General features: G+C 37.4%; 1 protein-coding gene across 5 annotated transcripts; it reads right to left on the reverse strand.

Annotated features, from left to right (window-relative positions):
• Positions 1 to 27,945: 27,945 nt before the first annotated feature.
• Positions 27,946 to 60,617, reverse strand: LOC139685753 (protein prune homolog 2). 5 transcript variants are annotated; one of them, XR_011700227.1, is made up of 12 exons: positions 60,547 to 60,617; positions 60,328 to 60,442; positions 59,909 to 60,050; positions 54,670 to 54,822; positions 54,174 to 54,266; positions 46,385 to 46,618; positions 41,629 to 41,810; positions 39,299 to 39,420; positions 36,574 to 36,798; positions 36,383 to 36,481; positions 32,536 to 32,711; positions 27,946 to 28,389 (listed from the first exon to the last, which is right to left on the reverse strand). XR_011700227.1 is itself a non-coding variant. In XM_071582836.1 (12 exons), the coding sequence occupies exons 1-11, from the start codon at positions 60,549 to 60,551 to the stop codon at positions 29,522 to 29,524; spliced, it is 1,407 nt and encodes a 468-aa protein (XP_071438937.1). In that variant the 5' UTR covers positions 60,552 to 60,617; the 3' UTR covers positions 27,946 to 28,703; positions 29,494 to 29,521. The 5 variants fall into 5 exon arrangements, 3 of the variants coding, with proteins under 3 accessions (XP_071438937.1, XP_071438927.1, XP_071438947.1); XM_071582836.1 differs by lacking the exon at positions 32,536 to 32,711 and adding an exon at positions 29,494 to 29,558 and having other exon boundaries at positions 27,946 to 28,703; XR_011700224.1 differs by lacking the exon at positions 27,946 to 28,389 and adding an exon at positions 28,678 to 28,703.
• Between the last annotated feature and the right edge of the window lie 1,762 nt (positions 60,618 to 62,379).

Below are 62,379 nucleotides of genomic sequence, written 5' to 3' on the forward strand. Positions count from 1 at the left end.
AAATAATTATGCATTACTTATACGAAATTCGCTATATTCATCCAGAGGTAGCATGCAACTAATGTCAAATGATGTACTTTTTTTAATTAATTAATATTATAACACATAAAATTGATGAATAATAAGTCTTCGGTAGTATTGTGGGTTTGCCAATGATCGCTGCTGTGGGTTTCACGTTGCGAAACAGTGATTAATGGCACGATCTAGAAAACCGCTACACAACAGAATATCGGAAAATGACCAAAGCAGCGAAGTTTGAAATAAAAAATTTCAAAACAACGTATGAGCTCCATCGGAAAATTACACCTATTTTAATGGAATGAAGGGTGATAAGGAAAGATAAATGTGTTTTCCATGATGAATTCGTATGACGCAAATATAAATTTATTGAAATTAAATATATTGAAAAATCAATTCGATTTAAATACTATTCATCTCATAAATAATACTTTGTCAATAAAAAAGATATCCAATGATATTTAGTATATATTACTTTGAGAGTGGGATTAGGTTTTCTTCTGTAAATTTAATTTTTGAAGAATGAGGTAGTGGTGCAGAATAAAGGGGTATTTGTATAATTTTAAAAGTTAATTCCTCAAAGTTTTTGTTTTTATATTTTAAATACGAACCGTGTTATCTTAAACATAGGTATGACATGACTCGGATGAGTTTAGCGAATGTGTACAATGCTCACATGGTGCGCGGAGGTGTTTCATAGATCCAGATCTACGAGTATATACGATATATTTAAGAGTTTTTCAGGCATCCCTTTCCGAAAGTACTTAATTTATCTATGAAAAAGCCTAGTTAGTACATTGGAATGGATAAGAAATGATTGTGAGATTATGGGTGTTCATGTTAAAGGTAGGAATGGAGGGAAAACTTTAAAAATACCTCGCGACTGGAAGCTAGCCCATGTAACTCCCAACTATAAATGCGGCGATAGAGATAAACCAACCAATTACCAACCGAACGAGTGTAACTATGACACTGGAGGAATTATAATGACCCCACACTACTTAGGTAGATCAGACCACAAAGATAAAATAAGGGAGATAGATTCCAGTACAGATAGATACAAATACTCATTCTTTCCTCAAACAATCAGGTCATAATAATAAGAAACTGAGGTCACTTTAGAAATATTAAAAACATTTAATTTACAAGTCGGAATAACATTAAACATTGCAAATACATCAGGTATATTTGTAGGTGCATGTGTATGTTAGTTGGTAGTTTGAGTGTTTACACATATGTGGGTTGTGAGGATTCTTGCATGAATGCATACCATATTTTGTTTGTAGATTGTATAAATTTGTGGCTTTTGCATGCGATTTTTTTAATTACGGTTGGTGCTCGAACACCCCCGCCGCATACCCTTGCGGCGGCTTGCGGAGTATAAGTAGATGTTAAAATAGTTGCCATGAACATGAAATGAACATGAAAAAAATTCTTGAAGAAAATACTGACCCAGAGTTCTACAACCGCAAAAATCAGATCCTTGAAGAAAAAAGTACGGGTGATCCATAATAAACAGAATGAGAGCTAGAAATGGCTCATATATTACAAAATATTAGTTAGTAAATTAAATTGAGAATAGAAAATAGCCAAATAAATTTTCTTGCAGAACATAATCTCGAAAGATAATGGAAATAAATTTTATAGGTACCTGCGGAGGATGGAAGACAACAGGGAAAAAACAAGAGCCAATAAAAAAGAGTATGGAACACTAATCGTATACGATAACGAAAAGGCTAATGCGTATAGCAATTGGCATGCAATTGTATTAAAGGGGATAATAAACAAAATGGATTCTGTAGATACATCTCTAAGTCGGCACGGAGGCGAAGCACACATTAAATACTAAAAGTATGAAAACGACAAGCGCAGAAGTTTACGAAAAAATTAGGAAAATGAGGGTGAATAAATTAAAAGGGCCAGATGGTATTTCGATTGACTTGCCTAAATTGGGTGGTAGTTTAGTTTCAAATAATATAAATCATTTACTAAATGTTACCTTAATCAATAATGACCTGCCAAATGCTTGGAAGGAGGTATATTTAACACCAATTTTCAAAGAAGGAGATAAGGCACTAGTTGATAATTATAGACCGGTAAAGCTTGACGTCAAGCTATTAGAAAAGATAATTTCTGAATATCTCTGGGATTTGTAGGAGAGTGAGAATTGGTTGTATAGTCACCAATATGGTTTTAGAAAAGGGCACTCTTGCGAAACTCAGCTATTTGGGTTCTGCCAAGAAATTTCCAACACTATGGATGAGGGAATAGAAGTGGCTGCTATAATAGTCGACCTGTCAAAAGCCTTTGACAAAGTTGATCACGATCGCTTAGTGCTTAAGATGGGCCAATTACCACTGCACATAGATGGAAGAGTAATTATCGTGGGTCAAAAATTTCATGGAAGGTCGAACGCAAAGTGTCAAATTAGGAGAAGTTTCTTCTGAAAAAACGAGGGTAACGTCGGGAGGCCCACAATGTAGCGTACTTGGCCCGCTCTTGTTTTTAATCTATAGCAATGATCTCCCAGTAAATATTAATTCTCAGATAAGACTTTTTACAGATGACTGTATTATCTACAGGAAAGTCGAGAATGATATCGACCGCTAAAAACTGCAAAGGGATGTTAGTAAAATGGCGGATTGGGTGACAAATAATGGGATGGATATTAATTTTAGCAAATGCAAATCCATTACTTTTAATAACCAGGTAAATGGAACCAATAGGGATTACAAATTCTCGGAAAATGTAATTCCTAGAAGTGATAGCTGTAAATAATTATGTGTATATTTAACTAAGGATTTAGGGTGGGGACTAAAAGTGGAATACAGAGTTGAGAAAGCTTTCAAAACTCTGCTTTGGGTGATGAGAAACCTGAGAGAGAGCATAAGAGCATCTAAGCAAAAGGCGTATAATACCCTGGTAAGACCAGTTTTAGAGTACTCATCACTTGTATGGGACCCCCAAGAAGAAGGACATATTACAAAACTGGAGAAGGTCCAAAGAAAGGCTGCCAGATATGTACTGGGGGAGCATAGGAGGATGGAGAGTGTGACTGAAATATTAAAAACGCTGGGCTGGGAACCTTTACAAAGAAGAAAAAAAATAGCAGACTTTGTGGAATGTTCCGCAGTCTGAAGGGAGAGAAAGCTTGGTCAGAACTAAGGAAAGAGGCGGGAAATCCAAATTTTAAAAGGGAGGAATGATCACAAATTCAAAGTTAAATGCCAGGCACAAAGAACGAATAAAAAAATATTTCTTTTCTTAAAAAAACAATTTTTGACTGGAACACCTTACCTGCAAAACTATTCGAGCCCTCTCCTAACAAGGTAAATACTTTTAAGAAAATATGTAAATCATTTACGTAATAATTTGATTTATTTGTTGTAACAGCTTAGTTGTTATCTTGTTGATTGGGAAACTGAGGTTAATAAGTTGGGAATTTTCTTTTTTTTTGTGTAAGAGATTGGTGTTTGGAAGTTTCCTTTAAGTGTATTGTTTTTTTCTCACTGATTTTTTTTAACCTTTTGTGATATTGATTGGATTTGGGTTGTCATGCTACTACTTTTCCAAGGCAAGTTTGATTGTAATACTTGGGGCTTGTGTTACACCTGTCTCTCTGCACATGCGCGTTTTAATAATGATAATATGCATCACAGATTTATTTTTGCGCTTCGTTAGCCATTTCATTCCAAATTGATGTTTGTTGCGTCACTGAAAATCTTCTTCTTGGGCACTAAATCCTCAGATTGATTAACAGCAGTCTTCCAGTCGACTTTATTTTGCTCTTCTTTTCAATTTTGAATAATTGGCACAGAAGTTCCATTATCTGTAATATGTCCGTCCCTAATGTGGCATCTTCCTCAACAATTCTTTCCTTCTTGTCATTCCCTACAAAATTATTTTAATTGCATTCGTAACGAATATGTCCTACTAGTCTTGTCCTCTCCTTCCTTCCACTAAGAAGGTGGTCGTGCCACCGAAAAATTTAATGAATCCTCGCGTGAAATTCCTTTTTATGTGTTTTTTTCACCTGTGTTCTAAGTGTTACATATCGTTTCTAGAGCATTTCTAGGAACATAAATGGATGTACGAGTATGTGTGTGTGTCTATATATGTACGTATGTGCTCACACGGACAGTTTTTTTCAATATTGATGAGTTATTTACGAAATTCGTATCATCAAATAGCACTATTTCACCCTCTGTGAAGTAAAAAATATTAAAAACAATATTTTGTTACATATTCTTCAACAAAAATTAGCTTTTTGAAAACATAAAGATATTCTTTCCAATATGCTGTTTTCTGTGATTTTTTAGGTTTTCAAAGTGCAAATATTCACTGACTACTTGTATACTTTGCATGGTAGTACACAGAATTGATATAATATCATCAAAGGCTTCCATAATAATTTATTTTAAATAAAATAAAATTATACAAGTAATTCGTATTAATGACGTGAAAGTCAAAATTCAATATTTTGGCGATGTGAAAGGTGCTTAATATTCGATTCAATTACCGAAGTGTTGGAGTCGGACAGACAAGCAATCTAACAGAAAGTCTTATTTTCTTACCCATATTGGACGTAATTGAGCTAAAATCGAGGTACAAATTGCAATGAATGGATGATTGACTCTTGCCAAATGCAATTTTCGACAATTCATCGCATTAGATGGAATGATCGTGTACAACCCTCGGGTTTACCCTAAACGTGGAGCAGAGAGATCCACAAAAATCCGTTTATTTTTCTATCCTCAACTCCGGGGCAACACGGTCTCATCACCGTTCCGTCGGATCGCTGCGAAACGAGCGGACAAAATGGATATTTACAGCTTTGATTTCCCCCCACCCTTATCGCCCCTCCCTCGTCCAGTACCCATCTTTTAAGCCAGTACTCCGCCCTACTGAATATACATATGCTCTCCAAAGTGGACATTAAGCCGAATGGACGGATCAATCAGATGCGAGAGCATGGGAAGTTGGAGGATTTGATCCGCTTCGGATCTGGAGGTGGACAGGTGGTGTCTGGCATGGGGAGGTTCCGGATAATAGGATGAAGGGGTTTGCAGTGGTTTTTGGGGAGAACGGGGTGGAGGAGGTGCCGCGGGGCGGATGGGAGAGGGTCCTGCTTTGAAGAGAGGCTTTGGAGGATAATACGGTGCACCTAATTACAGGAGGAGGAGGGGAGAGGAGGAAACAAGTACAATGAGATTGCGGGTTTATGGTGAAGACCGTGAATCCGAGGTGGAAATGATAAGTGAGATCAATGAAATCCGACAACTGGGAAGGTAGAGCATTAAAAGAGACTCGTATATCTCTGTAGACCGCGTTGAAGGAGCGAGGTTGATACTTCTAATAGTGATTAGTTAATTCCTGATGAAGTGAAAGAAATTATTACCTTCGTTAGCAAGATATGTTTCCTCATAATCTGGTCAAACCACTGATTTATTTTGGAATGAAAATTGAGAGAAAAATATCATATGAAGTCCACATCTCCTAATGCTTGTGGAATAACTGCTAATTCTGGAAGGCGTACAATAGCTGAGACGATTGGATCTATCGATGACGGTGCTGGTGCGAAACTAACTGGATAGAATAGTAGCCTCGTACTCTGGTATTATTGCACTACTAGAGTACAAGTACTAATTAGTCTAGTACTTCTCGTAATTCAAGTAAAATACTAGCCAGATAAAAGAGGAATTTTGCATTACCGTACCCTCACTGATATATTAAAAAGACCTGAAGGCGCCGGAATATTGTAACCATTATTATAACGAATCTCCAATGGAGGAGTTCTTCATGGAGTAAGGGTAGAAAGATTAAAATTGAAGAGCACGGCTAAGAGGAGGAGGCTGCTGATGAAGATATGTTTTCCTTATAAAGTGGGAATCGGAGTATAATTGCAATGTCATGCATTCACACCTAGTTCCTCTGTGTTAAAGAATATTACGGTACTTGTTCCGCTACTTCCATCGCTGATGACCTCTAATTTATCCAATAAACATAGAAGTTTGTTCTTAGCATTTTGTTAGGGGAACATCAAAGAATTTAGCGATCATGAAAGCAATCCAATCAATCAGTAATGTACATTTTTGTAACAATCAATTCTAATTATTCCAGTCACTATTTGTAATTAGAGGAAAATGGGAAAGCAATGAGAGGTGAACGCGAGAGTTTAAGTAATTAGGTTTAAGTGACAGGAAAAGCGATGCAGAAAGCAGCGAGGATGATTGGATCTGAAGTGCCTTTTAAGTCTTGCAATTAGTACCTGCGATCGATGGACGGTGGAGTCATTTTCGAAGGCACTTGGAAACTCTACGCTTATCCTATTCGGACTCATCACATTATAAATCCTAAAAACAGGCCTGATTTGAATTTTTCTTTAAAATATTCATTGATAGATTTTTTCGTGCTGTACTCGAGGATGGGGTCTGATGATCAAAATCCATCCGCATAAAAGCATTCAAGCCGAAGAGACTTGTCCGGCGACTACCTACGACCTTTTGCAAAGGTCATCCCTCAAAGGTCGTGGATCTTGCCCCTGATTATATTTGTTAAGAGAGGCCGATTAACGATTTCGACAACCTGGGGTAGTAAAAAATTAGTTTTCTTAAAGATACTTATACAATTGAGATCGCATCATATAAACTATAGACGTATCCTCATTTATTATTAAAACATCGGCCACACACGTGAGATTTGATCTGTGACCTTCAGGATAGGTGACGAGCAAGTTTTCTACAAGACTGACCAAATCGGCATCACCTCTTAGCCCACACAAATTTGAACTAGGTGTCAAATATTTTATGCCAGTAACGGTGACGAGGCTGTAAATCCTCTAGGAAAGACAAATATTTGAAAGGTCAACGAAAGGGACAATTGTCAAGGATACAACCTCAGCAAACCCGATGTGCCAAATCATTCCGGTTCAATTTTTTCAAAATATGTTTGTTTTCCTCGGAGGGAATCACTCCACTTAATCGCTGGAGGTCGGATCTCACTGTAAACAGGGTCAAATTTCCTGATTTGTGGACTATTCTCTACTCTGTACACATGTGAATTCCGTCATTAATAATTCTGACCCTTCCGTGTGAAATAAATTTTAGTAGAATCAAGAAAAAAATGATGAAAACAAATATATCACGTTTACCACGCCCAATGCCTGCGCAAACTTACTTAGGAAATACTTAGCTAGACAACTTATTTCCAATCGATTTACTTCGATTAGGAGAATGATTAAAGTGTCCCCTTGTGTCGACATACTAACCTAAAAGAGAGACTATTTTAGCCTGGAATTTTTTCGACAAAAGTCTCATTTTCGTCAATTTTAGACGGATTCCGAGACGGTACTCCTGTAAGCCCAACGATCCACTGTCGGCTAGCTTTGAGCTGGTGACTTAGCGTGAGAAAAAGAACGGAAAACCTTAGGGTGGATTCAGGCATGGCGTGAGTGGTCACGGAGGAGACGTGAGTACATATGAGGCCGGGGGAAGGGTATATTTTAGACCCCATGGTGCGGTAAAGGGGCGCCTGGAGAGATGAGGGGGAGGGCGCCTGTCCTCCGGCAATTTATCGGGAAGGTACGAGGTCTGGAACGAGTATCGCGAGGGAGGTTCTGGGGGATTTGGAAATGTGTGGCGGTGTTTGGTGAAGGAAGCCGTTGTAAGGGTGAAAACAACGTACGTGCATGTTGTAACAGCTGTGTGCCATCGGGTGAGTTTGTGGACGGTGCGCCGATACCGGCCATTAGCTCATTAAAGGCATCGTTGTCGCCCCAGAATTCGACGTGCTCCTATCTCCCGTCCATAAATATTTTTAAAATCTCGCAGAAATCTTGTAATACATCTCGTTATATATTTAATTACTGCTCAGTCTGCATTGCAGATTATAGCCCCATTGAAATTGATGCGACGGAATGATTACCTGTCCGTATAAATTTGCCTAATTAATTAATGTTCTCCATTTAAAGGGCACTTTTCTGATTAAAAATCATTCATTTGACATACATTTAGCATATTCCTGTTTGAATTTTTGTTATAAATACGATTTTGAATTTTTGTATTGTAGAAACTGTGTGCAAAACGTAATATTGTAATCGTGCGTGCAAAAAATACGTTAAACCAATATTTACAACATTGTAAATTGTGCCTCTTTTCTGAAATTGATTAACTCAGCCTCGTGTCGATATTGTAACTTCATAAATATCATTATTTGAACTAATTATTTTGAACTAATTATTTTTACTCAATTTAATCGTCAAAGGGAATCCAGTACTGCTCAAACTCTCCTCCTGCTACATACTACAACTATTCGACAATAATACGCAAATCTCCTTTGAAATTAGCTGATATCAAATGTTTATTAACTTTATTAAATAACCGATAACCGAGTCTTATAGTATTTCCAATTTCAATAAATTACAGCTGACGTTTTTAAATTAGATATCTGGTGAACATAATAGTTTCAGGTTTAACTATGTGGAATTCCTTCATTATGAGGATAAAAAAGAAATTGTACACTTCCACTTTATTGTGGAAGTGTGAAATCATAGACATCTCGTGATTGAGGCAGCTTCTTCCGATAGAGGGACATTCTTTTTGAGCTGCATCGGCCTAACTTCTGTAACCGTGGGTCTTCTTGCTGCCTAAGTATAGCAAAGCTCTTTCACTTGCTCAATGTAGCTTTTGTCTGGGTTTACTTGATAATTGTCGTATTGCCTCAGCTATAAGGTGTTATCTTCGTTTTTATTTATTAATATAATTAATTCTTTTACACGCTTCTTGTATCTTGTTTTTGTGGACCTTGTCAGACCAACGTTTCTCTCTAAAACTATGGCTATATGTCCTACAAATTGCAGCATGATTACCCTCATTCATATGTATCGACTATATATGTTCCATTATCTTGTTCAATGTCTTCTTTATGTAGATGAACATGGAAGATCAAGGGTTTTAATGAGCGTCCCTGCATTACTTTTTTCTTTAGTTTTTAGGGGTTAGGTGGCATCAGAGAGTCCATAGTCTCACTCTCGTCCCAAAATAAAGACGAATATCTATCTTCATTTTAACTTCTTTCTTCTGCAGGGTTGCATCTCTTAAAATTTTCCCTTCTTCACATAACCTGTGTTCCCATGGCCTTTGTAAACAATCCTCCGGTACGAGTTTTATTCTCGATTGTAGCCCTCCGGCCGTTCTTTCTTCCATTAGTTATTCATATTTTCCTTCGTTTTTTCGTTTTAAGTTGGCTTACTTAGTAGTAATTAAATTCACTGTCTGCTTCTTACAGGCCTTTATTTGAATCATGAATCTCAAACAATGCCTGGCAGCATTATTTTTTTCACATATCTCTTCTTCAAAAGGATATATGTAGTAAATTTAAAACTTCTCATTTCTTCAGGCATCTTGCTCGTTTCGATTCTCCTAGTGAAGATTTTAAAGGGCGTACTTGTCAAAACATGGCATTCGTACAACTCAAACTATCATGATACCATCCATAAATAACGTCACGAACTTTAGATTTTGGACTATGACGCTTCATGGCGATGGGGGAGCTCCCCTGGGGCGGCTTGATATCACGGTAGTCACCAGTAAACGGGTCAAGAGAATGACTCATGGTCAATCAGTCACAGGCAGGCAGCACCGTTCTCCAGCCCTCTAAACTGGCCATCACATTCATCTACATATACGCAATACGCCGCAAGAACGTGTGGCGAGGGGTGTTAGTGCAACAGCCAGACATGAAATAATTGTTGCGCTTAACCAATTCATCAAATTCTAACATTCAAATTCCAAGGAACTGAGGGATAAGCCGACAAATTAGCTTTTAACGGAGTCATCCGCTTAATGTGGATTACAATGCAACAAATTCAGAGTAAAAATCATTCGGTCAAGGCGATCAATTCGATCAAATTCGCGGTCAAGACGAATAATTTTTACACTCTGAAATTGTTGCGTTCTATCATTCAAGTTAATTTCATATTTTCGGGCCTTAAGGTTCGACTTTTCTATGACTTCGTGTCGCGCGTGGGAAGAACGAGTATTTATCTGTGACTATGTCCATCTCTCTTATGTTGTGCCGTTGGTCGAATTTACCGTTATAATTTGTGCCGTAATGATTCCATCTGTGTCGCAAGAAATCTCAGGTGCCTTATACCATTCTAATAGTCTGTCGCATTTGTTTTCTTCAAGATTCAAGGTGCTCCCACCTAAATCTTTCAGCATATCCGTGACGCTTGCTCGTTTATCGTAGCAATTTTTGACAAACCTTTTCTCTAAATATTATCTATGTATTTGATTTACTTTTTCTCAAATGGATTTCAATATTTGCTAAGTATTCTAAATGTGGCCTAACTCAATCGAATCCTCTCTCTTACTTTTTCATTACATTTAGCTTAACCTACCTTCTTTAAGGCTAACCCGTAAACGTATCCTCCGAATGTGTGTACTCCATGGAAGGTTAAATGTCTGTGTAACACTCTAGTATTTGACCTGTCCTGAAATATTTAACACGAACCCATCTATTTTATAATTGATATCTTGGGTATCTGTTCTTTTATTCCAAAACTTCAGTGCTTTGCACTTTACTTTTTCTGCATATTCAATTCAAACCCATATTCTTTACACCTCTTCGATATCTGGTGTAAATCATTAGAGAGCAGCATGTTATCTGCTGGTGTGTGGAATTTGCTATGTAATTGTTAATACCGGATCTTTATATGAGCACTAAACGCAAAAGATGATGCAAAAGAAAACACTAAAAACAGATGTGAAATATGAGGTAGATGGTATTGAATTAAGCAACTCAGGACAGGTCAAATAATTTGGTGTTAAACTCCAATGAAACTTTTCACGGGACGCACACATCGGAAGAATATCGATTATACGGAAACACTATGACGAGCAGTATAATATTGGGACGGCACAATAGAACACAAATAAAATAGTAACACTTAAACACTTAAAAGGACACTCATACGGTAAATTGTTTAAAGCTTTCGGCCTTCTCTGAGGCCTTCTTCAAGTAAGACTCTTATATATGTATATATATATATATATACTTGTATATATATATATATATATATATATATATATATATATATATATATATATATATAAGAGTCTTACTAAAAATGGTCTTAGTATGTTTCAAAGAGAGTGAATACTAACCCAACATCAATAAATCATTTAAATAAATATCATATGGAACAAACCTATTTTTTCGCAAAAAATGCGTTTTGTAAAATAAAAGATGAAAAATTAAATACCTAGTTGTCTGTGGACCTTCTGAACTCCAGGATTAATTCTCAATTCAACATATTTTTTTCGATACTGGTAGCGTAAATAGGAGTAAAGTAAGTAAGGTTGGGAAGCGAGATAGAGGTAGGAAAACAATCGGCATTTTGGTAAGTGTGGAGAGCTGAAGAATGAATCATTTTAAGATGGAATTTAAGAATATGTTGTTTCATGTTAGTTAGAACATAGGGTAATAGTGGTGCGCATTGCCACGATCCATTAAAAACCTCCCCCAAGCCGGTAGACTACTCCTAGTTGCACAAATTTCACTGAACTCCGAAACACAATTTTGGACATTTTCCGAACCATTACCACCTTTTCCAAAAAATATTTAATAAAAACCGCAAAAGATGTACCGATAGATGAAGTATTTTCCATCTGCTAAACAAGGAAGAGGAACTAGAAGAAAAATCAAGCTTCGGCTGCACACAAAAAAAACAGCAATAATCAATGATCTTGAATCATTGTACTTTTAGGGAAAACTGGATTAAGCATGCGTTAATTCGTCTTTATCCCTCAGTTACTTTTAAATCAATTGAGTCAAATAATGTGGCTTCAATTTCAACTACATTATTAAGGAATATTCTAACACAAATTTATTATCTTACTAATAATATACCAATTGATGGGTCGAGCAATGCAACCACCGTTATAGCTAGAAGTGTGTTGAAAATTCACTCTCACTAGGATATCACGCTAGATTCGTGCTAATATAACGCAATGGGCACCGTGAGTCAATGTGAATGGGTCAACTGTGAATTCAACTGTAAATCCAAAATTTGTAAAATCACGTATCTTCTCGGTAACGGTTTATATTAATGTAACTCGGACAGGGATGCATAGTTGCGACCAATAAGCTTTTAGATCTTGTTTTCTAACTAAAAAACTTACTTAGGTATTTAACTTAAAACTATAATAACGCCGTTGATTTCATTTTCAGACAATTTCCTAAGAAACATCATTTACGATTAGTTTTACGGAGATTTGGAAATCGTTGGCTCAACGAAACCATCATTTAATAAAAAGTTTTATAAAAGATTAAATTTTGGATATCAGTTAATTTAAATTGCACATTTTATAAAAGGAATCCTAACTAATTCGTAAGAAAGTTAAGAGGATGTTTTATTCATTTAAATGAGGATGAATATAAAATTATTCAAACGAAATCCAAAGGCCTCTCTCTTTTCTACAAATCTTCATAACTGAGCTTTGCAAATTATAATAATCCGTACCATGAAGGCTTCAATTCGCGAGTAACTGGGTCTAAAAATATAATATTAAATGGTGACCCCGGGTCCCTCCCTCAAAAGACACTAATCTTGGGCTGTTTTTCCTGCCGTTCAAGTTAAAAGGCCGCTGAGCGATATTGCAACGAATAAATAAATGGATTAGCGGTGAATAGGCCATGCATGTTGACTGAGCTTGTATTCGTTTAGATAGGGTTTATCCCTAGGATGTAATGCGATTGAGTCCGCAAGGCCGATTGCCGACGATGAACGTCAGTGGGCCGCGCCCAGGGCTGTTGGTCGTGCATATGGCGAAAGCACACAACCGCAGCGTTCACAACAGGAGTGCCTGCATTGTTGTCAAATGATTGCCTGAGGCCATTAAATGGAAGGAGATTGGCTGTAGGAAAGAGGACATAAAAGCGCTAGGGTGACAATTTCATTCTACAGGTTTTCCCTCCCTCCCAATTAACCATGGCATACTGCTGCTCTACTATCATTTATCTCACTCTGACATACTCGTATATGTAATGCTCACTGGAAAATCGTGCCACATTTTTTCGTAAATTTTTTATCGAGCCTTAAAGAAACTGTATTTTATCGATCCCAGTATGCGATATCGCTAAGATTCATAGACCTTCTTCCTGTTCATTTTTCACTAAATAGTGCGACGTTTAAGAAAAATCCTCCGTTTAGCATCCGCTGTTCTAGTCAGGAAAACCTAGCGTTCGCTGACAAACTTTATGGGATCCAAAAGAATTCCCATTGCCTGCGTCGATGCTGTCGTCGCAACAAAATGTCTGCTCAATTATTTTCAATGCCCAAGCCAGGGCCTATTTTTTAAATGTTCCATCGTTTTTAAATACCCATGTTTCTCAAAAGCTTTGAATATTTTTGATTCCTTGGGTTACACAATTACTGTATGTACCTCTATGAACCCTGTAAGATTTTTACAGCATTAAAACGAGTGACTGTACCTCAAAAAACTAAGTTAAATCATATGTGCATAATCATAGGTTCGTTAAGCCCAAATAAGAACGTTCCAGCTCTCCCTGAATCATACTGAACCTTGCGCCATATTGCGATATCTTTCTAGAGATTAGAATACGCGACAAGCGTAAACAAACAAAGCGGAGGTTCCTGCGGAAAACTAAGTTAACAAGATTTCCCCACGGCACCGACACTTGTGCAACAGTGTCAGAACAGAGGCGAAACGGCCAAAGCAACCATGAAGTTAGACTACTGGGGCAATCTACAATTGTCGGTGCGGCAAGAGTACGTCACTTCGCGAAAAAGCTAACCACCCCCTTCACGTTGAGCTTCCGGCGGCAGGCTGGCTAGTGTCCGTCTGGGAGAAGCCAAGGAAAGAGACGGCGGGGGGGAGACGACGTTCGCCCAAGATGGATAAAAAATTGATGAAAGGAGGTGGCGAAGGACTGCGAAAGGTCGCGCTCCGGTCTCTGTCTGGTATAAGCCATAGCATAGTTATAATTGGGAAGGGAGGGCAATTAACATGTAAATGTGAAAGCCAGTAGCGCCCCTCGCCCTAAATTCCTTCTCCCTCCGGCCCCAGTCGAAAGCTAACTTCGTGCGTCACACCCTCATCGAATGGAAACGGCCCTATTGCCCAAAAAGTAGGGAAGTCGGGTCGGAAGAGTAATGACGCTACGCCCTTCCGGCTTTCCCAGAGGTCCATGCTCCCCAAAAAAGCAAAATTTATAACTAAAGCTGTATATATGTATAGAATGGCTCCCACCAAACAACGAGGGAATCGGTGAGAGAGGCTTCCATCTATAACGCCATAGAATTAGCGACCCACCGCCACCGCATCTTAACCTGGAGCCGTCCGCCATTTCCCGCCGTATTTTTTTTCATCTCCCCCCTCCGGCATTGGCCGATACTACCCCCAGCCACCCGTTACATTTCCCCCATCCCCCATTCCGTCCCTTATCCCTCCTCTCCCCTTTCCCATCGCCAGCCTCTTCCCATTCCCTTCGCCTCTCGGAACCCTTAAACCATTTCTCCACTCTTCCCCTTATCCCCTCAATCTCTCCGCTTCCCACCCTCACACACCCCTCCCCCCACGCCCGACAACCCCCACCGTAGTCATCGTCGCCCACCCCGGCCCAATGCTGGCCGACCGGCCGGCCAGCCAAATTGCATCGTCAGATATTGCGGGGCAATGCTTGAGGGTTAATCCCTTTATGGATGGGAGAGTCGGCTCCCACACGGAGGGTGCGACAGGGAGTAGGGTGAGGGAGGGATGGAGAGGGGATCGCTGCTACGGTGGGGGAGAGGGTCGCGGGAGGAATAAGGAGGGAGGGAAGTCGGGGGAATGTGAAATTGGAAGAGATGGGTCCACTGTCCCTCGCCGCGCGGGAAAGGCGATACTGAGTCGGAATCCAATGAAGTTTTCCCAATTGTAGTTTTTTTCCACCGATCCCCCCAACGGTACGTACGAAACGCGCCGTATAGCTCTCCACTCGTAAGCACCTCCTGCATATTTTACAAGCACATGATCAGTTTACCCCACTACATTTGGATTTTTTCCTGAACCGTTGTTTTCTCACCAATAAAGATTATCGACCACGAGAGCAGTTTGCAAGAGAATAAAAAAGACGCATATTTCCACGTCATCCACACACCTGAGGAGGTGGTCGGTGGTATCCTGGGACGTCAACAGCATTATTGGCTTTAGGTGCATATACACTTATGAGTTTTAGCATTACTATTGTCGAAGGTATCGAATGAAACTTTCGATCAATTGGAATCAATTGTCATAGTCTTAATGCAGCGAACAGTCAGATTTCCATCCAACTCGGGCTTTCAGAATGTAGTAATTCAATATGTTGGGCAGAATATTTGTTTCCTAATAAAATTTAAGGAGAGGCATCCAATGGTGTTCCTTCAAACAAAATCCGTTTGCAATATTTAATGCCCTGTCTTTGCAAATTCGTAAGTAATTTAAATGGTTTATTAAATAAATGATCGTAGCACTTTTCCATTTGATAAAATTTTATTTTAGACCGGGTTTTGATGTATTACATCATCCTCCGATATAATACATCGAAACCACATCACACCTGATGCTACTCAATTTGTTAATAATATAGTTTGAAATGACTTTTTCCGAAAATATTACACTTTTCCTTAAGGGTTAAATAACATAACTAATATGCTCATTGTACACTATACTTCATCAAAATTGATACTAACCCTAATTGTATGCAACGAATAAGTCGTGTAATAGTGTTGCACTGCACTTAAATATTTTAGTAAAATAATGTTTTGATGACTGGCATAATTATTCACTTCGAGATGAAATTATGCAAACGTATACTTGGAAAAAGTAAGGCCTGTTCCATATCCAGGATTCAAAGTCGAAGCTCCCTCTTAACTTCCAGTTATATCTAGACAGTGAATCGTAGTATAAAGATGGACTTGATGAGTTCTTATACAGCTCCATCAAAGCTTTGTGATTTTTCGGGTGCCAGATCTTTCTTGGAAACCATAACCGGCAAAGGGAAAGGAACTGCCCCCCCTATCCTGATGTGTGAATTTCACACGCCGTCGGGCTTAGTACTGAATGAACTCTACCATCACCTACCAAACCGACCTTCGGGTTGATTACTGTGTTTATGGTTATATATATATATATATATATATATATATATATATATATATATATATATATATATATATATATATGCGAGAACTCCAAAATCACTATATTTATTATTCAAAAACATTCACGGTAATTTATCTTCTTTGTAGGAAATAAATTAAATCATTCAAGCGTTAATTTCAATGCTAAGGTAGTAAATGACGGAGAAGTGGTTGTATGGAAGAGCAAAGAATGTGAAATAGCAGTAGATAATTTGTAATGAAAAGTTCTAAGAAGAACTAAGAAATTAAAGTGTGAGCTTAAATAGAGGTAACGCGAACTAAGAAGTTAAAGTATGATCTTAACAATTTTGAATTCTTCCGAAATCTATTATGAAGTCAGAAACCATTTGGGGACGAACCAAAGGGAAAGATCAATAGAAAATGTTAGTCGAGATAAAACTCAGATGGAAAACTGCAGAAAACCTTCTTCTGCGCTGCTTACTGGTTAAAAATTACTTATTACGAGTAGCCGACAAAGTTCATAATTTATGGCAGACCTCCATTGAACAATAAAAAACGGAAGGCAAACGAAATCCGGTAATAGAATGAACTTGAATAATGTATGCTTGGTGGCGCCTGTGTACAAAAAATTTAAAGTATCTTTCCCATCATCCGAAATCTTTTATAAGGACGTATAGGCAAACATGAATCTCTTTGTCAGATCTCTCTCGGTTTCCGCACGCATTCTCACTTCAATACCGTCCTCCTATCGCTTGGGAACGACCCCGCCGCGTTGGCGAATCTCAATTCCCCAGATGGCCACGGGATAAGTGTGGTGTGGATATGGACTCTGAATGAAGCACTCGTGTGTGTGTGTATATATTTTTTTTGTCCAACCGATAGAGAGAAAGGGGGTTGCGTTGATGTGAGAGGAGTAGGATTTTGAGGGAAGAGAGCCCCTGCGTCACCCTAAGAATGACGGACCGAGTAAATAGGATTATGTACTTCCCACCGAGGAGACCGCCCTCTCTCTCTCTTTCCCTCAATCCCGACGTGCTCTTTCGCCTACCCCCTCTCTCTCTCCATCCGCTATCTCCCGCCCAGAGGTCGTTCTGTCCCTTCCACTTCTTTTTTCTTTGTCGCCTACGCGAACTTATCCCTTTTTTATACATGTAGATGTACTTTTTTCCAAGCCGCCTCCTCATCTGCAATCGTCCACGTCTCCTAACCGAAAATGCCCTCCTTGTTTGTAAATAAAATTCCGGCGCGGGAGTTATTTTCGCGATCGCAAAATTTAAAAAACTTGTTTTTGTCGTGTTTTTCCCTCCCCCTACTTGTACGTACTGAAGCGTGACGCATAACTCTCCGTTGAATTCAATGCAGTCAACAGGATTTGCATCCAGAGAAAAATGTGATGATTTATTCATCGCGATCCGAATCGCGATTTTTTTAATCGCAACGTGTAAATACGATTTAGCATAACTCTATGGATATATTTCCTGAAGACTGTGATAACTTCAGGGCAGAAGCACTAATACGGCACTTTGTAGACCGTCGATTATTTAGTTTTTTATTGTACCATAGTTATGCAGAAATGTATCTAGATATATTATTCGCTGGTTTCAATTATACGAGGCCTTACACAGAGAATGTAAGAATAATTTGCTAAATATATAACGAGTTATGGAATAAACAAATTTGTAAAATCATTAATCATATTAATTATTAATGGAGACGGATAAGGTAGGAGAAAAAATAATAGGGTGGTGTGGCGCTATCAAGGTAAATATTTTCCCCCTAAACCACAGGTGTTAAATTATTACTTTTAATATGGCCAAATAGAAGATTAAAACTTACCTGCTGATTCGTGTGATTGTAAATGCACGGAATATGATGTAAATTGCCGTTTTTCTAAATTTCAATTTTTAACAGGAGAAGAAATATTAATTGTTATATTCTCAAAAATATAAAATGCACAGTACACAATGTCCCGCATTCAAAGTTATTTGTTGTTGATGCTAAAATCACAAATCTGAAACAAACACACTTTGGGTTATAACCAGTAAAGCGTTAGATCACTCGACAAGGAAGTAGATGTCCTGCAGTAAACGCTGAAATGGCACGGTTTACTCCGCTGCTAGATAGCGAACCCGCACCAACGATTTTAAATGCGCAGGCACTGTTTTAGCCGTGAGACAGGTCTTTTACTAATAAGGCTAATTAATACAGTGGTAAAATGTAAACTAACGTCTCTTCCTTTGGTCCTTGAGCGTAAATATGTCACCGAACAAGTATGAAAACCAATCCAACACTGCAAATAATACGAATAACTTAACTAACCTAATGATTTTAGAATAGATCTTTTATGAATTGGTAATTATATTATCACTATCAATGATTTAGGTAGGAAAAGTGCACATTTGCCTTTTCTCATAATGACGAACTTCCACTGAATCTAGCCTGAATCTGTTAAATGTATTTAAGTAATATATGCTAAATATAAGTAAATATGGTAAAATAAATGTTTTTTATCACACTAATGCTCCTGTTATTGTAAAATTGATCAATTATTCTAGCACCTGGTCATACAATTTCGTTTTGTCAATTTTTCGAGTTGCACTCAGACATTATGCCGAAGAATCATAGTTAAAAAAGTGAAGAAAGTAGACTTTAAGGAGATATTAGATGTCGCAGTGGGGATAAATACCCCACATTACGATGTCTGATGACAAGCCGAAAATGGTTTATTCCCGATGATTCTGGTTACAAAAAAGAAAAATCATATTACGGCAACGTATTTTTTCCATTGTTATTTCCATAGCTCTCCTTCTTTCTGCTGGTATTATTCTTTCTTTAGTTTGTACTTTTTCATAGTATCAACAAAAAGATCCATTCCCGTTACTATTTTCAGATTTTTCTTCCCCGTGGCCTGGAATATTTTTGTCGATAATTTAACTCCGTGTGAATAGCAATAGGCATCCTTTCTCCATCCCTTACCTGAATTTAATCCCTCGACCACTTATTCGCTCCCACTTTACTTTCCTACCTTGTACCTTTCCTTCGCACCTTAGAACCTTTGTCTTGTAACTTTCATCCGACGGCAAAATTGTTAAAATTATATGAATATCATTGAAAATATACATATCTCATTTTTATGTGAGGGCTTCAGAGTTATACTTCGTTTGGGTAGCAAAACGGTTATAGAGGTCGTCGAAATAATACCCTGAACCGCCATCTGTAATTTCTCCAGATGGATGTTGAGTAGATCACACGCAAGGAAATGGTTAAAGAAGGGTCACTGAGGTTAATCCGTCCTTTGGATTGCAAATTGGGAGAGGCATGAATGGCATGCGCTTGGGATGGAAGTCCAATATAAGAAGGGAGCACACTTTCCTACATAAGTCTTTGGGGGCGGTGGCTGAGATAATGGGTGGGTTTGATGGCGAGGGGACGGATTTTCTTCGTGCATTACTGTAAAAGGCGCGCTCTAAACCGTATTGGTTAAGGCTGAATTGTTTGTGCGTGCGCGAAGGATTTTGTTTGAGCGGGGGAGAGCAGTAGAAGCTCAGGGTGACATGGGAGGTTGACGGATGTTTTTTATTTCGGTTTCAGTATTGCACACTGGCTTAGGGGAGAGGGTGCGCAGTCGGGTAGAGAAAGGAAAATTGATTTCTTCATCCGACGAGGAAATTTGTTTTTCCCCGCCATGAAAGACCGACAACGTGAAATTTTCATTAGTTCTGCCATATGGGAGCCCCAATGGTCTTAGCAACAAAGACCGCCTTTTCCAATCAGAATTTAGGCATGCATTTCAATTTCAATCGTTCTATAAGAACTGGGTAATGTTTTGTACCTCTAGCAATCGCATGCATGGGTGCCAACAGGGGAATCATTGTCGGAACTCTGCCCCCTTATATTTTCGGTGGGTTTATAAATTTCTGATACCCCCTGTTAATGAGGCAGGAAGTAGGGAAATGAAGTCTAATGGGAAAGCTTTACCTTTCCCATATTCCAAAATGTCAACGTAACTCTGCTCATGTTCTTTTAGACACCGAGGATATTATTCTAGAGTTTGTTGTCTCCGGTGTAATTTTATGGAATTTGCATAAAATATTTACAATGTCGATAATTTCATTTCATTTCAATAATTCTAGAGTATTAATGTTCCCATTCATTTTCATTTCATTGCAAAAATCATCCACACTCATGAATGAAGAGGAAAGATATCTTTTGGGAAACTTTTGATTCACCGCCTTAAAGATTTTTGTTTTTGATTTATGAAGATATCTATTGATCAAGGCGGGTTTTGGATGGACACGGCTACCAAATAAATATTTTTTGACCCCTAAAAAAACACAATCCAGCACCTTCTCCACATCAAGTCCTTCTTCATCTCTGAATACTTCCTTCCTTCCTTCATCCCATCCAACATCCCTATCCTGTTCCTGCCCTTCCCTCGTTTGCCTAACATTCTCCCCTCTATTACAATCTTCAACATCCCACTGCCGATCAATAAGCTCTTCATCCATTTTTCCTGCCTCCTTAAGATTTCTTCCAAAAAAGCCTTCTCTTCGCCCACCATACCAAGTACTTCCTCATTTGTTTTCCTTTCGGTCTATTTCACCTTCTCCACAACCACATTTCAAAAGCCTTCAATCTACGTCCATCCTACTTCAGTGACCACGTTTCCCCACCGTACATAACTAGCATCCATATAAAAGTTTTGACGAGTCTTTTCTTAACATCCTTAATCAAAGTCCGTGTTATCAACTCCATCCTCCTTGTGAAAGTCTCTTTTGCTAGCGCAATTTTTCTCCTTATGTTGCTACTACATTGATCATTTTGGTCCAAAACACTTCCGAGATACGTAAATTGTTCTACCTGCTCTAGTTTCTGCCCTCCTAGCATAATGTTTAGCTTAGCCTTTTTTTTCTGGATTATCGCATAGCCTTTGTTTTATTAATATTGATTTTTATCCCATAACTGTCGCACTGAATTTCCAATTCACTCAGCAATGCTTGCAATCTCTTGGCTGACTGACAAACTAGAGCTTGGTCATCAGCAAACCTAACTGATTTTACGAATTCCCCGCCCACTTTCATTCCTACCGCCACTACTTCCCATGCCTCTTTAATCATTTCCTCCACATATAAGTTGAACAACAACGGTGATACTGGGCAACCCTGCCTTACACCTCTTCCGAACACTGCCCATCCGGACTCCCCGTTCCCCACTTGCACCTGAGCAGTCTTAGACATGTACAGGTTGTGGATTAGCCCCCTGTCCATCCAATATATTCCTATTTTCAGCAATATACTGAAGAGTGTTTCCCAATTCAATCCATCAAACGATTTTTCGAAATCTACGGAACAGGCAAATACGTCCTGATCGTATTCTATATTCCTCTCGATTAATGATCTCATTACTGCAAAACCTTCCTAAACCCAAACTGATCATCCCCTAAGTAATCATTTGCCCTACTCTCTATCCTTTCGCTTATGATCCTGAGAACAACTTAAGCTGCGTGGGATATCTAACTTATTTTCCTGTAGTCCTCACATGATGTAGCCTTTACCTTTTTCGGATTAGGAACTAAAACTGATCTCACAAAGTCTTCCGGCCAGATTCCTTCCTCATAAATACTACAAATCAGACCATATAGCCTCTTCCTCCCCCGTTTTCCTAAGCATTTCAGTAGTTCCGCAGGAATGTTATCCACCCCCACGGCGTTATTTAGTTTCATCTCCCTTAATGCCCTTTCTATCTCGTCGTCGAGTATGCCTGGACCTAAGCTATCTCCCTCTACGTCATGTTCTCTTTCTGTGTCTAAACTTGTTGGCCCAAGTTCTTCTATATTATCCTTCCAACTGTTCCTGTGTCAACTATTATCTTACCCACCTTATCTCTAACTGTTAGCACAAATTTTCCCTTCTTACTTCCCGATAGTGATATAACCTTACTGTATAGCGCACCAATTTCACCCTTCCTCATCAAACTTTCTATATACCGCACTGCTACTTCCAACATACTACCTTGATCAAAAAGTTCCCGGAATAACCACCGTGTGGCGCTCCCATCGTTCCGATTTGAGTTCTGTTTTTTTTGTTAAATTGGTACATCTGTTGTTGATATTCCCTTTAAATCTTAGTGTCATAACTTGACATTTGCAAAAGTTACGTAGCCAAGAGTACATCTATCTCTGTGTGTGTTGGCGATTTTTTACAATTGCAGAAATGGATTTAAATTTGCAACAACGAACTTGTATTAAATTTTGCGTAAAAAACGGATTTAGTGGCGCACGGACGTTGGAAATGTTGGAAAAGTGTTTCGGCAACGATTCTCTAAAAAAAAACGGTCGTTTACCAGTGGCACGAGCGGTTCAGAAGTGGTCGTGAGTCAATCGAAGATGATGAACGCAGTGGCAGACCATCGACATCGAAAGTCGGTGAAAAAATTGATAAAGTAAAAGAAATGTTGGTCAATAACCGCAAATTAACCATCAGAGAAATAGCGGAGGACTTGAACATTGCCTATGCATCCGCCCAAGACATTGTGGTTAATGATTTGGGTTTCCGTCGTGTAGCAGCAAAGTTGGTGCCAAAAGACCTCAATTTCATGCAAAAAAGAGACCGTGTTGACGTCGCAAAAGACATGATTTGCGAGGCTGAATCCGATCCCACATTCATCAAAAGGATCATTACTGGAGACGAGACGTGGGTTTATGAGTACGACACGCAATCCAGACATCAGGCAAGTGAATGGCGTTCACCAAATGAGCCGAGACCAAAAAAACCACGTCGTTTTCAGTCCAAAAAGAAGGCAATGCTGACGGTTTTCATGGATTACAACGGTGTAGTGCATCATGAATTTTTGCCAGAAGGCCAGACAGTAAACAAAGAGTATTATTTGGGCGTTATGAGACGTTTGCGTGAAGCAATTCGCCGAAAGAGACCAGAAATGTGGGCAGAAAACTCGTGGATTTTGCACCATGATAACGCACCGTCGCACAGTGCTATCATTATTCGTAATTTTTTGACGAAAAATGCAACAAATACCATCCAACAGCCACCGAATTCACCTGATTTGGCTCCCTGTGACTTCTTTCTGTTCAATCGAGTTAAAAAACCATTACGGGGAACGCGTTTTAGCAGCCGAGAGGTACTTCTTTTGCTTTGCCTACCCGTCTAAATTTATCACTTAACTATTTTTACTTTCTTCTGCCTAGCTGCGTGTTTTCGTTCTTCCATTTTCTTCTCTAATCTATCTTTCTAATCATCTCATCCGTGATGCATGTTTTCTTTATCCTTTTCCCATTAACTATAGTTTCGTTTGCGGCTTCCGATATCCCTTTTTTGAAGAATTCCCATTTTTCGTCGATATTACTCAGCTCTTTACCGTCATCCATGGTTTTCTCTATAGCCTGCTGATACCCCTTCCTTGTCAATCCATTTAATGCTTCTATATTCCATTTCCTAACCCGCCGCCCCTGCCTTATCTTTTTGAAACGGACGCTACACTTCATAACAACCAAATTGTGGTCAGATTCCGCATCCGCTTCCGTGAAGCTCTGGGAATTGATCACACTATTCCTGAATCTGTGCCTAACCAGAATAGAATCTAACTGATACCTTTCTGAGTCATCTGGCATTTTCTAAGTATACCTAGGCCATTTGTGACGTCTGAACAAAGTGTCAGTGATGACTAACCCCTATCTCCTGCAGAACTCTATTGCTTTCTCCCCGCGGTCATTCCTCGTGCCTAAACCGTAGACCCCCACCTCATCGCCATCTCTTCCTTCGCCTACCGTCGCATTCCAATCCCCACCACTATCAAATGTTTTCCTGCAGCGATACCCGCGATCATGTCCTCTGACTGATTGTATATCCTATCGACCTCTTCCTCCTTGTGGTTGCTCGGTGGCACGTACACCTGAATAATAATTAAGTTCGTCGGTTCTGCTTTTACCTCTACTAGTAATAATCTATCCGTTGCCTGCTCTATGTTGACTACGCTTCTTCCTACCTCTTCATTTAATACTATGGCAACCCCTCGTTGGCTCTCGTCCCCGCCACTGTATATTATTCTATAATGATCACTCCAGTAATCCCCGCTATCCTTCCATCTCACCTCGCATAGACCTAAAATATCTTTATTTCCCCTTTCCATCTCTCGCTTAACATTCTCCAATTTCCCTGTCCTCATCACTGTCCTAACATTCCACGTTCCTATTCTAACTAATTTGGTCTTCTTCTCCTGCGTCTTCTGTCCTGCTGCCGCTGAATTTCCCTTGCCAGGGTTTCGTGGGATGACGACCGCGGAAGCCTTACCTCCCCCGCTGCCGGACACGACACACGTCCGATTGGGCCGAGCCCCGTAGTTGCCAGGACTCAAAATCTCAAAATTGTCCATCATTTAAATCTTGGGAATGATAATTGAGGTGGTTTTCCGTTGCCTCCCTCAATAGTGTTTTTTACGTGACACCATCACTTACTGGCCGCCCCACTGGGGTCAGACGCCGTTGCAGCCACCTCACTGAGAAAAAGACGCTGCGTTGACTACCTTTCGTCGGGCTCCTAACGTTCGACCTATCTGGCATGGGTGACCCTACCAGGAGCAATTATTATTACTCCCGCCAGCACAGCTCTAGGGGTCATCAGAACGCACAAGCCCTTTCACCACGTCAAGGTTGTAGTCCGGGGAGGGAAATACATATCTATATTTATATAATATATTATTATGTAATCTACCGTTAAAGGTAGGTTTTTGGATGGACAAAACACAGTCCAGCAACCTACTTTACATCAGATCCCTCTTCATCTCTGAGTACTTCCTTCCTCCCTTCATGCCGTCCTACATCCCCATCCTGTTCCTGCCCTTTACTCATTTGCCTAACATTCTCCCCTCTATTACAGTCTTCAACAGCCCACTGCCGATCAATACCCCCTTCATCCACTGTTCCTGCCTCCATAGGATTTCTCCCAACAAAGCCTTCTCTTCGCCCACCATACCAAGTACTTCCTCATTTGTTTTCCTTTCGGTCCATTTCACCTCCATTCTTCTCCACACCCACATTTCAAAAGCCTCCAGTCTACTTCTATCCTCCTGCCTCAATGACCACGTTTCCGCGCCGTACATACGTAGCTACGCTCCATATCAGAGTTTTGACGAGTCTTTTCTTAATATCCTCACTCAACGTCCCTCCTCCTTGTGAAAGCCTCTTTGCCTAGTACAATTCTTCTCCTCACGTCCCTACTACTTTGACCGTGTTGGTCCAAAACACTTCCGAGATACATGAACTGTTCTACCTGCTCTAGGTTTTGCCCTCCTATTTTAATGTTTAGCCTAGCCTTTGTCTTTCTGGAAAATGGCATAACATTTGTTTTATTAATATTGATTTCCATCCCATATTTGTCGCACTGAATTTCCAATTCAATCAGCAATGCTTGCAATCTCTTGGCTGACTGACAAACTAGAGCTTGGTCATCAGCAAACCTAACTGATTTTACGAATTCCCCGCCCACTTTCATTCCTACCGCCACTACTTCCCATGCCTCTTTAATCATTTCCTCCACATATAAGTTGAACAACAACGGTGATACTGGGCAACCCTGCCTTACACCTCTTCCGAACACTGCCAATCCCGACTCCCTGTTCCCCACTTGCACCTGAACAGTCTGAGACATGTACAGGTTGTGGATTAGCCTCCTGTCCCTCAAATCTATTCCTATTATCTTCAATAAATGGTAGGACGGGATAAAAATCAATATTGATTAAAACAAAGGTTATGCGATTCTCTAGAAAGAAACAGGCTAAGCTTAACATTAAAATAGGGGGGCAAAAACTAGATCAAGTAGAACAGTTTACACATCTCGGAAGTGTTTTGGACCAACACGGTCAAAGTAGTAGGGACGTAAGGAGAAGTATTGCTCTAGGCAAATATGCTTTCACAAGGAGGAGGAAGTTGATAACACGGACGTTGAGTAAGGATATTAAGAAAAGACTGGAGGCTTTTAAAATGTGGGTGTGGAGAAGAATGGAGAAGGTGAAATGGACCGAGAAGAAAACAAATGAGGAAGTATTTGGTATGGTGGACGAGGACAGGGGTTTGTTGGGAGAAATCCTAAGGAGGCAGGGAAATTAGATGAAGGGGATATTGACCGGCAGTGGGATTTTTGAAGACCAATAGAGGGGAGAATATTAGGCAAACGAGGAAAGGGAAGGAACAGGATAGGGATATAGGATGGGATGAAGGGAGGAAGAAAGTACTCAGAGATGAAGAGGGACCTGATGTAGGAGCCACAAAATATTTACTTGGTAGCCGTGTCCATCCAAAAACCTACCTAAACCGATTGATTACCTAATAATAAATAATAATATTTATTTATTTATAAATAAATATTATTATTATTAATATTATTATTATAAATATTATTATATGATGTAGGAGCACTCACGAGAGCAATATAACAACTTGGACGGCACAATAGAAAACACATAAAAGGACACTCACACTCAAGAAACTTTTAGCGTTTGATCTGCTTCAGGTCAGACTGGAAGGTTTAAGGCAAAGGGAATAAGAGGACTGAGGCAGATGCGAGGAACGTACTGCGAAAGGAAGGAAGAAAGCATTAAGTATCTAGTGGTGACAGTTCATTCTAGGAAGTTCAAACGATTGGATTGCTAATGAACGAGGGTAAGGTGAAAGGTTCTCGGCATGACAATGAAAGACTGCTATTTTCAGTTAAAATATTATTTTATATTTCAACATATTCTCCCTTGAATTCAACAAACTGGTCCAGCGTTTCCCCAACACCAGTATTTCTCCCCGAAAGTCTCGGTCTGGAAGTCTGTGAAAATATCTATCAAGGATTCGAAGCGCATCACGGAAACAAATTTTTCCAAGTTTGGGAAGAGATGGAAGTCTGAGGGTGCTAAATCAGGAGCATAAGGAGGATGGCTGAGCAAATCGTACCCTAATCCCATAGTTTTCCCATCGCCACCACACCTTTGCGAACAGGTGCATTGTAAAAATTATGGGGATGGGGTGGAGTACCTCATTTAATCCTCCAATTTGCTCTAGTGGGCGGATGAAATGAAATAGCAAGTGTCTAATAAAGATGTATATAAAATATTAATGCAACTTGTATCTGACAGAGTCAGTCTGCAATTTTTTAACTGCACACAAATGACTTTCAACTAAAAAATAAACTAGGTTTCAAAACTAAATTTTTAACCATATTTTTCCATTGTAGAAAAATATTTTTATTGAAAATTTTTACGGCAGTTATTATTGGCTAACTATTGAGTTATTGAATAGTTAAATATTATGGCATTTTTAATATATTATATTTAATTAATTAAAGGTTATTTCATGATTTTTTCACAATTATGTGAAATATTGAAGTTTTCTCTTGTGGTTTGACTTTATTTTTAAATTACCAACTAGAATACCTACATAGAGATTCATCGAAGAACCCACATGTATATAAGAAAAACATGAAACATGAAGAAAGCAGAAAAGGGGAACTAGCTTCCTTTAATCAGTTATATGCATTAGCTTACCAGTATGGTTGCACTGATATCTACAAAATTCATTCATTTCATTCATATTCATTATAAATCGTGATTCAAATAAATGAAGAATTTATCATATTTGGCATTGGTTCCAAAATTGAATAAAAAATATAATTTACAAAACTTTAAGTGTCCAAAGAAACACAGATTTTGCATTGCCAATTATTTTCTAACTCCGTGAGAAACCCCTCTCCATTTGAAAAGACAATATTAATCGATAACAGGCATTAGTGTATTTTATTTCACTCTATAACATTTACAGCAACAAATGTTACAAACAATTGCTTTAATTTCTATGTTTACGTTCATAAAATCTTATTGTGGTGCCCAATCTAGTAAAACAATGAATAAATATTAAATTAAATAATCATATATACCATAAAAAAGTAAACAACTGATTTCAACAGTTACAAATACCAGCATGTGATGCAAGATGCAAGGCTCAGTAAAATGAGCATAACAAAGTGTGAAATAGATTCCCTTCAAGGTAATATGCTTCTTTTACATGAATAAAAATTAACTAACCAAGCATATCACCCCAATGTTGTCTTCAAATATCTTTTTATAGGAAAAAGGTACATTTTCTTCTGCTGTTTCCCATAAGGGTGAGCAAACAAGCCAGCTTTCATTCCAAATATGCTTTTCAGTCACATTACATAATGTTGCCACATGTCCTAAAAGTTAAATGCACATACTATTTCAAATTATTTCTGATCAAAAACAGAGGAAAGTAATATAATTTATAAGCACATACAAATACAGTACATAATCATTATTGAAGATTCATAAAAATATAAATTTTCATGTAAGAGATTCCAGTATTAAATACTTCGAAATAAAAAAGAAGATATTAACAGGTGATCGTACAAATTGAGATGAATAAATTTGTAAATAAATATTATGCAAATATGCACAAAAAAAATCCTTCTGAAATCACGAAATCTTCTTTTCTCTTTTCAACTTCCTTATCATTAATTTAAATTCCAACCTGGAAATAGAAAAGGCAATCACTAAATCATCTACGATAAGTGAAATGGCTTCAATCACTCATAATGTATTAAATGCAACAAATGGGAATCACAAGGTAAACAATTACCAACTAGAATACCTATTTTTATTAGTCATTATTAGTTAGTAGTACGTGTGAGTTCCAAAAAATTTACGATGATGCAACATGAAGTTCATCATCTTGTTAATCAAGAACTTTACATGAGAGAATGAAACAGTCAATCAATCATGCAGAGGCATCCATTGCAATTATATTAGTGACAATTTCAATGTTCAATCAATAGTAGAAAATTATATGGCATACTATTATGGGGAATAGAAAGGAATGAGGAAATATCCGTCAACTCGACGGATACCAAACATTAAGATGAAATATACCACAGTTCACAGTGGTGTTCACCTAAAACCAGGTATGGCTGTAAACCATCTCAAGAGGGAGGAAAGTAGTTTCTTTATAGTAGAAAGGAATGAAAAATGGGAGGAGGAATTTGAAAAAAGAAATAGGAGGAATCACAGAAAGGAGCGTATAGTGAATGATTCATTGGAGGATGGCAACCACAGCCCATATCACATGAAATACTCTTTAAGTGCTAATTTGCCCATAACCAATTTTAGAGTTAAAATAATGTCATTTTGAATAATGAATAGATGCAGTAAAATAAAACACTAGAACCAATACAATTAATAGAAAATGAATATAATATCATGGCAACAGGTATTACAGAGAACCAAAGCATTTTGATGTGACACCATGGATAAATTTTTCCTACCTTAATGCATCCAATGATTTCTTTGTAGTTACAAGGCTCCCAGTGTTTGTTTGATTGCATCATATCTGAACAGGAATAAAATAGAAGAATGAGGAAAATATTATGTATTAGTAATAGTAATTTTCAACAGACTTTGATATTAGATTTATAATAATGTTAAGATGTCAATGAAACTTTACACCCATTCAGTAATATAATATGTTTAGATAATGAGAAGGCAGTTAATGAAGAAGTATCATTTCATACACAAGACAGATAATTATAAGTTAGTCATAAAACTTCCATAAATCTGACCAACACCTCTAATAATCAGGTATGTTTTTATCAGGTAGGCAGACACTGAATCTCATATTTAAATGTCCATGTTTCAGGAAAAGTGAGATTACATAAATTAAGGAATGTCTGTTTGACTACACAGGTGTGATTTATTTCATCCACTTACTGGTTTAAAATGGTTTTGATTTATGAGTTTGCTTGCGATTCATTTGATTGTGATTTTGACTCCGTACCTTTTTTACAACGTGATCATTTTGGCCTAATTGATCATGATTGCTTACTTTATGGCTAAGTTAAAAATGTTTATTTCATATATGTAATATAATTCTATGGCTGTTAGCTGAAGGCAAGCTTACTCCCTACTGCACCAGAGATTTCATCTACCCTGTCTAGTATATCAGATATTTCAAAATATAAAACCATAATACAGTGGAACCTTGCTTAGCGAGCAAAATGCACAGCAATTAATCCCCGTAACAAACAAAAATTTTGTTCCTGTAATTGACTCACTCAATGAGCCAATTTTTGCATAACAAGTGAAGAGGAGAGTGGAATTCCTGGATGAATTGCACACTTGCTACTGCAGTTTGTCTCTAGCACTTGTTCCACTAGCATCTTAACGTCGCTAGTGATAACACATTTTTCCAAACTTGTGTTCAAACATATTGTTACTGATTTTTTTGTTCAAAGTTTAATAATATTTTATACATAGTTTTAAAATTGACCCTAAAGAAAAACCCATTCAAAGAAAGAGCTTAAAAATTTAAAAAAAACAGTAGAAATGAAAAGAAAAATCATTAAACAACGGGAACAAGGTATGAGTGAGGCTGATCATGGTCGAAATCAACAATTGGCCTTTTCTTCAAGAACACGGACGAGTCTAAGGCGACCCTCAAATAGCGGAGAGTATCTATGCAACGGTTCATATTCTCAACGACTTGGAAAACTTGCTTCTCATATGCATTAATGAAAAGCAATCGCAATGCAACACCATTAATGATAATATAATTTGTGAGAAGTGGAAAGTGAGTTTTGCCGACCTCATTAATAAAATATTAGGATCATCAATGGCTGAACAAGTATTTAAGGGGAACCATGTGTGGCTCAAGAAGTAAACAAGAAGAACAATCATTCACAGCATTGTGAGGCTTGGTGTAGTAACAAGCTCTGAGCCAAAGGCAGGAGAGAACTTCATTGGTGACTTTAAAAAGCTCATTGTGGATTCTAAGCATTACCTGCCACATGAATAATTGTCACAAGATGCTTCTCTTCAGGAAGAAGATGGAAGCAAACCTATATTTGTGCACATACCAGTAGAAGAGAATGCATTGCCCGACCACCAGCCAGTGAAAGGCCATCCATCTCACGCTGCTATTTTACACAATGACGAGCAGTGATTTCAAAATCAAACCCCCGTATGTTTACATGCATAAACTTCAAGAAGTGTTAAGCCCAAAACAGCAGGCTAAATGAGATGTGGAAGGACATAGGAAACTTTTGTATCATACCATGCATACCAGGCATCGTCCTAATAAGACAATGCAGGTGATGCACGCCATAAATATATTTAACGATGACTCTGAGTTGCATTTTTACCAAATTATGAAGTGTCGGCAAAAATGAGTGTCCCTAGACAGCTGTCTAGGAAAAAGAAATTAGGTAACTATCATTAATAATTAACAACTTATTATGATTATTTCTTGCTTTTACAAATGGGCTCACCCAGTTGCTTCATTTCGAGATAGAAGAAAAGGTAAACGTGATCCACGATCCTAAACAATGTATACATAATTTTCTTTGAATATCTATCGTACATAATTTATTTTTTTTGGCATGGAATGCATTATAGTATTTTACATTATTTTATATGCAAAAATTGTTTCACTCAATGAGAGTTCCACTTCACAAGAAAGATCTCGGAAAGGATAATTCTCATATTATGAGGTTCCACTGGGCATCATTATATTTTTTCTATACTTTTCATTATCTTTATTGGTAATTGAATTGGGTGGGTGGGGGAGGAGGGATGGGTAACAGTCTCAATTATGGGTAGAAAATATCTGTACTTTGCTACACAAATAATGCAGTCCCAATGTATGATAGTGCTGCAGAGCTATAACAGGTGCTGACATGCATTATGAATGTACAGCTTTAAGAAACCTAAGGTGGATGCAAACAAATCCAAAGTACTGTTTTGCAGTAGAAAGGGCTGAGTGTGTGAATAGGTTTGGTTTACATGTAGTGAAATAAACATATGAAAATTATATGTATATTTAGAAACATATTGAAAGTATCTCGCCATATTCACCGACACCTAATTTCATTAAAACCAGAAAGAGATCAGCTTTTGCCACCCTGTGACATTAAATCTCCATTTCTTTTCAAGCATGCTAAAACGTCTTTTTGTCAGAGCAAAATCAGGCAAAGTGCCGATTCACCACATCTACTACTCTACATTGATGGTTACTACCACATGGGCATTGAACTATCTACAAATAGAGCATGCATATTATATGCCTTTGCAGCAATTGCAGCTCTTATGGGCCTTAAATCAACATAAAAATACATATAATATCAGTAGGATAGGAAAAACAAAAGCTTAAGGCAGTGAGACTGAAGTAAAAGTGAAAGCTTCACAGTTACTGCTCCTAGGAATTCAAGAAATAAGCAGATTATAGTTAAACCACTCAGGATAAAGTTAAATTGTTGTCCATACAAATATTATGTTAGTATTTGTTAAATCAATGAGAAACATTTATAAAATACCATAAATCTTAGAATACTCCATGGTGGATGGATCTGTGAATCATTTTCTAAAGTCACTGAGTTAATCAGATTCATAAGTGACTTAGTCTAAACGACAGAGCACCTGTCATCTTATCCACAGGTCACAAGTCTTGCTTGGAGCATAAGGATTAAGGTAAACACTGGTGGTTCAACTCCTGAGAAACCCAATAAAACATGAAGAATAATCAGAGTTTCATTGAGCCCAGAGATAACAAATAACTATGGCCAAGAATTTATCAAAAATGACATTCACACATTTCATCTGTGAAAAAAATTTGATTTCAGGGAAAAAAATGGAATGAATTTCAGAAAATTAAAAAAAAAACAATTTCAGTAATAACAATATATTACCTCATAAATGCATACACTATATTTTCAAAACAAAATATGAACTGGTTTGTTGATTGTCACAGTGTCATTCATTGGCTTGTATAAATAATGATGCTATGTAGATGTTTACCTTGGATACTTCCTAATTCTCATTTCAACAGAGTGGGCGGCCAGACAGCAAGGAAACTGTGAAAGTTGGAATTAGCAAATTTCTTCAAATATTTTAGCGAAAGTCAGCAAAGGGATAATTTTTTGATAAAATCAGGAATATGATATACTAATTAAATAATCCTTGCGAGGAAGATATGACTTTTAGTTATGAAGTCAGTTACTGTTTGGTATAAGTATTCCTAAGGCAGATCCTTGCCAGAACCAAAACTGCAGTCTGATCAATTTCTGCAATATCAGTGGCACAAACAGCAATGAGAGATGTCTTATGAGAAGTAACCACCTACATAAACAATGCCAAAATTGGTAGAAAAATGTCACATTTGCCAGGATTACTAGCAAATTTTCTCAGAAATAGACATTTAGAATTTGAGTTCCTTGAGTACCCTGGATTCAAGTGCACTATTTCATCTATCAATACATCAGGTTGTACTCTGTTATCACCAAACCCAAGTAGTGAGTGCCCACTAACAGCTTTATCTGGAGTGCTTTCTGCCATGCATGGTTGAATTTAGCATTAACGAGAATTTACAGACAGTGATGAGACAGTAAGAGTAGTAACACAGAGCTTCAACTAGTTGTAAATGAAAGACAGAATTCACCCTACTTTTGAACACTACATGGAAATTTAGTTGAGCAAAGAAGTTTCTTGGGTCCACTTGAGTTCATCAGCTTGAACAAATGACAGTTCTGTCGACATTCCATCCCAGGCATCTTTAAGTCAAAGTTATATTGCTGTAGTGTTTGCCACCTTTTTATAAGCCATCCCATCTTGTTGCTGCCCACTTGTTGGTTGCTGGAAAACTCTCTGCCAGCCACTACATAGTGTTCTCCATTGAAGTTTTTGGGGTTAATACTATCTTGTTTGCCTCTCATATCAATTTAGGAGAGTACCACTTCTCTTAGGCTTAAACTCTTGTTTCCACAAATTTCATCCCATGACCTGGTTCACTCTATGCATGTTCAGGCATGGATATGATATTAATTTTAAGGAAACACATGCATTGGCCAAAGAGATGGGATACTATCTTAAATTGATGATAGAGGGGATCGAGAAAGTAAAAAAAACAGAAACCTTAATTGAGAACATTTAATAGTGGGTGGAAAAGAGTTCTCCAGCAACCAAGGAGAGGGCAACAACCTAAGGGGGGCATTCAAATAAAGTTATTTACATAGAAATATACATTATAACAAAATTATAGCAAAAATTATAACAATCTACCTTCACCCTGGAGATTTAAGCTGGAATGCCAGTGAAACTGCAGTGTATTCAAGCCACCAAACGCAGTGAAAACCCAAAAAACATGAAGAGCTTAATGATCCATGCTGTGCAAACCGAATGTCAAAGAACTTATACTAATGCAAAAGTTTCAAAATGCTTGAAATTTTGCACAATTTATCATCAAAACCTATAAGCCATTTGTTTTTGTATATTATACAAAATGTTACAGATTTCACTAATACACTCTTCTTTTACATCATCTGCAATGCAAACCATGTTGCAAAAGAATTGTGACCACACATATAACATCCTGTGGATGATAGAGAAAACTAGCCAAGTAATTCATCCATTACATTTGAAATGAATTACGTATAATGGGCCATTCCCTCTCTTAGCTAGCTGGATAACACAATTGAATATGAACAAAGTAATTATGCAAGCATTCATAAAAAATAATAACTGGCGAAGAAGGATTTAAACAATCTTTTTCTAAGCATCATTATAAGACATTGCCAAATAACATGTTAAACTTCAGCAACTCCATTTTATGAAATACACATTTCGTTTACACATTCAGTGTGTAATATTGTCGGTAGTTTAACTGAATGCAGGACTCATCAGAGGAGACTGAAAAATAATTAATTGCCAAAATAATATCGATTATACAAATTGCCTTCACAGATCACAAGACCAGAAATCTTCAGTTCAATAATTTATGCCCTTGGTTAGACATTTATTTTATTTTTAAAATAAATACTTGAGCAGCAAGTGCTTGCTGAACAGAATGTAAACACAGAATTCACAAACTTTAAAAAGTAATCAGGCCAATTTTCCTAATTTTTATATGGGGAAATAAAATGGACTCCTGATTTTACTGGCAAATATGGAATTGGGAGAATTTTTTTAAGTTCATCTTTTTGAACCCCTATTCATATTTAAAAGTTCAATTTTATTAATCCCTTGAATTTTGAAATAATGAGGGTTTTACAATATTCCATTTATTTTTCTAATTGTTAGTGCATCAAAACAACGAATTGTATTTGTATTCTTTCATAATCAGGAGGAACTTTTAAATACTTGTTCTAAAGCAACTATTGTGCGATCAAATGTTTTTTACGCAAAACCTCTCCTCCAGCCATAATTACTACGTTTGGCACTCACTTTGTTTAATGTCATTTGCTGTAAGGACTTAATTCCCTCACACTATGGAATTGTAGTACATTACTTTCAGATGAAGATGCTTTTTTCCTCTTACAATGTAACAGATACAAAATTATTGATGTAACACACACCTTTGTGAGAGTTAAAAATGAAAATTTCTTAGTATGTACACCAAAATTTATTTTTTGAACATATTGGTGGTCATAAGTCAGGAAGAATCAGTAGGAAAAAAGGCTGACTGATAATAATGATGCATATGACCTCAGTCATTGAAGCACCTAAAAATTGAAAACTTCTACTTGATACTGATAATGATGGGATAGTGAATTACGTAAAAATGTTTAGAGAGCTTTTCAAGGAAACTTATATCTTTATGTAAAGTCCTCTTCGTATTCTATGCATCAAGCAGAGCCCTACACTGCTTACTACCCAAATGTAGATTTTTTTATCATGTCAATTACAGGCTCAACTTTGTGGAATCTAATCTTCAAAGCAAACAAAAAATGTTGAATTCATGGAAATAAAGTATCCCGGTACAGCTGAGTATACGACAACAGTGATTTAGGTGAGGTATCTGAAGATGTAAACAATGTGATAAAACCAGTTGTACTGAAACAAATTACTTCTGTGAATTCTACCACAGTTTTATTCAATTAGTTGAATTATTTCCCCATAAAATTCACTTGATTTTGCGATTAAGCCAAATTACAAACAGTATTTTAAGTTTAATAGACAACCCTATTTACCTTTAACAAGGTGGCAGGTCATCATCACCTCTAGTCAATTTCACTACCTTAATAACAAATGAGATGAACCCTCTTCACATAATATTCTGAAGGTAAACTAGTTCTTGATGATGAGCTCTTTCTTGCCATGTTTGACAAGAAATGACCCTTATTTAGCCCTCTCAGTGAAGATTGAAAATTAAAAAAAATAAATACTCACTGTCTCACTCTTTCTGGAATGTGCATCTGCTCAAGTGGAACATATTCGGCAAGCTCAGCCAGATCATTGACAAAATTGAGTTTTCTACTAAACTTCGAGCTGCATAAACAGAAAACAATTGAACGTTCAGGATACACACTTCCACAAACAAAAATGTTTCATTAAAATATAACTTTAAACAAATTTCTCACCTAATAAATGGTCTTGTCATTAAAACGATGGTCTTGAGCCAAAAAGTAGGATGAACAAGATATAAAGCCCTAAGATTTTTTCGAAGTCGACGATCAATCAGCCTGTAGCATCTTTTGAGCCAGCTGAAAGTTGGCATTCGAGATCCAGGGGAGCCTACTGCTCCATGCAGGTACACCAGTACATACTCCTCAGCAACAAGTGCTTCCAATGTAGTGACAACATACCTACAACAGAAGCAGTAAAACCAAAATCATTACAAAAACAATAAATGAAAATGTACCTTAATCTATTAAATTAAAAGACCTATTATGTAAAATCCTTATAAGAAATGTGGTCTTCTAAGATTACCTTCATGTCTACATCAGTGTTTTTAAGACTAACTATTCTCAAAATACACTTTCTGAAACTATGACATATGGTTGTTTCAGAAACATGGACCCAATAGGAAGAAATGTCACAAGACCAAATTCTCCACCACAACACAGAATTGTAGCCTCCACAGGGCAATTCTAATTTTATTCAATACGATGGAATTAAAGTTTTATCTCTACATTAAGGTTACAGAGAGTTCCTCAAAGAGACTTTGTAATAGCACAACTTCAATAATAATAGACAAATCATGAATACAAGGTCCATTTACAAGGTCCCTGACCTTTCTTATAGCACACCTCCAGTTGATTATTTTTTAATCCCTTTGGAGGCCATGTGTCCATGAAAACTTCCCAAATAACCCCCTTTAATCACTTTCTTGAAATCTTGTTTTGTTGTTTAGTTATGGCTGTTTATGTAAAGGGGTATTCATGGAAGGCGGCGAAAAGTCGGATCCGCGGAAATGAGCTCTTTAAAGGAGCAGCTTTATTCTGTGAAATTCTGTGTGAAACTCTGCAAATCCTTCACAGAAACTTTTGAGTTGATTACCCAGGCTTATGGTGAGGATGCTATGAAATACACCACATGTTTGGCATGAGTGGTTCACCCGGTTCAAAAAGGGACAACAATCAATGGAAGACGACAAACGTTCCGGAGGTCCATCAACGTCAACTGAAAAAAGGGATCAATCTCATTCATGCAAATCAATGTTTGACTGTCAGGGAACTTGTAGAAGAGTGTGGCATCACAGTTGGTTCGCCCTATGAAATCATGACAGAAAAATTGAGTCGCTGCAAAATTCGTGCCTTGCCTGACCAAGGTAGACCAGAAATAACATTGAGTTCAAGTCTGTCATGAACTGTTTAATCGTGCCGAAGAAGATGAAACCTTCTGGTCTAGTATCGTAACAGGTGATGTTTGATCACCAGTTATGATCCGAGTCCACTGATGGATAAGTAACGTGTTTATGGATATGACCTTGAAACAAAACTGCAATCTTCACAATAAACAGGTGAAAAATCTCACTGCCCTAAAAAGCACGACAAGTTCACTGGAATGTCAAGGTAATGTTGACTGTTTTTTCGATGCAAAGGGGGTTGTGCATCATGAACACCTACCTAAAGGCCAGACAGTCAACATGGTGGTTATGAAATGCCTAAGAGAAAGAATCAGGTGCAAATGACCCAAATATTGGAGAAGCGGCAAGTGGTCTTTTCTCCATTAAAAATTTGATGGAGGAGCTCATGAGTGTTCCAGGACTGTTTCAAAAAGTAGAAACATTGTTGGGATAAGTGTATACATTGGCGAGGAGACTACTTTGAAGGGAACCCCGACCAATAATTTGCTAGTGAAGTATTTTTTTTGTAATAAAAAGTTGGGAAGTTTTTGAACATACATCATACCTACATCTGCAAAGTCAACTTATTCACACAAAAAATATGACACAAACATGCCACACAGATTTTTTGAAATGGTAAAGGACGGTGACACAGAAAAACTTTTCAAAAAAAAGTTTCAATGATGACTTCAGGCGTAACTTTATAGAATTAATTCATATTAAAAATGAAAAAATAGTAACTTTGTGATTCCACAGAAAATTTATATTGATATGACCTGGGTTTCGACATTCAACATCATCTTCAGGTAAAGTTTCAACCATAGCCACCCACAACATAACACCTGACAAGTAATAGTCATAACTATCACAATGAATGTGGGTCGCGGTAGTCCAGTGGGTAGAGCGTAGGACTGTTGACCAGAGGAGTCCCGGGTTCGATTCCCGGGCAAGGCACTGTGGACACCTGCAGCTCCACCCAAGCTAAAGTGATTTTTCGGGTACCAGGTCTTCCTGGGAAACCATAATCGGCACAGGGAAAGGAACTGGCCCCCCTACCCTGATGTGTGAATTTTCACACGCCGTATAGGGCTTAGTACTGGGTGAATTCTGCCATCACCTACCAAACCGACCTTTGGATTGATTTGAGATCACAATGAATCAGCTGTTCGTGCACCAAGAGTGGCAAATCCTACATGTTCCTACATGTTCAAAATTCTGTTTTCATTGCAAATATAGCATACTTATATTTTTACTATAACAATAACAAATGTTTGTGTAATTTGGTGATGCACACAGGTTGTCAAAGAAATTTATTTTCACTTAAAGTAGGAATTTTATGATATTTAAATATGAAATACTTGTTTCCGAATTTAGAAACAAGTAATACTGTATTTTCTACGAACATGATTGAGAGTGGGATAACTTATTAAACTTTGTCATGAAAACATACATGCTTGACTGAAAATATCATAAATCATACATTCAAGCACATGAAAAGTAAATTATGAATCACTTACAAAAAAAGATTGTCCATAAGGTAATCATAATCTGGACGGCTGCGCTCGGGGAGGTAACAAGCACTGAAGAGGATTATGGCATTGTGAAAGTTCCCAGGCATATACCCCCCATGAGAGAGAACCTGTAATCACATACATTTCAACATTAGTATTCTAATCAAATCATTCAAAAGATATTAAAAAATTTTCATCGTCCTGAATTATTACTACAAGTCGATAAATTAAAAAACCAATTTCCAATTAGTCAATGAGTTCATGTAATTGGATAAGAGGAATTATTAGAATGAGGTGATATCACGATCATGGATGGTGGATGGTTCTTCCCGCTTTCCAATCCTTCCACCCCCTGCGACTACGTCCGTTGTCTTCCCACCTCAGCATGTGTTACAGACTTAAATCCACGGACATAAGTTGTATCCTCTTTCAAAGGGAAAGAGGATAAAACTAATGTCCGTGATATCTGTGTAATATTCCAGCTGAAACCTATTTAGCAAATTTTACAATGTATATCGGCAACAATGGGACAAACAAAGGACAGAAGACGCAGAGAAGGAAGACCAAATTAGTGAGAAGGGGAACTTGGAATGTTAGGGCAATGTTGAGGACAGGAAAATTAGAGAATATTACGCGAGAGATGGAAAGAGGAAATATAGATATCTTAGGTCTATGCTAGGTGATTACTGGATTGATAATTATAGAATAATATAGAGCGGCGGGGACGAGAGCCAACGAGGGGTTGCCATACAGGGTTCGTCCGGAAAATATGTGTACTGAGCTCAGGAAAAAAAATTTATTACACTTTTACATATCTTAAGCTAATATTCCTCAAAATAGGACCCTTGTGAGTCGATACACTTGTTCCAGCGGCGTTCCCATTCCTGGAACGCTCCCGCGAAGGCACCATTGGGAACCTATCGAAGACACGTCGTCACGGCCTCTTTGACGGCGTCCAAAGTCCCGTATCGCGTTCCTTTCAAACTCCTCTTTATCTTCGGGAACAGAAAGAAGTCCGGTGGTGCCAAGTCCGGGCTGTAGGGCGGGTGCGGCAGCGTTGCCACGCCGTGCTTGGCCAAGAAGTCCGACACGACAAGCGCGGTGTGAGACGGCGCATTGTCGTGATGCAGCCGCTAGATGTTTTTGATCGCTGGCCGGACGCGGGCGACTCGTTTTCGAAGCCTGTCGAGCACTTGGACGTAAAATGCAGCATTTACAGTTTGTCGTTGAGGTACAAATTCGTAGTGGACGACTCCCCTTTTGTCAAAAAAGACAATGAGCATCGCCTTGATCCGAGATTTGCTCATGCGAGCTTTCTTTTGACGGGGTGATGATGGGGTGTGCCACTCCGCACTTTGTCTCTTCGACTCCGGGTCGTACTCAAAGATCCACGTCTCGTCACCCGAAACAACGTTCTCTAAAAAATGTGGATCATTTTTGCAGTGATCCGCAAGTTGTGTCGCGATTTCCAAACGATTGAGTCTTTGATCATCACTGAGCACTTTCGGCACCAACTTTGCACAAATTTTTCGCATCTGTAATTGCTCGCTAATAATCTCGTGCACTATTGTTTTTGGCACATTACACTGCTCTGCTATCATCCGAACACTAAGACGACGATCAGAGTTCAGTACATCGCGAACTTTTCGCACATTTTCGTCGGTGAGTGTCGTTGATGGGCGTCCAGGCCGTGGTTCGTCGTCGACCTCTTCTCTGCCCTCCACGAACATCTTGTGCCACCGAAAGATCATGTTTCTGGACATGGCTGACTCCCCGTAAGCCTGGTTAATCATACCGACAGTTTCGGTAGACGATTTCCCAAGCTTTACCGCAAATTTGATGGAATAACGCTGCTCCAAAAACTTCGGCATCGCGTTCCGTGACGTGGGTCGAGCGTGGAGGTTCGCGTTAACAGAGCTCCTCACTACACCACAGCTCAGAGCCGACTGCCTTTTTCAGCGTCGCTTGCCAACATACCCCCCTCCAATCGCAGCCCGTCAGAGCGGTGCTGGGCGCGCCTGGAGCGGCGGGAAAAATCAGTACACTTATTTTCCGGACGAACCCTGTAGTTTATTTTTAAAATTTATTGAGACAATATCATTATTTCTAATATGGCCAAGACAAGATTTAATAATTGCATCTGATTCATGAATTACATGTATATTCATATATATATTCACATTTTACTTATTTACACCACTGTGGTATGAGTATCATGGAACAATTTTACATATCTGGTGAAAGTTACATATGTAAATTGAGTTGCTATGTATGCTGGCACTATGTTGCTTAATACAGATTTGCAGTTCTAACTTTACACTTAATAATAATAAAACCTTTTTAAAAGGTCCAATTGCACGCATGTCTATTCGACGCTGCAGTCCTGCTACCATACATTCCCTCCAATTTCGTTCTTCTGCCCGTTCTTCAGCAGCGGTCAACTCTGGAATTGGAGGTACTTTCTCCATTGTATCCTCATTTGCTTTCTTCACATTAACAGGTGTTGTCATTCCAAGCCCTAAAAGGAAACATAAATACACACTTATTCAAAAGAATGCATAAGAATAATGGAATACATAGAGGCAAGGTTTTATAGGCTACATATCTAACCCCCTGTATAAATCTAAAATATTGCATTAACAATAATTTTCATGCTAGAACAAGTACAAAAAATTAATGTGATCACCACTAGTATTGTTTAAACAGGCATCTTTGGTCTTAGAACTAAGTTAACAAGATAATTTGCTTTGTTAACATCTTTCAATTGAACTAGTAAGCTTGTGGTATTTCTTTGGGGACATAGAAAAAGTGTAATACTAAATTAGAAAATGAGGCTTACGAGGGAAGTTTGAAAATTTTCCAACCTAACAAATAAATGCAACATTTTTTCTTCAAATTTATTTTTAACTTTTAACATAGTTTCTTTCAAAGTGAATACACTTTTTTCAGCAATGCCCTACCTTTTTAAACCCTAGCAAATAGTAGTTGATATATTTCTCCACAAAATAGGCATATATGTATGCTAAAATCTCTGTCCTCCAAGCAAACCTTTTAGGTTAGAAAAAATAAAAAGTCACTGGGGGACATATTTGGTGAATACGGTGAGTGGTCAACCAAATCAAAGTGCAATTTTGGATTTGAGCCATGGCAACTGCAGAAGTGTGAGTAGTTACGTTGCCCTGATGGAAAATGTCAAGTACTAATATTATACTATCCTGTTGCTGTCCATGGCTATCCCAAAACACAGTCACCATCACCTTCGCCCCCGGCCAAAGGAACCATCTTTGCCTTTTTCGGTGCAGGTTCACCCATAGCAGACCACTGTATTGATTCTTCTTTCATCTCAGGAGTGTAGAGATGGATCGAAGTTTCATCTACAGTTATGAATCAATGCAAAAAAAATCTAACTCACTTTGCTTAAACCACTCCAACAGGGCCTTGGAAATATTCAAACGAATGCCTTCTGGGTCCAAAGTAAGCTAATGCCACACTCAATGCGTAGATAGCTTACTCATGTCCAATTCTTTATTCAATATATGACAAACACAGTCTTTTGTAATGCCCATAGCCTCTCTTATCTCTCTAACCTTAATTCAATGGTCTTCCAGTACCATTTGGTGAACTTTTTTGATGTATGTAGTGGTTGAAACAGTTTTTGGCCATCCTGACTACTCATAATCAGCCAAGCTAGTACGGTCACGTTTAAGATAAGCTGCCCAAAATTTCTTGGTCATAAATGATGCTGTAGAGCAGCTGCTTTGATTTGCATAGCCTTTCAAAAATAAATATATAATGGCAGCTTGATAGTAAACTTTTTCCATTTTCACAAAAATCCTCACCCACTCAAATGACAACAAGAGTGTCCAAAATGGCTGTATTGTGGAGAATACCTTTCAAGACAAGCACAAACATATTCCCCAACTTCTGTTGAATAGTGTTGCCATCATCATGTTCGGGTCGGAAACTTTTCAGACAACCTTCATGTAGTAAAATAATTAACACTCCCTCGGGTGAATATATTTTTATTCCAGATAGCTTCTCTCTGTGATGTCACACTGCATTCTCCATGGAAGTAGACAATACACTGCCTAAGGTGCATATTTTATGTTGGCCCTTAGAACTTTCTTACAATGTAAATAGTAATGGCTAATTCTTCTGCTTAAGATGTGCCACTTGTAATGCTCTATTCTTGATTGATCTGCACATCACTGTACACGCTCATCTACTCACTTCAGGTGGCAAAGAGTAGAGCTCAAATCAAAGGTAGCATTACGAGGGTAAGTTGAAACATTCTAGACCTGACAATGAAAGACTACGATTTTTAGGTGAAAAATTATTTTATATTTCTACATAATCTCCCTTGACTTCAACGCACTTGGTTCAGCGTTTCTCCAACATCAGTATTCCTTCCCAGAAGTGACAGCCTGGAAGGCCATGAAAATATCCATCTAAGGCACTCTGAACTTCTTCATTGGATGCAATACACTTCCAAGAAACAAAGTTCTTCAAGTTAGGGGAAGACATGGAAGTCTGAGGGTGCTAAATCAGGAGAAAAGGGGGGATGACCGAGCAAATTGTACCCCAAATCCTGTAGTTTTCCCATTGCCAATGCACCGTTGTGAGCAGGTGCATTGTGCTGATGAAAGATGATGTTTTTATTCTTCAAGCCAAGCCTCTTCTCGTGAATTTCGACATTCGACTGGTCAAGAAGGTTTGAGTAATATTTGCCTGTAATTGTTTTTCCTTTTTCAAGGTTAACAATTGACAGGATCCCTTTTGCATACCAAAACATAACCGGCTGTGACCTTTCCGGCAGATGCAATCGACTTCAATTTCTTTGGCGCTGAACCACCGACTTCCACCCACTGCTCTGACTGCTGTTTCATTTCTGGTATGTAATAGTGGACCCATGTCTCATCCATGGTGGCAAATCATCGCACAAAATCGGTCGGTTCCCTCTTGGATAGGTCCAAACATTGCAGTGAAAATCTTTGGTGCAATTGCATTTGATCGGCATTAAGCAAATGTGGCACCCAACTTGCGCGGAGCTTTCGCATTCCTAATTCTTTGTGTGAGATGTTGTGCACCCTTTCTTCCGATATACCCATACCCTCAGCTATATCACTCCCCTTCACTTGCCTATCGCCCAACACCATATCGTGCACTTTATTGATGGTTTCCGGTGTGGTTGCAGTTTTTGGCCATCCTTCATGTCCTTTGAGGTATGTGCGACCATGTTTAAATTCAGGTGCCCAATTTTTAACAGTTGACATTGAAGAAGCTAAGTTCCAGTCCACTTTTGTCAACTATGGATGAATTTCCTAAGGGGTTAATACTTCCAAAACAAAGAATTATATGACTGCATGAATTTCAAGCTTTTCCATTTAAACGAAAAACGTCTAGGGCAACAATATGTGTAAACAAACTACTTGATAGAACAAATTGAAACTTGTCTTACGAGCTAATGACATGTGCACCCAGTCAGGAATCATGAATTTTCAGAGATTGGAATGCCATCTCTGTGTCAGGCTGAGAAATTTTCACCTTACAAGAAACCAGAAGGGAATTGGATACCTTTCCTATGGTATCCAGTTCCCTTCTGGTTTCTTATAAGCTCAAGGTTTAAGCTCAAAGAAGAACTAACCCAGCCATCTTCAGAATAGAAAACATGTGGTGAAACTAAAGGCGGTGTCAAAGAATTCAAATCCTTAGCTATTCCATTGTCCCTGCCTCTGAGAAGAAAAGAGAACTGGTTCAATAATGAAATCTTCTTGGCAGACATTCTTAAGGTGCCAGAAACCAAACCCAAACCAGCACCTGCACACAAAATCACACCATCATCCAGGACAGACAATTGGCATCGTTAAGACCAAGATCCGCAACTCCTTGACTCCAACAGAAGTGGGTAGAAGAGGTAAGAAAACTTAAAAGTATATCTTGAAGAGCAATGGCTAACAAACAAAATAAATCGACCAAGCCATAAAAGATATTCAAATAATCATTGAAGCCACTACCACTAGATGAAATTGATATTGAACAGAAAAAAATATTCTTGCCAGACATTAAAGGGGCAACAAGGAACTAAAAAAAAACAATGCATCATGACAATATTCAAGCTACAAAGCCATATTAATAATATACCACACGACATGAAGCACTAGGATAAACTGAAAAATGAGGGGGTACACCAGATTAAATACTGAATGTGTAAAAAGTAAATTGATGAGCTGGACAGAACACTCAATACCAGAAGAAAGGAGCACGAGAGTACCACAAATCATCCTTCCCCTACCATGAAATAATGATCATATAATATATATATTGTTATGGTACATTGAAAGCTCATTTTACATTCTGATTAAGCCTAGTAGAGAAGGAAAATTGGAGAAATCCCACACTTTTCATGGAAAATACATTAGTTTTTATCACCACAATTATTGCTCCCACAACATTATGATAAAATAAAAATAAATAACTGATGATACAATTTGTTCCTTGAGGCAAGAGGATAAGTCTAGATTTGGAGGCTTTTGAAGTTTGGGGAAATGGGTATGGAAGAGGATGGTAAAGAAGAAATGGAGGGAAAGAAAAAATTAAAATGCTCTAGGCATGGCATGGGAAAAGAAAATGCTACACAGAGGAATCCAAATAGGGTAGGTTAACTGGATAAAGGGAATATTGAGTGGCAATAGTGATAGATAGGGAGAAAATTTTGAGTAGGCGAGGCAAAGGAAGGAAAAGATCAGGCATATTGAATGTATGGAGTAGAAAATGCACATATGGAATTGAAAAATGGTTTCTTGTAATATGCAGTTAGATTATGTCTCATCTTGTCCAGTTACTCCTGTTGTTCATAATAACCAAGAACCGCATTAGCTGATTATTCATTTATCCTAAGTGCCCTAAGTCCACATTACCTCAGATGATTGCAACAGTATTGCTTACATGGACCCTTCTTCAGAGATGAAAAGAAAAACTTATGCCTCAGGAAGTTTTTTTTAAATTTTAAATCTAAATTTAAAAAATAATTAACAAAATAATATTAGTAATTCCGTGGATTTATCATTAGCTAGTCAAATTAAAATTACTTACTCTCTAATATGGAATCTTCCATTTCATCAGGCGTGCCAAGGTCCTGAGACAAAATGTCATCTAATTCATCATCTTCATCAGTTAAAGCATCATCAGCATGCCCTTTGATGTTTTCTTTACCAAGTGTATCTTGATCTTCACTCTTTTCATCCTCGCTAACCTCATGCGTTTTATTGAAAATCTCCGCACTCACCGATATCTTTTTCCGTCGTACACGGCTTCCACTTGGCTTTTCTAGAAGCAGATGATAAAACTTTAAATTATTTTCTATGAAATCAAATGAAGATAGTGTTTATTGGTGAGAGTGAAATTTCCTTATTTCTTCTCAAGAGTCAAAAAAATTATAATTGATACAATACTCAGTCAAAATGCAAGTAATATTAAAAACAGAGAGCATTAGTTGTTTGTTGTTTCTTAAATCTGAGTTTCACTGTAACAATACTATAGTTTCTCCACAAATACCTCACTTAATGGCAATTTGCTCTACAAAATTACATTATTATGACATTGCAAAATAAAACAATCTTATAAACTGATTGCTAAATATAATATGTAAACCATGTAAAGATGGGCCCCCACTGTATTTTTTTATATTATTTTATTCTTATAAAATGTATTACTATTATTATCCTTATTTATAATTGTTTACTGCTGACAAATGAATGATTTAATGGTAAATGAGTGATAAAAAAACCATACCTATAGTAATCAGCCCAAAGGTTGGTTTAAAAAGCTAATCCCTGAAGTTAAGTAATGATGCATTTCAATCGGTGAGCCATATTTTCTTAAAAAGTGCATCCCAGGTCTTTTTAGCAAATCAAGGTTGAATTATGCATAATATGTCATAAAAAACAAACTTTATTAAACTGCTAAACATATTGGATTGAGCATCTCACAATGGAACTTACTTGTTTTTGTGTGCTACATGCAAGGTTTTTCTTTGAATGAATGACTGCATAGGTACATAATGTGCAAGACTAAGAATTGATTACAACACTTTCATGTTTTAATAAAAATGCTCAGCGAGTTAATACATTTTTTTAATATTCAGTTCTTGTATAAGCAGAGCATTTTGGAGGATATGTAACAAAAATCTTTGCCTCAGTTCACCCCTTGAATGATAGACAAGGATATTAAGGAATTGTAAGATTTCTATGTAAATTATTTCTAGTGCTAGGAATAATAGTTTTAGGGGAAGAATTCAACAGCTGAGGTTATTTGTGCTGTTAGGGATAGATGGGAAAGGACGAAGGGAGGAGAGCAACCAGGCGTCGGCATTAGCCAAAAATTATTCCTCACGAAAAAGTTGTATACATGTAAGTACACACAAAGCACAGCTGTCTACACAAAGTTGAGGCCATAACTTGGAATGTACTCTTTGTGATCCTGCTATTTAAAATTTAAACGTACAACTTACTAGTTAAGTTCCCAACATTCACCTCAACCTCTCACAGAATTTCTGGCTTCTGCTTGATAATCAATTGCTTTTAGTGTTATTCAACATTTTTTAAGCAATATGAATCAATATTAGAATGAAATAATTACGTACATTCAGGTGATTTATCAATTAGGTGTTATTTGAGGTAATTACAGATTATTCCTTCAATTATATTTAAATATAATACAAATTTCCAAAATTAACAATTCATTATTAAAACTATTTCTAATGAAACAGTACAAGTGAATTAAAATTAAATCATGCAGATGCATTTATAACACATATAAAACAATAAGATAAGTTCATCATTACTGAGGTGAAACAACATTTTATGTAAACATGGAAACCAAATTGAATGATAAAAAGATTACATATTTCATGGTGATTCACTCGGGTGATTCAGGTATTTGAAAATTGAGGTAGCTAAGTTTCAGGTTTCACTATATACTGTGGTAAAAACAATCTATAACCTTTCTTGACTATCAGATATAAAAGGAGAAGTATAAAGTGAAATAAACAGGGTGGTGTATATAAACGCATCGTGTATAGCAGTGAACTCATAGCAGGATTTTCCCACCATTAGAAATAATTTCTGCCCATTTATTTTTTAAATTGCACTTAAGAACAGTATACCATGCGTGGTCTGCATAATAAATGCATGAACTGATGCAATCTGGCAGCCATGACGCAGACCATAGCCCCACTCACTAGCGGCGCTAGAAACCCAATGAGCCATCTGTGCATGGTGAGTTATTGAGCTGGGCGTATTGCGCCCGTTATATTAGTTTCTGTTGTCCTTGTTTTTACTGTTTGTCAAAAATGGAAATTGACAAAATCACAGAGCAATGAATCAACATCAAGTATTCTGGTGAAGTGCGGTAAAAGTTATCAAGAAATTACTGAAATGTTGACAGTGGATTACGGTGATAATGCTCTGAATAAAACATCCCTTTTCAAGTGGATTAAGCATTTTAAAGATGGCCGACAAGATGCCACAGATGATGCAAGGCTGGGACGACCTTCAACCACCAGTGCTGATGACAACATTGATCGTGTCCACTCCCTTGTCCTAACCGATCGTCGAAAAACTGTCCAAATGGTAGCTGATGAACTGACTTTAGGAAAATCAACAGTGCACACTTTTTTAACTAAACATGATGGATGGATCCTTCACCATGACAATGCATCTGCACTTTCAGAATTGATTGTTCGCCAGTTTCTGGCAAAACTTTAATCACCATCCCAGATAATCCTATTTATTTGCCAGATCTCACCCCCTGCGACTTTTTCCTAATCTAAAAATACAAAAATTTGATGAAGGGACATAACTGGGAAGATGTGGACACAATAAAGCAAGAAATGACAAGAAAACTAAAAAGCCTATCTGCCGAGGAATTCCAAGGGTGCTTTAAACAGTGGAAAAGAAGATGGATTAAGTGCACTCAAGGAGAGTACTTTGAAGGTGACAAAATTGATGTACAGGGTACAGCGCTTAAATCCGGACAAATGAAACTTTTGCTAAAAAGCAAATTTATTAAAAAAATACCAATGAAAATCCTTTTATATACAAGTAGTGATATCTGTCAAGAGTAAAATTACTCAATGCAACCCCCTTCAGCTGCAATGACCACCTCCAATCTAGTCCTGAATCGATGGCACACACTCTTTAAAACAGCACTGTCCATATTCACGAATGCTGCTACGATAGCAATGAGTAGAGATGCGACATTAGGGTGCCTTATTGGTAACTCTTTTGACTAAACTGCAAACATAATAATTGAGGGGATTCAAGTCCGGGCTATTCAGGGGCCAGAATTGCTTTAACCAAAACATATCAATGTTATCTGAGAGCCAGTTTTGGACTAAATGACCTGTATGAGCTGGTCCACCATCCTCTTGAAACACATATTGCCTCCCTGAAGCCACAGTTACCACCAAAGGTTTCACAACATTCTTCAAAATTTACAGATAGACTTCTTTTGTGATAGTTTGTACCCTTTCAAAGAAATGTGGCGGCATGATATTACCCTCACTGGACACAACACCTAGCATGGGTTAGGTTGAGGTGGCTCATCGGATCTTTGAGCACTGTAGATATTTTTAGGAAAATGTGTAGGTTAGGAAGTGGATTAAATTAAAAGATAAATTTCCCCGATAAAGATATTATAAAGTGTGCATCAATTAGTGGGTCTCACAATACTAGGTTGCCCAAAGAGATTTTTCGAAGTACTTACAGTGCTCATGAGACAAAATAAAGAATTACTTATCAAAACATAGGCTGATCGGGTATTAAGACACTCAAAAGACTAAATAGCATTTAGTCTTTTTTAAAAGGTTTTAGACGAGGAAATAAATTCTTTAGCAGTAAATTACTGCCGAAGTTTAAAAAATAAGATACCAGAATTTCACCACCTCATTCATAGTACAGAGTCAGATTGAATTGCAGGATCTGAAAGTTGGTTAACAGATGATATCGCAGACAGCGAAATATTTCCCATGTCCTTCACAGTTTATAGAAATGAGAGACAGAATAGAGCCAGAGGAGTAGTATTTCTTAGAGTTAAATCAAAATATAGACCGAAATATCTGTGCATATTATAGAGCACCCCATGCTGGCATTAACTCAATACCAGATCTAGAAAGGCAGATAAAAAGCTTTACATCCCACAACAACGAGCATAGACTAATTATCGGTGGCGATTTTAATGTTGCCAGAGTAGTTTTATAAATGGAGGTAAAGACAAGGATTTATGTGAGTCCCTCTTATTGACGTTCACCTCAAATTCCCTACAACAATTAGTCACTTCAGCAACAAGGGGAATGAATATTCTTGATCTATTAGCTACAAATATAACGAAAAAGGTCTTAAATGTAAAAGTAATTGACGGAATCAGCGATCACAGGGTTGTAAACGCTAAATTTTCCCCAGGGGTAGAAAAAGTTAACAAACCTAAGAGAAAATTTTATTTATTCAATAAAGCTGACTATGGTGGCCTAAAACGTGAGTTAAACTGTTCCTCTGTTAGATTTGACGAATTAAGCAAAACTAGGAGTGTTGAGGATACTTGAAATAATTTTCTGCGATAACACGTTCAGCAATACAGAGATTCATTCCTAGTAAATATATAAGAGAGAATAAGGAACCCCGTTGGTACAACTCTGAAGTAGGGAAATCTCTACGATGGCAAAGTGTGCCATGCCAGAATGAAAAACGCAGTTAAAGATTCCTCCCCTGATAAATCAATGAAACCAAATAGAATTACAAAGCATCTAGGCCTACTGCCAAGAAGGCCTTGTGGAAGGTGCTAGCAGAATTCAAAAGGAAAAAATTGGATGAACATTTAAACGATAACTCAAAGATGTTTTGGTCCTACGTCAGAGAAGTGCAGGGAAAAAAGTCCACTGTAAACTCATTGAATAACAAAAAGGGGATAAAGTTATGAGTAGTTTAGATAAAACCAACATATGAAACTCATTCTTCCATTATTTCTACATATGCTCACAGAATATACCTGAGAACCTTCGAAAAACCATTCAGCAGCCAATGTAAGCAATCGACTTTTCCACCTGTGGAATAGTTACTCCTTAAAAACATCGACCTCAACAAATCTCCAGGACCTGATGAGATACTGGCTCACGTATATAAAGAACTGTCATCTGAAATTGGCCCTTATCTTGATATAATACTTAATAAATCATTATCAGAAGAAAACGTGCCAAACAGCTGGAAAGTAGTATCTGTAATGCCCTTATTTAAAAACGGAGACCAGGAGGACCCAGTATTTATAGGCCAATATCGCTCATCTCCATCTCCTGTAAGATTCTTGAGCACATCATTGTTAGCTCCATAATAAGATACCTCGATAGCCAAGATTTATTGATTAATAACCCACATGGGTTCAGTAGAGGTAGATCCTGCGAAACTCAACTTACACTCTTTTGTTCATGATATAATGAATTCCAGTGAAAGTAATATTCCAGTTGATGCAATATTCCTAAATTTAAAAAAGCCTTCAATAAAGTCCCTCACTGCAAGTTACTCGCCAATTTGGAAACTTATGGAATACACAAGAGTATTATATGCTGGATTAGATAATTCTTAAGAGATCATGTTCAAGCAGTCGTCTTGGATGGTGTATCATCTGATACTGTCAAGGTTACGTTGGGTTTACCACAAGGAAGTATCATGGGCCCCCAATTATTCCTTATTTACATAAATGACCTCAGTACTGTGTTACTAGCAAGCTCCATCTTTTTGCCGGCTACGCAGTAAGATTTATGGGGACATAAGAAGTTGCGAAGACAGAGTTGCATTAACTAATGACCCAGATGCAATTCCGACTTGGTGCGAAACATGGCAAATGGAATTAAATTTGAAAAAATGCATAGTAATACATTTTTGGGAAAAGAGTAATTCCCTCCCATTTTGTTAAAAAGTGAAACAAACAGAAATTGGAAGGGTAGATTCCTTTAAATACTTGGGGGTAACAATTACTAATGATTTGTCCTCGAGAAAGCACATATGTGGTCGTGACACGAGAAATATGTGGTCATGTTAATTAAAAATTGGGATTTGTAAAAAACATGCTAGGTAAATGCAACGAAAAAGTGAAGGAACAATGTTTTCTTGCCCTAATCAGGTCCCACCTAGAGTATGCCGCCAGTATATGGGATCCTCAAGAGATAAATTTGATTTCAGAATTAGATCGAGTTCAGTGGAGGGGGCTAGATTTGTCAAACATTGTTATGACCAATGCAGTATTGTAACTACTTCGCTAGAAGGATTAGGGGATTCCCTTATACAGTGGCATTTACAATATAGATTAAACTTATTAAAAGCATTTAAAGATGGGTCATTTTCCAATTACATCAAGAACATAATACGAACCCCCACGTATTACGGGTGGAGGGATCACGAATATTAGATTAGAGAGATTGACTGCATGACTGACAGGTTTAAAATGTCATTTTTTCCAAGAACAATAAGAGACCAGAATGCTTGTAGTTGAAATCCCCCTGGAGCCAGTGCGACAGAATAAGTATTAATCTACAAATTAGGGACTGCGCATGGTTATATATATATTTTTTTTGTAGGCTCCCCCCACCTTCCCTCATCCATTTGAAAAACCCTAACCCCCTCATTCCTCACCCTTTCCTCCTGGTGCTGCACCCCCTACCACACACCTTTTTGGTTCGCTGGCTCGCAGGGTATTGATATTGATGTGGGATGTAAACACTAGCCAGAAATTTTTTTGAGCAACAATCAGGACGTCCTCAGGGTTGTGGGCGAGCCAGCGATCATTTCTCCGGTTGATCTTAGCGTCAACAATGAAAATTTTTTCATCAGAAAAGAATCTGATTTGCCCCGCAGCTTCATTTTTTAAAAAACACAATAGAAGGTGGCAGTGAGCAATCCGCTTTGTTCTGGCAGGCTCAGACAGCATGTACAGACAGTATTTTGTACAACTTGTATCGTAGGTCCTCCTCTGCCATCCAATGCATTGTCCACTCGCTAATATTCAATTTTGACACCAATTTCCTCAGCGATCGCCCCGGGTCCTCTGAAATCAGCACCTGAGCCTTCTCGACAACTGTGGCAGTTTGTGACACAGGATTTCCTCGAATGAGATTTCCTCGCTGGGTTGGCAAAACCTTCCCCTGACTCCTCCGCAGTATTATACTTAGCCACAATATCGTACACAGTTGATCTGGGATACCCAAAGAATTGAACTATATCACTGGGCAAATGCCCAGCATGAACACTTTCGATAATAGCGGCTCTTCAATTGTACTCCGCAGTTGTACGTAACATCTCGGCCATTTTGAGGTTATGACTGTTTGCTAGATGCCTATAGCTTTCAAGAACGCCAATCATGATCTTCAGTGGAACTACAAGATGGCAGGAAATTCAAATTGAAATTTGTCCGGAGATAACTGCTGCACCCCGTGGACTAAATTTTACAAAATAAAGTTTTGATGGCCTCAGTTTGCATATTTTTTGGACAGAGTAGTATACCTGACCCATACATAGTCATCTCTTGTCCATAAAATCTGCTATTTAAATGCATAATCAGATTCCAAAAACAGAGCAGTTAAACCTGGCTTTCACCTCATGGTAGCTTGAGATGCACACAGCGCACACATATATAACATTGCACACACAATCTCCCATGCCTTAAAAGCACAAGGAAAGTGGACATTTTTACAACTCAATTATCTAAAATCTATTTAGATTTTATAATTGATGTTACAGATCTGAAATTCTGAAATTGTGGCTTTGATTAATCACTTTATAGAGCCTTCTTCAAGGGGAATACAACAATATAAAATGCATTTTCATTCATATATTACCTCTTTTTAAATGAACATCTCCTAAGCTAGGTGATAAAATAGCTCTATATATTGATCGGTCCTCTTCATCATCGTCCCCATCATCTCCCAGGCCTAAAAGAGAAATAAAGGCATTTTCAATGAAAAAAAGACGTTGAAATAACAATTAAACAAATGTATGAGAACTTTCTTGAAATGTTATTAATACTGAACATGATGCCCAAAACATAAAAAAAGTGGAAAACAAAAGAATTGATGTTCCACCTTAAGATATCTATAGACTAAAAGTGATGAAAAATTAATTAAAAAGTAAGGTCTAATAGTTTTTGGAAATATGTGCTTTGACACATAGTGCCGTCACACTATGCAGCCTAACCCACAATTTCCCAATCTATCATTTTTTTAACCATGTTATGCCACTCTTCAGAGAATGATTACCACTCTCAAAATTTGGTGAATATATTAATACTGCATTTTTTTCAAATACATACATATATCCATCAAAATTTTAACATACCATCATTTTCTTGAGGCATGGTAAAGGATCGGGCCATTTGTGTAGGACTGCTTGGAAAGTCAACTGCTTCAACCTTATAGGAGCCCAATGGCGGTAGATCAAAATCCAATCCTCCAATGCTTCCTTCATCAGGACTCTGGTTCCTAACAACCACTAACAGTACAAATCTTATATTATAAATACTCTCAGCTTCACATATAATCACCATGATACATTTAAATTTTAGCTCTAATGAAGAGAGTGAATCCCTATAAAATATTGTATAAGAATCTGCAAGTGCTTGTAAAACTGCACATAAGCAGCCTTAAGCTCATAGAGACAGCTGAGAATTTTAAAAGTGCAAATTAATGTTGGTAATGTTTTCAACTGCAAACATTTCTTCATTTGAAATTAGAATTGTCCCTCAAAGCATATACTAAAGTATCATTTTGTTATTGCATTGTATTGCACCAAAAATATACTTAGAATATAATTAATGCCTGCATTCCTTTGCCAAATTTCAAAAACTCATCAACATCTTAAATGCATACTTGCATTTATGTTAAACCAGGAAATATAGCTATATCTCTCCCTAAGATTATATTATGGTGAGTTATAGACTTAGGAATAGTTTAATAAAATCGAACAATTCACTGGGAGCAGACGTGGACTAGGATCACAATTTAGGGTTCATTAAGTGTAATGCTAACTTTAAGAGAATCATAAAGGGAAGGATAATAGAGAAAAGAAGGTAGAATACTCCACTGGGGCAAAAAGGGAGAAGTACCAAGGCAGTTGACAAAATTCAGAGAGAGCATACGGGGATGGGGACAGTAGAAGAAAAATAGGAATATCCCAAATAAGGAGCAATGAAAGCAGTCAACAAAATAATATGAACAGAAAATAGATTACGTATTTTTTGGTAAAATATAGTTAACCTGAAAAATCAGTGCATTTCATGGACCATAATGTAACATGGTGCATCCTATAGGTCTGGAAGTACAGTATAACTCAAGGCAAATCCTTTTTTAAGCTATTTTAATGGAGTTCCCACTCCTAAGGCTAGTTAATTTTGCCTGCATCCATAAAACTGAAAATCACACATAAATAACCAAATACAATAGCTAATAACCAAAAACTCTAACCACTAGTCCATTGATCATGTAGAGCCTTTTAATGAAAACAAACCTAATAAAAAGGCATTTCAAGGATTTATGTACATTATACAGGGCTAACATGCTGTTAACAGCTTTCGTTGACGTTCATTTCAAAAACTACCACCATCTATCTTTCCTTCTCAATAAGCTTACTACTGTATGTTTCAATGATCCTCATTTGTATACTAATTATGAATCCTAAACTAGGAAATTTAATTATGACATTTGCCAATCTTTGGCCACAGTTAATGAAATCAAGTGTTAAAGAGAACTGTGATTTTGACCAAATGGGAATATTGCTTTTGGTGGGATTTGATGATATGAAGTCAGGAAGAAGAGGGGAGGGATGAGAAAGGAGGAGGAAACAATCCGAACTTCAATTCATTCAATATATTTAATACATTTTGCCAAAAGGCTATAACTCACAGTATGACATTAATATTTTTTTCCAGTTTATCCACATTACTTTCCCCTTAATAATCAGGATATGCATATTTTTTCTTGAGAAAAGTCAAATCAAAGATGGATTACCAAAAACACGAATCATCCCTTCTAAAAGTAAAAAAGTGTCAAATAAAGTAAAATTTTTAAATCTATACTATAATAATATTATAACATTGCATATTTATTTCAAAGAAAATATAATTCAATTAGCTACTGCCAGCCAGTCTGCCCTTATCATAAAAATAAATGACAAAATAATACAATGACACAACTGAAAAATTGTTATTATCCACAAAAGGCATAATATATTTATATTGTTTTTACATTGAGAATATCTATACTTTCATGCCCTAAAATATACTTTAAAGAGCTTAAATATTACATTAGTTGCAGGCATATCTGCCTTGGATGATTAGATAAATTAAATATTTACTTATGAATTTTTATTTCCATAGGAGTATGATCATGTATTATTTTATGAGGTAATATACCAGTTAAGGTAGGTTTTGAATGGACACAGCAACCAAATAAATTTTTTGCGACTCCTAACAAAACACAATCCAGCATCCTACTCTATATCAGGTCCCTCTTCATCTCCGAGTACCTTCTTCCTCCCTTCATTCCGTCCAACATCCCTATCCTGTTCCTTCCCTTTCCTCGTTTGCCTAACAATCTCCCCTCAATTACTGTCTTCAACATCCCACTGCCGGCCAATACCCCCTTCATCCACTTTTCCTGGCTCCATAGAATTTCTCCCAACAAACCCCTCTCTTCGCCCACCATACCAAATACATCCTCATTGGTTTTCTTCTCGGTTCATTTCACCTTCTCCATTCTTCTCAACACCCACATTTCAAAAGCCTCCAGTCTACGTCTATCCTCCTGCTTCAATGACCACGTTTCCGCGCCGTACATAGCTACGCTCCATATCAAAGTTTTTACGAGTCTTTTCTTAACACCCTTACTCAACATCCCTGTCATCAACTCCCATCTCCTTGTGAAAGCCTGAATTTTGTTGGGAGAAGAATTGTGCCTGGGCCTGGTGCAATTCTTCTCCTAACGTCCCAACTAATTTGACTGTGTTGGTCCAAAACACGTCTGAGATGCGTCAACTGTTCTACCTGCTATATATTTTTGCCCTCCAAGTATAATGTTTAGCTTAGCCTTTTTTTTCTGTTAATCGCACAAGCTTTGTTTTATTAATATTGATTCTCATCCTGTATCTCTCACAATGAATTTCCAATTCACTCTGCAATGCTTTCAACCCCTTGGCTGACTGACAAATTAGAGCTTGGTCATCAGCAAACCTAACTGATTTTACGAATTCCCTTCTGACTTTCATTCCTACCTCCATGCCTCTTTAATCATTTCCTCCACATATACGTTGAAAAGCACCAGTAATAATGGGCAACCCTGCCTGACACCTCTTTCTAACACTGCTAATCCGGACTTTATTATCATTTATTTACCATAAATATTTTATGCTGACGTATGAAAGTGTTAAAGGTAGAATAAGCAGATAAACCTCAATTACCTTCAGGTAATTGCTGATGCTCTCTAGAAGCAAGAGTTAGAACTTTATTTGAATAAGAGTTTCAGACACAAATGCATTTACTTATGTTAAAAAATCTCTGAATGCAAAATTTTCCAAAATAACAAGTTTTTCTAATTGGCCTCTTAAGAAGATGGGTGTCATATTTTAAGTGTTTTCTTTGATCAACATATACCTATTAGGCAATTGCTCAACTGGTAAAATTTTTCCAAGATTGATATATGGTAATATTCCATCAAGGTATTCTTACAAGCCATTTTTTAATAGTTATGGAATTCTGACTATCAAGTTTATATATCTTCCAGACTCTGGTTTATAAGAAAGTTAATCTAGAAACTAACCAATTAAGATTTCACATCCATGACTAAGTCATAGGGGTAAAGCTAACTTGAATATTAATTATTGCACTGTCCTCAACTTACAACTAATTTTGTAATGGGAACATTCATTTATATGTATAACTGGTTACCAACTCAGTTGAATTAGACTTTATCCCACATTTCAAGTAAATATAAATATATACCTGGTTACTTGCTAACTCACTTGATTCAAATTATGACTTTTTTACGACAATCTTCATTTTATTTAAGAATTTATAGTAATATTTACAAGTTAATCTTGATGACATTTTTATATGGTTGTATCATTTATCAAAACGAACAAAGAGTATTATTATTATTACATACACAGAACTGCAGAACCTCTTGTTGTTTGTGACAGTAACTAGAGCTCCAAATGGAAGAATTAAGGGTAGAGACTATAGTAGATTTTCTTTGAGTCAGAATAAGCTGACAATGCCCTTCTCTTCCCCTCATGGCATAGAAAGTGATTCCAACACCATGCTTATACAAGAATTTAGGCACAGCTGTAAAAGGGGAATCTTTTATATCTTATGAATAGCTGTTCAAATGGTACCTGCATCCCTTTGTGATAACTAATCTTCTACCCTACCTTCATGATGATCCTTTACTTATTTTAGATGATCAAAAGCAAAAATGATAATAAGAGCTTGTGAAATGATGATAAATTTTGTTCGGCAGAAACAATCACTTAGTGGAAAGCCAATATTTACAAAAAATATAGAAAACTATCAGAAGCAGAATTGATTGTTACAGTTGTAAGCTGCCAATACTTCAATACCACCTTTGTCTACATACAAAAACATTAAATAACTGAATTTCAAACCATGGTATTATTAGGATGAATTTCTAAAAAACTATTCATGTCTTTTCAATCAATAAAAAAGAGTGCATTAACACTTCGCACATTTTAATTGAATCAAGGTGATCATGGAAATGGAGCCATATGCGAATACTTGCCAGCAGTTCTCCATGATCCATCCCTTCCCATGCCAAGCCCTCCATATATTTTTATCCCAGATGATAGACATTTTGCGGCCCAAAGTATATTTGATTTTTTATCGCAATTCAGCCTTAATATACATCAGCAAATACACGTCATTTGGTAGCTAGTAGTTGAAACCATGAGATTACTTAGATATTCTTCATCGCAAAAGTATTTACCAGCCTATTTTACATAGTATATCAGAAGATTTTATCGTCAATGGTAAAAACATTTCGCACAAACATCTAAATACAGGAAAATGGTATTTTTCGTCCCATGTGATAGTTTTTTGTTGGACTTCCAACGTACAAAATTCCTTTACTTCATAGGTGATATTAGAAAAAAAGCACATCTAAAGGTGATTTTTGTGACACCATTTCGCTTTAAAGCCAAATTTCTTGCTCTCCGCAAATTTATTCGCAAAGAATCTTAGGTAATTTCATCTATATATTTTGTATGCTATACCATTGTGTTACACATGTTTTTCGATATATGTTACTTTCAGCTGAGGAATATTTTTGCGGTACATTTGAACTCGGGTACTATTTTTAAGTGCCCAAAAAGAACTTACATTAGTTTTGGAAAGTGAAGGTTCAAATTAGTCCCAAATATTTATGTTTAAATTAATTATACCAAGAAAGTTTTTACCGAGTACATACCTACATGGAAACTAAATAATTAACCAACAGCCTGAACCAAACCGAAAGAGATTTGTTTGTATTGTGAAAAGCATACTTGCATAAAACATATACCAAGTAATTACCTGGCAGCGTATGAGGTCTGTGCGCAGAATCAAGTTTTTCACTGGATGCATGTGCACCGTTTTTAAGACTAGATTGGGCAACAGCAGCTCCAGGAATGGTATCAACATTATTATGACCAACTCCAGATTCACTATCTGCAGCCTACATTTGAAAACAAAAGGAATATGCCCAGAAAAAGGCGTATAATTATTGCTGTACAAATTCTATCATTCGTGGTAATAGGCATTATAATAACATTGTCCACAGAAGATAAATCTATAGTTGATTAAAGTCTATTTGTTGCATTTCTCTCTTAAGAGATTCCTGGTTAAACTCAAAATACCAAATACTTATTTTAACGCCAGGAAATGCACAATACTTATCACAAATATGTCCGGTAAAAATACTCGGAATATTCTTGAAGCACTGTGGCACTTACTTGGTCATCACTGGCTGGACTTTCCAATGCTGGTAAAAATATTTCAGGTGAAACGGATGACTCGCTTTGGTCAATATTTTCATTTTCTTCATCCCCAGAATCATCATTTTTGGCACTGCATAAGAGGACAAAGAGTTCATAAGCGACAGTATTCAGCCGGATTTATGCAAATGAAACCTCAGTCATAGTTTTCAACGAAAATTAAGTTGGAATACAGACCTCATATTTTTTAATTATTATATAGACAATGAAGACTTTCAAGTTTCGGACGATTTTCTTGCATGATTAACGTATTTCAATTTTTATTAGACTTCACGCATTACGCTATTCGTATTTAAGAACCGAGTCGTCAATCCCGCCAAGATTTTGAACTTCAGAGCGACATGCCTTTATAATCAACCGTTGGAGTAGGTTTTTTTATGGACATTTGTTGGGAATTTGTTTTGCCATATGGAAAATAATTGGCTCCCATACTCAGATGTGTGGATTTCACTGACCTCGTATGGGGTAGGTTCTACCCTCACCCTATTAAACCAATCTATGGCTCGAGCATTGTAGTCTACATTTATTAAGAGTTAAATGGTCAGTAATAAAATGTTTCCATTTGTGTCTGCAGAAATTGCATGCACTATGATAATAGCTATTTTTTTTAAATATCATTTTTCATTCATTTATTTTTAAATAAAATTTTGTTTAACATTTATTGTATAAATTGTTTTCCTTATTACAGTAAATGAATGCAAATATCCTCCGAAAATGTCAAATGTGTAACCCTTCTGGAATTACAAAAATAAATTATAAAACTCACAATTACTTATATGCTATGCATAGTTCAAATGGAATAAAAGGAACAGGACATGCATCACAAAAGTAGAACAACACATTGCATGTCATTCATCAGGGGTGCCTTAATGTATTTACAATCAAGCATGACCAGCCAAAGATGAGACCTGTTGAACCCATTACTATTCTCACATTTAATCTTTCACCAGTACCTACAAATATCATTAAGTACAATCTGGAAAGGTGGAAGGATGACAACTCCAAATAAGAAAGCTGTATTCTGAACCAGGAATTTTAACACTCTATTTTCCAGATACAAACAAGGGGACTGAAAAAATAGAATATTAAAATATACAGGAGTGAAGATGAGGCATGACACATTTGAAAATATTTCTTTGGTATCCAGAGGCCTTTGGTGGTAAGTATCCATGTCCATCTGGATAAGCCTTTGGCTAGTCATCAGGTCATCACTGGGACTGAACACCAGAGTTGACACAACACTGGCAAGACTCAAACCTGCAACCTCAATGCTATGCAGTAATAGTCCATGAACATTATTCCTTTCAAATCCAAAAAAGTAATCATATCTTCCCCATTTGAAGTGGTCTTCACCTTTTTTCATTCATACTCTCTTCGACACACCCATTGCTTGGGCTGATCATAAGTTTCAGCATGTAGAGGTTAATACATGTTTTGCTCATAGCGATGAAATGAAAGTTCTGTGGATTTCACTGAAACAGCTAAAAATCTGACTTGGAGCATGGCACATGATTTTTTTTGATCAACCGTGAGCAATTGCAGCTCCCATCTTGAGGATGGCTTCCTCTTGCCCAAATTTTGATGCAAAGTACATGTATTATGTATCCATTCACTCAGGATGTCCATGACATCAGCAATCTCATGCACCTTCATTTTTCTATCATCCATTACCATTTCATGGATTTTATCAATGATTTCTGTAATAGTTACCTCCAAAGGACATCCAGAATGTTGCATCACTTTTACTCATTTATGACCACTCCGGGATTCCAAACATTTGGGAATCAGTAATCAACCACTCTCAACAAAGGCACAGCTACATAATAATATTAATTAACTTACTCTTGAATCTCCTGAGGCTATTCATATTTTATAAATCATTGTTTGATCAATGCACAATATTCTCTCTTATCCAGTTTTGTGAAATCACTCGACTAGCTAGATTCAAAAAAATGTTAAACTGAGTTTAATACACTGATTAGGCTAAAACATGTGTGGTCCCTATAAGTG

The sequence above is a fragment of the Hetaerina americana genome, unplaced genomic scaffold (assembly GCF_022747635.1).
Source record: "Hetaerina americana unplaced genomic scaffold, ioHetAmer1.1.p SCAF_1, whole genome shotgun sequence".
In the NCBI taxonomy this organism is placed as follows: domain Eukaryota; kingdom Metazoa; phylum Arthropoda; class Insecta; order Odonata; family Calopterygidae; genus Hetaerina; species Hetaerina americana.

Excerpts from the sequence above, each read along its gene's own strand:
- LOC139685753 (XM_071582826.1), bottom strand. Across the intron at positions 54,267-54,669 it reads CATGCCTCAAGAAAATGATG|GCCTGGGAGATGATGGGGAC; the intron begins GTATGTTAAAAT and ends TTTCTCTTTTAG. Across the intron at positions 41,811-46,384 it reads GGAAGATTCCATATTAGAGA|GGCTTGGAATGACAACACCT; the intron begins GTAAGTAATTTT and ends GTTTCCTTTTAG.